The following is a 72,089-nucleotide window of genomic DNA, read 5'->3' on the forward strand; positions in this document are numbered from 1 at the left end:
AAATTAGAAGACTAGGTCTTAGGAAGGAATGGAGTTACTTGTGTGATGTAGTAACTAAAGTCTTTTCTGGAAAAATCAGTAATTTTGATTCTGTGAACATTTCCATGCTTAACATGCTATACATGCTAGTTACAGACAAATATTACAATTTCAGTGACCTTGTTGTGTATGAGTTAGGTTTTAAACTAGGTGACTTAGCCAAAAGAGGGAAGAATATTTACTATGCTAGATTTTTTATGCTTTTGGCTAACCATCTTTGTCAAGAGATTGAACTTGAGAACCCAAACAACAAATTAGCTTGTTGGGTTCAAGAGAGAAGAATCATTGCAGACTTGAACAGAGCCAACCATCACAAGGATGTGCCAATGTTCTATTTTCCTGTAATGCTGACACCTCAGGTAAGTGAGGTAAGTTCATCCAAACCCTCAACTATTCCAATCTCTTCTATTTCTTTGACTTCAGGCATAGCTATGGCAACTGTGACAATGACCAAACAGTTGCCTACCAAAGCTGCCAAAACAACTGCAATTTCTAAATCCAAATCAAAGAAAACCCCCTCTGGTATCTCTCAAAAGGTACCAGTTCAAAAATCTACCAAAGCCAAAGAGGGGAGTGTGAAGGAGGGTAAGATAGGTGAGGGAAGGGGTGAACACCAAAGAAACCCCAAGGATAAGGTTGGAGAGTTGAGTGAATCCCAGCCTAGCCACACTGCAGTTTCCCAACAAACTGTAGTGCTTAAAAAGGACAAAAGCTCACTTCTAGTTGCATCCTCCCAAAAGGATGTGGCTATTGAACAAAGCTCTCATCCAAGAGCACAGGCCAAGAGGGTTAGGGACACAAGCTCACACCAAACTTACACTAGAAAGAAGAAATCAAAAACAACTGGGGATGTACAGGGCACACACTTAGTGTAAACTGGTGCTAAAGACACAGTCCCTGCACCTTCTCAAATTCAGATTGATGTGGCTCCAATAAATGTGGAGTCACAGCCAAAATCTCTCATAATAGAAGCCACAAAAACACAATACTCACCAACTAACTCACTGGAAGTGGACATGATAAACACTTCAATTCCTGATTCCCCTTCTTTAACTCTGTTGGGGAAGCCAAAATCTAGTGCAAGTGAGCATCATCTTTTAGATGATTTGTTGGCTCACTTGCCAATTCTTTCTGATTCTATTGTGACATTTGTGCCTCAAATAACTTCAATCAACACAGAGTCAACAATAGTTTCTCTTCCCACCTCATTCATTTCTACTCTCTCGATGGATATTGCTCATCCGTCGAGTAGTGATTGTATGATAAGCTTAACAGCAGTTATCCGTCGGATAGCTTTACCACTCACCCGATGGATATCACTTATCCGTCGAGTGTCTCTGCACAACTTCAAACTTCAATAATTTCAAGTGCAGAAGATTTGGTGGTAATACAATCACTCTTAGGACTGAGAGAGGAGAGTGCATTGAGTGAGAGGCTGGGTTGTTCCCAGACAAAAGGAGAGGAAAAGAGTGAATCTCAGCAATTCATTCATTCAGGATTGGCAAAAGTGAGTGAGAGGAGTCACACCTTAGTAGGTGAAGGTGAGGGTGTGAGGGTGGAGAGCCAGGGTGAGACCCTGATGCAACAAAAGAGAGAATATGAGAGAAAGGCAGGTACTGGAGAAATAAGGATGGAACCAGCCATTGCTAGTGAGTCAATGATTGTGGATGATGCTGAAAAGGAAAGACAATTTGAGCAACATTACAAAGTTGTAATTGATAACATTTCCTTGGATGCTGACACTTTTACTCACCCTATTTCAGCCTATCAACTGTTGGCTGCTCAGGGCAATGTGGAGGCAGAGCAGACTTTGAATTTAGTGCACACCACAGAATCTCTTCAAAGAGATAAAGCTGCTGTGAACAGAATGCCTTCTCAAGCTGTAGAGCCATCTGAAGAATTTGGAGTAAATTCTGATGATGATGATGACTCTGGTTCTTTGGATGGAAGCATGAACTTAGGGGGAGCTGAAGACCCAAGTTCTGCTTTCAGTTTACCTAAATGGGCATGGGCAAAGGAATTTTCACCAGGGCAATTTGAGGTGTCTTTGGTAAAACAAGTAATAGCTATTCAGCAGGCCCTTCAGGAAGCTTCAGATGCTGGTACCAAGGCTGTTCTTCAAGCTCACCTAGACTCTTTACATTTAATGAAGATCCAACACTCAAGACAGAATCTCAGTGTGGATGAATTGAAAAAGGATATAGCTGACTTAAAGACATATAACTCTGAGAAGCTGGATTCAATAATGCCATATGGTACCATTCATGATCTATTACTAAGATTAAGGAGAGAATCAGATTCTGACAAGAAGATAGCCAAGCTGGAGAACAGAGTTCAGGTTATTGAGAATTCAATGGCTCTACTTCTTCAAAATCAACAGACTGAGACAAATCTTCTTATGCAACTGGCTAAAGCACAAGGCCTAACTCCTCCACTTGATGATTACAAAAAGGGGGAGAGAGAATCAAGTAAGGGGGATAAAGGTCCAACTGAGGGGGAGAAACTTCTAGTTCAAATCAGCAAAGTAATTGTACCTTCAATTACTATCTCCAAGCCACCAGTTGTAGATGGTATAGATCTTATAAATGCAGCAGCAAATTTGAAAGATGCTGATAAAGGAGAGTTGACTCTGATCAACTGGAAAAAGATTGATGAGGAAATACAGAAAAAGTTTCAATTAGTCAAGGAACCAGATCAGTCAGCCATCCATCACTCTCATGTCAAGCCAATCAATGTGAATGAGATGAGCATGAACTATCTGGAGAAAGGACAATCTTCCTGCATCAAGACTACAAAGGCTGAGATAATTCTTAAACCAAGGGCAAACTATCCAAAGTTATCTTTGAAGAACCCTATGGATTCTGTGTATGAGACACCCAATCCTGATGAAAAGAAGCTTCTGTCAAGATCTATTCTCCTCTACAAAGATCCAGCTGATTCAGCCTCAAGAAAGAGAATTGCAAAGATATTCAGAAATGGGAAGGAAATTTGTGAGGTAGCTGGACATCCACAATTTGCTCATGTAAAGGAAGAAGAAAAATCCAGATTGAAGCAGGAAAAGAGGCAAGCTGCTCAAGATGCAAAGAAGTCTAAATAAAAGAAAGAACAGTTTGCTATCTTGGCCAAGCTACAGGCTATGAATTCTTCTCAACAAATTCCCTCTCAACCATCATAAGCTACTGAATCAGAGAAGAAGATTGAAGAACAGAAGAAATCCCCAAGAAAGAAAGAACTGGCTAAAAGAAAAAAAAGAAAGTTGGATGTTGTTGACAAGGAATTGGAAGATCAATTTCCAAGGGAATCCATTCAAGCTGAAACTCAAGCATCAAAGCCCTCTGTGGTGTTTGAAGACATAAGGGTGGTGGACCCCTACAGGAACATACATGGAGAGCCTATTGTGCCAAAGGATGAGCCAATAGAGTGGGATAAATTACCAATTCCTGACTTCAACTTGCCAATTCTTACTAAGCCAAGAAGGACAAAATCAAGGGCAGTCAAGAAAGTGAAGCTGTCACCTCTCAAATCCAAGTCAGTAGTCAAAGCTCAACCCAAGGTCAACAGGGGAGACTACTTGTACTTGTGTGACATCAAAGAATTCTCAGATCTAAACCTTTATCTGGAGGAGCTGGATGAGGTAAGGGTAATTGATGCATACAGAAACCTACCTGAAAGGTTGGTGTTCAAGTACAAAGGGGGAAGGGAGATTCAGTGGCCTCTTCAGAGGATACTTCAAGAAAGCCAAGTTGTGTTGATCAAAGTCTATTCATCCTTCAAGAAAAACTTTGGGTTCAATGTAACTGCAAGAAGATTAATATTGAAGAAGATTGAAGAGCTAAGGAGTGTTAGAGCCAAAGATGCACTACCCAAAACTCTTATCATCCCATACACAGGGAGAAGAGTGCATCTAAGGCCCTACTGGTCGATGGAATTCATGGATGACAAGGGTGTGAGAAGATTCTTCAGATTAGACCAATTGAGTATCTCTAGCAATGAGACTCTCTTGGAAATGCAAGAAATATTAGATCTCTCAGAATCTGATGAATTAGAATTCCACAGACAGCTCCAGAATCAAATTGAAGAAAACAACAGAAAGCTTGGAAGAAGATCCAGACCTTCAAGAAACTAGAAAAATCTGCTCAGGCTAGAGGAGCATCTTGAACTGACTGTGAGCCAAACCTTGTACATTTTGTTTAAATTGAAGCACTTTCAGTTCTATTTACTTATCTTTAAAAATATATGTTTAGGATGTTTTGTTATCATCAAGTATCTCTTAATTTATGGCTACAATTCCAGTAGACATAAATTGGGGGAGATTGTTATGAATATGTTGTGTACTTGATGATTACCTAAACAAAACATCTAAGTAGATTTTACTTAGTGAAATAATGTAGCACTCGACGGATAAGAGTTTTAGTCCCGACGGATAACTCATTATAGTCCCGACGGATGATTAACTTATTATCCATCGAGTGAGTAGCTTATGTAATAATAAATTTGTAGCACAGTGTTGTATGCACCTTTGTATAGAATCTGTAGTAGCATATAAGTCATGTTGACTTTAACTAGATATGCAGAATAGGTTGATTAACTTTACATAAGTAATGTCTTGTAATTCTGTATAAGTGAAATGAAGTCAAGTGCCAAAATAGCTACCAACGGATGATTAACAAAGCTTCGACGGATGATCAAATGACTATCAACGGATGTTTAACATAGCAGTCGACGGATGATCAATTAAGTCATCGACGGATAATCAGTTAAGTCATCGACGGATGATCTGAAAGTCGACGGATGATCATATCAAGATTCAAACATCAGTTGAATAGTGAAAGCTGACACACAGCCGTTGAGTTGGATACAAGTACACTGTGGAAGCCCATTAACTGGGTAATAGAGGACAAAAATCAGCAAAGATCAAGACTGTTAGATTTTATATTTGTTCAGTTCTTTTGACTTTGTAATCTTGGTAATATATATAAACCAAAGGAGTAGCAAATAGAAAAATAACTGAAAAAGCTAAGAAACAATAACAGAGAAATCTTTGTAAGCACTATCTTTAGCATTTCCTGTGTTCTTAGCAGTTCTATTTTTGTAAGCAGCTGTGAGCATTTCTGCACACAGAGTCCTCTCGATATATTAAATATATCTCTGGTGGAATTGTTTAAATCCACCAGAAAGTTTTTAAAGACTCTTGTTTTTAATTACTTATGTTTTGATTCATTCAAGTTTACATTCCGCATTGTGCTAATCAAAACAAATATATCCATAATCGAGCTGAACATTTTTATTTCAAGAAAAAGGTTCAAGAATTCCATTCAACCCCCCTTCTGTAATTCTTGCTATATTGTTAAGGGACTAACAATTTTGACCGCCAACATTATTACCACCAACGTTATTATTAACATTATGAACACTAACATTATCAACATCAATATTATCACCACCAACATTATTCATATTATCATCACTATCAAGATTTACAATATCTTCATCAACAAATAACTTACGACGAGCTACGGGGTTTCGTCTAACGGGGGTATAATAATCGTAATTATTATTTTCACTAGAAGAGGAACTACAAGCTTTAAATAAAAAAAAAGCCATCAACAATCGAAAACTAACCTTTTGAGATCACCTTCAAGAATGAGTAAATTGAAAGTAAATTTGAAATTGTTGAAAGTATATTGTAAATTGTAAAATGAGTAATAAGAAAGTAAATGTTGAATCAAACAAAACTGTCTCCAGCAATGAAACATTGCTGGAGTGACCCACTAAATATAACCACCAACCAGATTTTGAAGCCATTATAGCCGAGTTCCTGCCGCAATCATGCATTGCGGCCTCCCACAATGAATCAATGCGGGAGTACTCTAATTAAAAATGAATTTTAGTTAGAGTATTTCTGAATTTTAATTACTTTTTCAAATAGTATTTCTGAATTTTTATGATTACAAAATTTTGTGAGTTTTATGTTTTTAAAAATTGTCATATGAGTTATTTTAGTTAAAAAATCAAATTATCAATTTCAATAATAAAATTTATATTATTAATTTTATACTTTTTTGTGAATTCATACCTAATTTTTGTGCCAATATTAAATCAATATCATTTTTTGTGAATTCATACTTAATTTTTATTTTTAAAATTTATATTAATAATTTATATTTTTTTGTGAATTCATACTTAATTTTTGTGCCAATATTAAATCAATATCATTTTTTGTGAATTCATACTTAATTTTTGTTTTTAACATTTATATTATTAATTTATAATTTTTTGTGAATTCATACTTAATTTTTGTGTCAATATTAATTCTTCGGAAGACGACACATTTCGATCAATAAACAATCATAGCAATACTACATTGATACATTTCAGTTATCATCTGCGGTTTTTTATATTTTTCATTAAAACTAATATTTTAATTATTTTTCCAATTATATATCTAATTAAATTTTAAATTCTTAACTCATTATACAATTGATAATATAAATGGGAAGTAGTAATACAATTAGTAAATATAGAAACAAGTTGTTGTTGAAATTAGTTATGTACTTTTTAACTCCGTTATTATCGGAAACAAATTAAATCATTAAAATATTTTTTTTGTTATTTAATAAATTAAATAACTGCTTCATTGTTTCATTGCGCTATAGCAATGAAACAATGCGGCAGTATTTGTCGCAATGCCTAAATGCGGAAGGTGGTTACTACAATCACCCGAGGTTGTGGACCAAAACCATATATATATATTTGTGATGTAAATAAAGTTTCATATCAAAATAATTTTATTTGGTTTGTCATTTTAACAGTCAAGTTTCAATTTGACTAGTACAATGAATTACTGTTTATTCATGAATTGGTGTTTCGAGTTTTCTAAAAATATTTTTCAATGATCCAACCATATGGATGTTAATAGATATATATATTAATGATATAACCAAAGTTTCTTTTGAAAATAATTTTATTTGGTTTGCGATTTTAACAGTCAAGCTTCAGTTTGACTAGTACAATGAACTACTGTTTATACCTGAATTGGTGTTTCGATTTTTTAAAAAAATATTTTTCAACGATTCAATTGTATGGATGTCAATATATATATATATATATATATATATATATTAGTTATATAACCAAAGTTTCATATCAAAATTATTTTATTTTGTTTACCATTTTAACAGTCAAGTTTTAGTTTGACCAGTACAAGTGTACATCTAACTAGTGTTTAATCCTGAATTGGTGTTTCGATTTTTTAAATTTTTTGTTTTTTTGTTTTTTCGTTTACTAAATACAACCGCTTGCAATCAAATTAATTATTTGAACCGATTTTTTTTTCCATTTCAGTAATTTCAGTAGATGAGAGAGAATAAAAGTAAAAAGAGAGAAATAAAATATGAAAGTAAATAAAAGATTGTACAATCTTTTCTCTCTTTTACTTATACACGGTAAAAAAAAATCGTTGAGACACCTGTCAGACATGCAGCAGTAAAAGATAATTAATGGGCACGGGTATTCAGTAATCATTACTTATCACATGCAGTTTTTCAAGGAAAAAAACTGTTCCACTTACCAAGTAATCCCATTAATCAAGGACATTCAGTTTTATTTTAAATCTTAAAACTGTTCCCACTTAATACATTACTGTTTTACTAAATTTATTACTAAATTCAACTGCACTATTTCAACCGAATTTAAATTCGACCGTCGACGGTTGTATTCAGCCGTGTCAGTTAAACATTCAGGTTGAACATAAATTCGAGCGAATTTAGACCGGTTGAATTTATTCGATGATATTTAGTCTTATATTCTTGTAGTGTTATAACACTGGTCGTAACACATGATTTATATATATTTATCAAATATTTTATAAATTTATCCATTACAAGTTAAAGAACGATAAAGTAGCGAATCTGAAAATTTTAAAGTAAAATTTAATATGATCATGGTGAAAACCCTGTTTACTTATTTTTTAGTCGACTGCAATACTATCCAACATAAGACTGTACAAATTTGAAATATAAAAAATATCTAAAAAAGTAATGTACAAATGAGTTCAAGTTAATTGCTTCCATTAAATTCGCCTGACCTATTGATTAATGCTCAGGGTGTCATAGCCGGCTACACACCTCTTGTCCAACTCTGGGTAATTTAATCAGATTTGGCTTGAATTTGATTTTCACGCAGCAAAAAGTCGAACACAAATTAAGATTACACGTAAATATTTCAAGAAAGTTTTCATTATTTAGTGTATAAAATAACCAATATTATAATCAAAGAACAGTAATTAAATATAAAATGGCAAGTGTCCCTTTTTTCCTTGCAAAATAGTATTCCATATTATTTTTAGTATTCCATAATTATTTTTACTTGCATACCAAGTCTTCAAATAATCATATATAGATTCTAAAATCTTATTCTCATATTAATAATTAATAACCTTTATTAATAAACGAAACATCTTTAAATGATATTTTGGTTTCACTTATTTTTAGGTACCACCACCTTTTGATTTCATTTTTTATAATTCATGTTATAACTCTAATTTTATTATCTTATTCTTTTTTATTCATATATGACTTATAATTCTATATATATTATTTTTACCTGTTTTTCTTTATTAATAAAATTTTTAAGTGATACTTTGGTTTCACTTAATTTTTGGTTCTACCACCTTTTGATTTCACCTTTTATGATTAATGTTATAACTCTAGGTGTATTATTTTTATCCTTTTTATTCCTATATGACTTATAATTATATATGTATTATTTTTTTCCGTTTCTCTTTATTAATAAACGAAACCTATTTTTAAGTGGTACTTTGATTTCACTTATTTTTTAGTTATACCGCCTTTTGATTTCACCTTTTATGATTCATATTATAACTCTAAGTGTATTATTTTTATCCTTTTTTATTCCTATATGACTTATAATTCTGTATATATTATTTTTATTCATTTTTATTTATTAATAAACTTTTTGAGTGGTAATTTGGTTTCACTTATTTTTTAGTTCTATCACATTTTGTTTTCACCTTTTATGATTCATGTTAAAACTCTAAGTGTATTATATTTATCTTTTTTTTTATTCCTATATGAATTATAATTATGTATAAATTTTACCCTTTTTTCTTTATTAATAAACGAAACATATTTTTAAGGAATACTTTGGTTTCACTTATTTTTTTAGTTACACGACCTTTTGGATTCATCTTTTATGATTCATGTTAAAATTATAAGTGTATTATTTTTATCATTTTTAATTCATATATGACTTATAATTCTATAATTCTATATGTATTATTTTTACACATTTTTAAAATTTTATAAGCCATGATTTTTTATTATTTTTATAGGTTTGAATCCTATTTTTAATTATATTTTAAAATAAATAAGTTCATAAATTGACCCAACTTAATAGGTTCCGAAAAATATAAACCACGACCAAGTAAATAGGCCGTGTGTTTAAATTGAAAATTTTTAATGTAGATTTTTTTAATTTGTTGTTGGAATTCCATTTTAATAAATTGATATGAATATTATAAAAACTATATTTTGGTTTCACCACTAGGAAATAATAAAATTGTTCAAACCATAATATAATTACAATTCTATTTTCGTAAAATTCTAAATTATTTTTTGATAGGGTATTTGGTTTGATCTTGGTACAGTTACGCCGTATTTTAATTTCACCCCTATATTTATTTTTCATGTAGAGTTCTATATTGTTTTTTAACAAAATATAGATTGGAATTATATTATAATTACGATATTTCTATTTTTCGTAGAATTTTTTATATTTTTTATTAAAACAATAAAATGGAATCATTTATACATTGTTATTATTAATTAATAAGGAAGCCATCTTTTAATGGATATTTTGGTTACACCCCTTTTCGGTTTTACAAACTTTTGGTTTCACCCATTTTTAAATCTTACTATAGCTCTAAATATACCATTTTTATTCTTTTTTTTATTCATATATGACTTATAATTCTATATGTAATATTTTACCTGTTTTTTGATTCTTATATACCACATATTTATATTATTTTTATATAACCGAAATCGTATATACATTATAATTTCTAGATTCATACCTACAGAATTCTATTTTAACACCAATTGCAAATTTATACATACATAATGAATATTTTATTAGAAAATTTTTGCAATCACAAACTATATAAAAACACAAATTCAGCTAACAATAAGAAATTTATATGCAAGTACTTAATAATATTGATTTAATTTTTTTTAAAATTATCCGTCAATCGTGTTGCTCATTACTTGATAAAGTTTTGATGTAAAATATTAATTATATCTTTTTGAATAACACATACATAATAACGTTGAGTTTGTTGTTCTAATAAGATTTGAGTTAATGAAAATTACATATAATTTAAAAAGAAAAATTGCAATAATCGTACAATTTTATTTATTATATATTTTAATAAAAATTTAAAATAAATTTTTAATATTTGATCTCTGCCCGTGCCACGAGTTATCTACTAGTACTGTATAAACAGATCTTTCTCCTCATTCAAGATGCATTATTTCTTGTCAATTTCTATCAGATTAATCACTCGTGCGTGGGATTTTCCGGCGAGGACTTTGTCCTCGTTGGTGGTTTATTAGTGATCTTCTTTTTGAACAACTCACAGTACAAACAGCGCGATTAAAAGTTAACTTCAGGTAAAAAATTATATGTATAACACCGTTCACTGTATTTGAACAAATTTCGAATATTTTTAGACGGCAATCTATATCTAAATTTTATGAGTCTGCATTCTACTTGTTGATTTACCTAGCCAAAACAATTAATTTACCTAATTTCCCCGATTCAAATACTATTCATTATATTTGACCAAATCTGAAATATTTTAATATCACACCCGATATTTTAATTCCATAAATTAAACAATATAAAACCAGTTATACGGGTGGTCCTTATTTACATAGCCAAACAATTGTTTTACTTAATTTGCCAATTTAAGTTGTGTTCCGTTGCTATGAGCTCAAATAGCTAGTCTCTTAAAAGTTACTTCTTATTGCAGGTTACGTCCAAGTTATCCTCAATTCGACAAGCTAGGATTACTTACCTTCTGAGATCCAAGATTTCATAAGTTCTGGCCTCAAAAAAGTAATAAGACGCTTCTCTAATGAAGTGACAATGGTGATCAACGAGTATGCTGGATATGAAAACAATGCAATCTAGGACGCTGCATTAGTCTACCTAGGATCTAAATTCGCTACCAACACACGTCGTATCAGAGTTACTAAACCGGAAGAAGAAAAAAGCTTCTCCCTCGGCATGGAGCATAATGAAGAGGTGATAGATATATTCAATGGTGTTCAATTTAAGTGGACTTGGTTGCGCCAAGACCTCCTCAACACTACAATATTCACCACAGTAAGTCGGAGAACCGGTAATTCCAGCTCAGTTTCCACTATAAACATACGGAACAAGTTCTTAATTGCTATTTACCATTAATCTTAAAACAAGCTAAAGTAATGAACCAAGTCAACAGAACTATAAAAATATTTACTATTGACACGGATGGCGATTACTGGGAGAATCAGTTAATCTCGATCATCCATCAACTTTTGAGACTCTTGCAATGGATGTAGAATTGAAGGAGACAGTGATTAGGGACTTAGATATGTTTGTGAAGAGGAGAGAGAAGTACAGGAAAATCGGAAAGGCTTGGAAAAGAGGGTATTTGTTGTACGGTCCACCTGGGATGATTTGGAGTTGACAGATTTGAAGTGTAACTCCGAGTTAAGGAAACTGTTGATCGAAACAGAGAATCGGTCAATTTTGGTTGTGGAGGATATTGATTGCAGCATTGAGTTGCATGAGAGGGCGAGTGCAGCTAAAGCAGATAAGCCAGCAGACAAAAAATCTAAGGCGAAAAATCAAGCAAGGTCAGTATTTTTCCGTAGTTTTTTCTTGTTCTTTACTGATTCATATTTAATTTATGTGATAGAAATTACAAGTGAGAAGTTTTGTGTATTTGTTCATGTACTATTGACTTGAAAACTATGTCAGTACTATGTCCAAAGATGGCACGGTTTGATTGAAAAAGGTTTCAGAATAATCGGTGTACGTGTGCAGGTAACACTATCAGGTTTTCTAAATTTCATAGATGGATTATGGTCAAGTTGTGGAGATGAAAGAATCATAGTATTTACAACAAATCACAAAGAGAAGCCGGACCCTGCATTGTTACGTCCTGGTCGAATGGATATGCACATTCACATGTCTTATTGTACTCCCTGTGGCTTCAGAATTCTAGCTAACAATTACCTTGACGTCAAAGATCACAAGCTTTTTGGAGAGATTGAGGATTTGATTCGAACTACTGAGGTGACTCCAGCTGAAGTAGCTGAACAGCTACTAAAGACCGATGATCCTGATGTCTCACTTGCTAGCCTAGTTAGTTTTCTTCACACAAAGAGAAAGGACAATGAAAAGGCCAAGAACAGGGCCAAGGAAAAGAAAGCAGCAGAAGAGGTGGCAGAATCAGTTTCACAGGAAGATGATGATGACAAGGACGATGACAACGATGATGAAAACGATGACAACGATAATGAAGACGATGACAATGACGATGAAGATGACCAAAAGGATGATCAGAATTAAGGAAAAGAGAACTTTCAGAAACCTTAAATACAGTATATTGGCTGTTTCTTTGGTTATTAAATTACTGCCTATTATTCAGTTATGTGCTACTACTGCGAACACCTTTTTATTTTTGATAATAACGTCTTTTACGACATCACCAGACTACAATGTAACTCAACAACCCCTTTACAGTTTGAAGCATACTTACAGGACATATGTCACGACTTCTGCATCTAATATAAGTACATTTTATGCCTGTTCCATGTCTTAGTGCCATCACACGCTTTCTTCTCCTTCGTATTCCATGTCTTAATGCCTTCACACGCTTCTTGCTCCATTGCTCACCCACATATTACGTTCATAGGCTACAAGAGGTTAAAATAAGATTATAAGCGTTATACCTCTTATATACATGTATCGTTCATGATTTCATCTCACACAAGTCCACAAACCTCTCATAGTAGTGGCAGAATCGGGATTTGTAACAACAACGATGAAAATGAATGATCAGTTATGACCAGTACTTTTGAATGCTAGTCGGGATTACAATCATATTTATTCCGATTCTTTAACCAAAAGCTAGAGATTTAAACATATTATCTACTTGAATTATCAGTTTAGTTGGGACTTTAGCGTAGTTTAGTTCTTGATTACGCTTTAAAATAATCTGCAGTTGCTGGAAGAATAAGTAGCAAGTGGGGGAGGAATCTCCTTTTCTTCTAATCTAAGCTAATCCCTCTAACACGACTACTGCCAAGCAGTTCCTTAATCTTTAAGCAGTTTCTAGAATAAGGGTTTAATTTTGTTTCCGAAGTTAAAAAACTACCAGATTATGTTTATCAGTACGTAATGAGAACTTCCTATAATTGAAATACAGCATATGTGATTGCTTTTCACGCACATGGTGATTTCTAAATTCACAATCGGAAAGAAATCAACACGCATTCAGCTCGTGCGAAGGTTCCTTAGACTCCAACTGAAATTTCCCTAGTCCACCAGTCAATGTTAAGATTGGTTTAAACAAACAAGACTCGTGTCTATAAAATACTAACGTTTAAACACCTTTTGGCTTTTTAGCTGTAACTACACAGCATAGTATATATTCAGACATTGATCATGTAGAGTTTATATAACCTGGCAAGCCACTCTACTTATTTACAAACATAATGTCTTCAACCGAATCCAAGATTGAAACAACCAAGGCAATCATATCCACCATCGGAACTATTGCTGCCACTGCTATGGTTGCACGTAGCATAGCCCGAGATCATGTGCCCCCTGAAATTCAAGATTACTTTTCTCTCGGCCTTCATAAGTTTTTTAGACGCTTTTCTAATCAACTTACTATGGTGATCGATGAGTACGAGGGAATCGAGAGCAATGAAATCTACGATGCTGCAGTGGTCTACCTAGGATCTAAAGTCTCTCCAAGCACGCGACGTCTAAAAGTTAATAAACCAGAATACGAAAGCAGCATCTCACTAGCCATGGAGCGTAATGAGGAGGTGGTAGATATGTTTGATGGAATTCAGTTTACGTGGACTTGGGTGTGCGAACGACAACAAGAATCAAATACTTACTACAATCATCACCATATGAGGTCATCTAGAGTGGAAGTCCGGTATTTCGAGCTCACTTTTCACTATAAAGACAAGGAACTAGCTGTTAATTCTTACTTGCCCTTCATCTTAAAAGAAGCCATACAGAAAAAACAAGAGACAAGAACTCTGAAGATTTTTACTATTAATGTGGAGGACAACTATTCATTGTCGGATTCTTGGCAATCAGTTGGTCTTGACCATCCATCAACTTTTGAGACACTTGCAATGGATGTTGAACTGAAGGAGACAGTGATGAAAGATTTGGAGAGGTTTGTGCAAAGGAGAGAAAAGTACAGGAAAATTGGAAAGGCATGGAAAAGAGGGTATCTGTTATATGGACCACCTGGGACCGGAAAATCTAGCCTAATTGCAGCAATGGCTAATTATTTGAAGTTTGATATTTACGATTTGGAGTTGACTGACCTGAAGCGTAACTCGGAGCTCAGAAAGCTGTTGATTGCAACAGCGAATAGGTCAATTTTGGTTGTGGAGGATATTGATTGTTCCATCGAGCTGCAAGAAAGGGTCAGTGCAGCTAAAGAAGTGCAGTCTGCAGACAAAGAATATGACCACGACGAAGCAAGCAAGGTCAGTCATTTTTCTAGTTTTGTTGAAATAATTTGTTTTTATGATAAACGTGTGACCATTTGTATATATTTCCAAGATAATTGACAAGAAAAGTATAGTTGTTCTGTTCTACATAGAGATGCACAAAAAGTCCGGGTCCGAAAATCTGGTCCGGCCCGATTCGGTCAAAACCCGGCCTGGGCTTCGGGCCTCGACGGACCCTATATTTTTAGGCAAAGCCCGGCCCGGCCCGGTTTAGACTTCGGGCCTCGACGGGCCCTATAACCGGGTCGGGGCTTTCGGGCCTCGACGAGCCCTATATTTTTAGACAAAGCCCGGCCCGGCCTGATTAAAAACCCGAAAAAGCCCGGTTATAATATGATTATTCTAATATATTTTCTTATATATTTATAAATTTACATTTACTATAAATATAAATAATACTTTAAACACATATATATTTACATATTTGTGATTAATAATATTATTTATATACTTCGTTACATAAATAATGGAAAAAAATATAATAAGTATATTATATATATTTGGATATCATTGTCATGAATATTTGGATATCATTGTTATCATAACGATGATATCATTGTTATGATAACAATGATAAAATATATTATAGAAACATGTTTATTTTTTGCGGAACTTAAATATTTTCAACGAAGTAATGTTTCTATACGATTTGATACAGTTTGATTAAGAAAGGTTTTAAAATCTTCGGTAAACATGCTTGTGCAGGTTACGCTATCAGGTTTTCTGAATTATATAGATGGACTATGGTCAAGCTGTGGAGACGAAAGAATCATAATATTTACTACAAATCACAAAGAGAAGCTAGACCCTGCCCTGTTACGCCCTGGTCGAATGGATATGCACATTCACATGTCTTATTGCACTCCGTGTGGCTTCAAACTTTTGGCCAACAATTACCTGGATGTTAAAGATCATAAGCTTTTTCCAGAGATTGAGGAGCTGATACGAACTACAGAGGTGACTCCTGCTGAAGTAGCTGAACAGCTGCTAAAGAGTGATGAACATGATGTCTCACTTGCTAGCCTTATATGTTTTCTTCACACAAAGAAAAGGGAAAATGAAGAGGCCAAGAAAGCAACAGAGGAGGTGGCTGCATCAGTTGCAGAGGCAGTAGATGATACTCAAAAAGGTGATCAGAATCAAGAAAGTGAGGAAATTCAGGAACCGCAAGTTTAGGCTATTAACTGTTTTCTAATTGTTCTTTGAGCTATAGTTGTTTTCTTGTTATTTGTTCTGTTCAAGCATTTTCTAGCTTGCTACGCTGCACGGTTTAACAAATTCAAAGCACTGCACTTAATTAAAGAATATAAAAATAATAACCACAGTAAAAATGAATTATCGTTTATTTTGAATGCTAGTCTGGGTTTAAAATAATATCTCTATAGAAATTTCAACTAAAAGATAGGATGTCAAATTTATAAATGTGAAATAACAATCACTAAGAAATAGCTATAGAACTTGATAAAGATAGATGAAATCTGAAGAAACAACTACATTATAATTGTTGTGAAGAAGATGATCAATACAATATAACTCTCATGTCTGTATAACTCACTCCTGTTCTCTCTGACTTGTTCTCTATATATTCTAATAACCAGTACATTTTTTTCAACTATATCGTAACAACTTTTGGTGCCATTTTTCTTCTTTTGTCAAACTATCTCTGACTACTTGTTTTTGGAGTTGGGCTGAATTGTGATATCCTGTTGGGCTTGTTGAGTATGTTGGGCTGCATACTCTGTAACATCCCCCCTCAAGTTAGGGGTGGAAAAATAATTGCAAACTCCTAACTTGGAGAGCAGAAATTGAAGTTGAATAGCAGAGAGTGCTTTTGTAAACAAGTCTGCAGGTTGATGCTTAGTAGACACATGAGCTGGAACAATAACACCCTCCTGCAATTTTTTCCGTACATAATGACAATCAATAGCTATATGCTTAGTGCGTTCATGGAACACGGGATTGGAGGCGATGTAAATTGCAGATTGATTATCACATAACAGTTGTGTAGGGGTTTTAATTGGAAGATGTAATTCAGAAAACAAAACCAATAACCAAGTAATTTCACACGAGGTATCAGCCATGGACCTATATTCGGCCTCAGCAGTAGACCTGGACACGGTTGGCTGCTTTTTACTTTTCCACGAGATTAAAGAAGAACCCAACATAACACAAAAACCAGTAACCGATCTTCTGGTGAGTTGACAACTCCCCCAATCAGCATCACAAAAAGTAGTCAGAGTAAAAGTACTCTGAGAAGACAAGAAGATGCCTTGGCCACATGAGTGATTAAGATATCTGAGAAGCCTGAAAACAGCTTGAAGATGCACAGGTTTGGGATGAGCCATGAATTGAGCTAAAGTTTGTACCGTGTAAGATATGTCTGGACGAGAGATGGTCAAATATATTAGACGACCAACCAGGCGTCTGTAGAGAGAGATGTCATCAATATCTTCAACTAACTGATCACAAAGAAGCTCATGATTCTGCTCTAGAGGAATATGAGAAACCTTACATCCCGGAAGGTTCATATCTTTAAGAAGATCAGTAGTGTACTTCTTTTGATGCAGATAAATCCCAGATGCAGACCGAGCAATCTCAATCCCAAGGAAGTATTTGGGATGACCCAAATCTTTAATCTTAAATTGAGTGGTCAAGAAATCTTTTACCTTGGTAAGAATGTTTGGATCATTACCCACCAACAACATATCATCAACGTACACAATGAGCACAGTGAGAGAGGATCCAGTACAGTATACAAATAAACTGTGATCACTGTGTGTTTTGACAAACCCAAAAGTAAGAAGAGTAGCTGAGAGTTTTTTGAACCACTCCCTTGGAGCTTGTTTGAGCCCATAAAGGGACTTAAGAAGCTTACAAACAAGTCTGACATTTGGATAAGAATTCAACAGAGTTTGAGAAGGAAAATATCCATCAGGTAGAGCCATGTAAACATCCTCAGCTAGATCTCCATGCAAGAATGCATTGGTAACATCTAGCTGAGTAATAGTCCAGTTGAACATAGCAGCTAGTGCAAGAACTAATCTGAGGGTAGTCATCTTTGCCACAGGAGCAAAGGTCTCAAAATAATCTAGTCCCTCTGTTTGAGTAAAGTCTTTTGCAACCAAGCGAGCCTTATACCTTTCCACTGTACCATCAGACTGATATTTGACCTTGTATAACCATTTACAACCAACAATTTTCTGCTTAGCAGGTAAAGACACAACCTGCCAGGTGTTATTGGCTTCTAAGGCATCAAGTTCAACATTCATAGCTAAACACCACTCAGGAGAAGCAAGAGCTTGTTTATAAGAGTAAGGTTCAGGAATTTTTGCAACAGTGGCCACAAAATGATTATATTCTGAAGAGAAATGATTAATAAGTTCTGCAGTTTGTGGTTCAACAGAGAAGACCACAGTACTAACAGATTTATTAAACATTGAGGGAAGATTAGTGTAATCAGAATATTTAAGAGATAAAACCTTGTTCCTAACAGGTCTGGAAATAATAGGAACAGGAGTGATGGTATTATGATCACTTACAGATGGAGTATCAGAAGAAGGAGTAGTCACAGGTGAAGGAATGTGATCTAAAGAAGAAGTAGATACTGATATAGAATCAGAATGATCAAACAAAGGGTCAAAATTTGCTGAATTAGAGGGAACAGGAAATAATTGGGAAACAGAAGACTCAATATACTTGAAGGGAAATTCAGTCTCAACAAAATGCACGTCCCTGGAGATAAAGACTTTTCTAGACTCAAGATCTAACACTTTAAAACATTTCTTAGCATAAGGATACCCCAGAAAGACTCTTTTAATTGATCTAGGGGCAAACTTGTCTTTAAACTGAGGAGTACTAGTGGCATAACACAAAGAACCAAAGATCCTAAGATCAATATAATCAGGAAGTTTATCATACAAAACTTCAAAAGGAGATTTTCCTTGAAGTAAGAGATTGGTGTTCTATTAATCAGATAGGTTGCAGTGAGAATACAATCCCCCCAAAAATGTAAAGGTAAACCAGAGTGGAATCTCAAAGCCCTAGCAGTATTCAATAGTTGTCTATGTTTTCTTTCTACCTTCCCATTCTTTTGGGGAGTGTATGTACAACTAGTTTGATGAAGAATACCCAGATTGGCCAAACAAATACTCAAAGATTTATTAACAAATTCAGAACCATTGTCAGATCTAAGTATTTTGACATTGCACTTAAAATGATTCTGAACATAAGTAAAGAACTGACACAAGAGAGTAGAAACTTGAGTTTTATCACTTAACAGAAACACCCAAGTAGCTCTTGATTTGTCATCCAACACTGTTAGAAACATGTTACAACTGCCTTGAGTTTTACAGTGATATGGACCCCAAAGGTCAACATGGACTAAGTCAAACAAAGAGTTGGATGTACTAGTACTATCAGAAAAAGGGAATCTAGACTGTTTTGCCAAATGACAGCTATCACAATTTGACAAAGTTTTCATATTACACCAAAAGGTAAGAGTTTAAGCATTGCAAGAGGGACATGCCCCAATCTTGCATGCAGTAAATCAACAGAAATAGTACTAAAAGCTGTATGAGTTGCAGTACTCGAGATAGATGACTGAGTCTGATATGCACTTGGACTGAACAAGTATATAGTCCATTAGAGAATTTACCAATCTCTACAGCCCTCATCCAAGTAGGGTCCTGTAAGAGACAAGTAGTAGGTGTGAAGGAAACAGTAGTTGTAGTATTAGCAACTAGTTTTGGAATAGAGAGTAGATTATAAGTAAAGCTAGGAACACAAAGAACTGAGTGCAAAGTAAGTTCTGGAGTAAGTTGAAAATCTCCAGTGTGAGTGACATTAACACATTGACCATTAGGTAGTTGTAAGCTAGCAGAACTGACTGTAACATTGTGTAACAGGTGCGTAGAGGTGGTAATATGATCAGTGGCTCCTAAGTCCAAAATCCACTGATCTGAAGTAATATTATCAGTGTTATGAGCAGTACAGGTCAGAAACTTAAATGTACCTGCAAATGGCACATTATTCACTGAGGAAGAAGTTGAAGTATCATAACTCTTCATTGTAGCCTGAACCATCCTGAGCAAGTGCTGATACTGATCATCAGTAAGACCAGTGCATTTGGCTGTAGCATCAGGAGAGATTGATTCTGTGTTCTGAGAAACATTCTGAGGGACATTGTTAGCTTTATTCTGAGAGTTTCTTGGCTTGGGTTTTGGTTTACCAAACAACCTGTGCCACTGTGGATAACCATGAAAGCAGAAACATGTATCTTTGCTATGTCCTTGCATATCACAAAACTCACATTGCATATTAGAATCAGATTTTCTGTTTGTAGGAATAGGTGTAGAGTCAGATTTCTTCTGAGAACCTGAATAATTGTTCTTCACATTCATAGCTAAGCTGTTACCAGTCATATAAGAAGACTGCTGAGTGTTTCTCTGGTTTTCCTCTTGAAGCAAGATATAATAACACTGACTCAATGAAGGAACTGGTTTCATTAGTAAGATCTGACCTCGCAGAGATGTGAATTGTTCACTTAACCCCATAAGAAACTGAGTCAGTTGCACTGTACTCTCATACTGATCATATTTTCCATTAACACCACATGTGCACAGTGCACAAGTGCATCTAGGTTTAGCAGAAAGACTCTCTAATTCATCATTAAGAGTCTTGAATTTAGTATAGTATGAAGCTATTGTAAGAGATCCTTGAGTAATTTGTGCAATTTCTTTACGCAAGTTAAACAGTTTAGGTAAATTGCTTTGAGAATAGCGAATTTCAAGATCTTTCCAAATAAGATGAGCAGAATTCATGTACACAATACTGTTACGAATATCCGTTGCTACAGAGTTCAAGATCCATGAAATTACCATGTGATTGCAGCGCATCCAATGTGCAGAGACAACATTGTTGAGAGCTGGCTTTGCATAATTTCCATCAACAAATCCAAGCTTCAACTTTGATGATAACGCAATCACCATTGATCGACTCCACTGTGAGTAGTTATGTTCATTCAGAACCACATTTGTGAGAAGCATCCCTGGATTATCTGAGGGATGAAGGTAGTAAGGATGATTACTATCAATTACAGTTGAAATCTGACTACTAGCAGCTGCAGCATATGTACGATCTGGTGTTGTCATTTTATCAAATAGTTTGTAGACACTATAACAAGAACATTCAACAGTGAATAAGAACTGATGAAAAACAAGATTTGTGAATGAAATCAACAAGATTTGCGGAAGGTTTTGTGTGATTGTGCTCTGATACCATGTCAAATTTATATATGTGAAATAACAATCACTAAGAAATAGCTATAGAACTTGATAAAGATAGATGAAATCTGAAGAAACAACTACATTATAATTGTTGTGAAGAAGATGATCAATACAATAACTCTCATATCTGTATAACTCACTCCTATTCTCTCTGACTTGTTCTCTATATATTCTAACAACCAGTACATTTTTTTCAACTATATCGTAACAACTTTTGGCGCCCTTTTTCTTCTTTTGTCAAACTATCTCTGACTACTTGTTTTTGGAGTTGGGCTGAATTGTGATATTTTGTTGGGCTTGTTGAGTATGTTGGGCTGCATACTCTGTAACAGAATTTTAAAATATTCTCTATCAAAATTTTCAGTTTAGTTGGGACTTTAGCCTAGTTTGGCTTTTATGCTGATGAAATAGTTGGTGGTCACTGAGACGCTGCCAGAAAAAGAAGCAAGTAGGGGAGGAGGGATCTCTTTTCCTTGTGTATAAGCTAATACCTCTTTTACGAGTACTGCCAAGCAGTTCCCTAATCTTCAGGCCCCTATTAACTTATAGAAAAAGGGTTTAATTTTGTTTTAAAAGTATAACCACTAGCTAGATTATGTTTATCAGCACGTAATTTCCTTGATAAGAACTTCAGTGCTATACTGGAAATACAGCAGATGTGATTGCTTTTCACTCACGCGGAGGTTCCAGATTATGTTTATCAGCACGTAATTTTCTTAATGTGTACTTCAGTACTGCATAGTTGAAATACAACACATGTGATTGCGTTTCCATCACACGGAGGTTTCTAGATTCACAATGGAAACCTCCATAGTACACGCATTAAACTCGTGCGAAGGTTCCTACAACTCCAACAGAAATTTCCCAAGTCCACCAAGTCAATGTCAAAAAAAACACAGGCAGATCTAACAATAAAGAATGTTCAGACTCCTTTAAACAAACAAGACTCATTTTATAGAGTACAAACGTTTAGACACCTCCTGGCTTGTAAGCTGCAACTACACATCATAGTATATATTCAGACATTGATCAAGTATAGTTTATAAGCCAGCAAGCAACCTTACTTATCTACAAACAAAATGTCTTCAACCGAATCCAAGATTGAAACAACCAAGGCAATCATATCCACCATCGGAACTATTGCTGCCACTGCTATGGTGGCACGTAGCATAGCCCGAGATTATGTTCCCCCTGAAGTTCAAGATTACTTTTATCTTGGCCTCCATAAGTTTTTTAGACGCTTTTCCAATCAACTGACTATGGTGATCAACGAGTATGAGGGAATCGAAAGCAATGAAATCTACGATGCAGCGGTGGTCTATCTAGGATCCAAAGTCTCCCCCAGCACACGTCGTCTAAAAGTCACAAAACCGGAACATGAAAGCAGCATCTCACTTGCTATGGAGCGTAATGAGGAGGTGCTAGATACATTCAACGGCATTCAATTTAAGTGGACTTGGGTGTGCGAAACACTCCAACAACCCAATACATACTACAATCGTAACCAAATGAGGTCATCAAGATCAGAAGTCCGGTATTTTGAGCTCACTTTTCATTATAAGGACCAAGAATGGGCTCTTAATTCTTACTTGCCATTCGTCTTAAAAGAAGCCAAAGAAAAAAAACAAGAGATGAAAACTCTTAAGATTTTTACCATTGATTCGGAGGACAGCTATTCATTATCGGATTCCTGGCAATCAGTTGGGCTTGACCATCCAGCAACTTTTGAGACGCTTGCGATGGATGTAGAATTGAAGGAGAGTGTGATGAAAGATTTGGAGAGGTTTGTGCAGAGGAGAGAAAAGTATAGGAAAATTGGAAAGGCATGGAAAAGAGGTTATCTGTTATATGGGCCACCCGGGACAGGAAAATCTAGCCTAATTGCAGCAATGGCTAATTATTTGAAGTTTGATATTTACGATTTGGAGTTGACTGACCTGAAGCGTAACTCTGAGCTCAGAAAGCTGTTGATTGCAACAGCGAATAGGTCAATTTTGGTTGTGGAGGATATTGATTGCAACATTGAGTTGCGAGAGAGGGTAAGTGCAGCTAAAGAAGTGCAGCCTGCAGACAAAGAATCTGATCACGAAGAAGCAAGCAAGGTCAGTAATTTTTCTAGTTTTGTTGAATTATATATGTTTTTATAATTGAAGTGTAATCAATTGTTTAGATTTCCAAATATAATTTACAAGCAATCTGTAGTTGTATATTCTATAAGATTCGATACAGTTTGATTAAAGAAAGGTTTTAAAACTGTTGGTGTACATGCTTGTGCAGGTAACACTATCAGGATTTCTGAATTTTATAGATGGATTATGGTCGAGTTGTGGAGACGAAAGAATCATAATATTTACGACAAATCACAAAGAGAAGCTAGACCCTGCACTGTTACGCCCTGGTCGAATGGATATGCACATTCACATGTCTTATTGTACTCCCTGTGGCTTCAGAATTCTAGCTAACAATTACCTTGACGTCAAAGATCACAAGCTTTTTGGAGAGATTGAGGATTTGATTCGAACTACTGAGGTGACTCCAGCTGAAGTAGCTGAACAGCTGCTAAAGAGTGATGAACCTGATGTCTCACTTGCTAGCCTAATCAATTTTCTTCACACAAAGAAAAAGGAAAATGAAGAGGCCAAGGCCAAAAAAGCAACAGAGGAGGTGGCTGTATCAGTTGCAGTTGCAGAGGCAGTGGGAGATGCTCAAAAAGGTGAACAGAATGAAGAAAGTGAGGAATTTCAGAAACCACAAGTTTAGCGTATTAGCTGTTTTCTAACTGTCCTGGGAATCTTGTGCTATAGTTTGCGTTCATCATAACAAAAGTCCGTATACAAGATCAAGATGCATGTTCCTGTTATTCTTTCTCTTCAAGCATTTTCTAGCTTGCTACATTACAAAGTTTAACAAATTCAAAATAGTAGAGTATAAAAACACTTTGTTGACAGACTTGAGAAGAAATAGACTATCCAAGTTTAACAGCAATTTTTACATATACACTTTTTTGTTCTGAATACCTGCATAAAGAAATTGAAAGATGGCCAGTATTCTATATACATTTCACATTTCTTTTATTGCGAGTGCATGCTTAATAACTAAAAACTCACTATCATTCGTTTTGTTTTACTATTTCAATTCAAACACCTTATACTGGAATAACTTTTGCATCACCACAAAGTCTACAAAATTATAATTGCAATCCAATAAACCCTTAATTGTCTAATGAATGACGATAGGAATTAAGAAACTTTCTCGGACAAGTGTCACGACCTACTACTACAACAAAAGTTTTAAATTCCAGTCATTTGTTTCTAGTCGTTCTAGTCATTTGTTTCTAGTCGTTCTAGTCATTTGTTTCTAGTCGTTCTAGTCATTTGTTTCTAGTCGTTCTAGTCTTCAATCTGTTGTATGTTTGTCTTCCTACTACAACCGGAAGACTTTATCTTTATCTATTATGTATTAAGGTCATCACACGTTTAATTTCAGTATTAAGGTCATCACCCTATTTCTTCTGCGTATACATCTTATGCTTCTTCTATGTCCTGTTTCTTCTCCATATACATCTTATGCTTCTTCTATGTCCTAATGTCATTACATTGTTTTTATTACACGGTATCCATATACGCCACCATGTACTATATTGAGAAATACAGAGAAAGTGTACTGAAAATGACTTATTAGTTCATTGCTGCATATATAGAATATTGATTTAACCTTACTTATGACTTGCCAAAACAGCTGTACTATGTTCAACCAGAGTTACAGTTTACACAAACAAATATTGAAATTTTTAGTTTTGGATATCTTCCCTTGCTTTATTGTCAGGGTCTTGGTATCATGCAAGATATGATGGTTGATGATCAAAATTACAAGACTTGCTTATGCTTAATTTACACGCACTAAATTTGTCAATAGAAATGCTAGATAAGTACAATCAGAGGATTGGTAAACAATCCACTTAAATATATTTCAATGACATCTTATATTGTCCTACATATTTTTAAATGTTTCATAAATCCATAGATCAAAGGGATTTTCATATAAATGTTTTAACAAGACGTTGACGACAATAGTTTTAACTTCAGCGTGTATGATACTCTTGTTGTATGATTTTTTCACGCACTGAGGCCTTGAGGATTACTACTGAAATTTTCAAATTGCATACATAATGACACATTGAGTTCGCACGGAGGTTCCTAGAACCACATATGAAACTTCCCAAGTGCACCAAGTCAATGCCTGAACTAGTCCTGACATTATTAAATGCTCAGATTATAAATAAGCTACCATTCATTTTCACTAGCAAGTAGCAAAATGTCATCAACCACAGAATCCAGAATTGCAACAACTAAGACAATCATATCCACCATCGGAACTATTGCTGCCACTGCTATGGTGGCACGTAGCATAGCCCGAGATTACGTGCCCCCTGAAATCCAAGGGTACTTTTATCTTGGCCTCCATAACTTTTTTAGACGATTCTCCAATCAACTGACAATGGTGATCAATGAGTATGATGGGATTGAGAGCAATGAAATCTATGATGCTGCGGTGGTCTACCTAGGATCTAAAGTCTCTCCCAACACGCGTCGTCTTAAAGTTACTAAACCAGAACAAGAAAACAACATCTCACTCACCATGGAGCGTAATGAAGAGATGATTGATACATTCAGTGGTGTTCAATTCAAGTGGACTTGGGTGTGTGAACAACTGGAACGACCCAATACATACTACAATCGTAACCAAATGAGATCCTTTCGAGCTGAAGTCCATTATTTCGAGCTAAGTTTTCACAAAAAACACAAACAACTAGCTCTTAATTCATACTTGCCATTCATTTTAAAAGAAGCTAAAGACAAGAAACAGGAGGTCAAAACCCTAAAGATATTCACTCTCTATTCGGAAGACCGCTATTCGTCATCAGAAACCTGGCAATCAGTTAGTCTTGATCACCCTGCAACTTTCGAGACACTTGCAATGGATGTAAAACTCAAGGAAACAGTCATGAAAGATTTAGAGAGGTTTTTGACGCGGAGAGAGAAGTATAGGAAAGTTGGAAAGGCTTGGAAAAGAGGGTATTTGTTGTATGGACCTCCTGGGACTGGGAAATCTAGCTTGATTGCAGCAATGGCAAATTATTTAAAATTTGACATATATGATTTGGAGTTGACAGATTTGAAACGTAACTCGGAGCTAAGGAAGCTGTTGATTGCAACAGCTAACCGGTCCATTTTGGTGGTGGAAGATATTGATTGCAATATGAAGTTGCAAGACAGGGTGACTGCAGCTAAAGAAGTACATTCTGAAGAACGACAACATTACCGTGAAGAAGCAAACAGGGTAAGTTTTTCATTCATATAACTTTTCTAGTAAATTTGACTAAAAGCCTATAGTAGAACTCTCGTACAAATTATTAAGAAAGTTTTTGTAATTTTCGGAAAATGAACTTGTGCAGGTAACACTATCAGGTTTTCTGAATTTCATAGACGGATTATGGTCAAGTTGTGGAGACGAAAGGATAATAATATTTACGACAAATCACAAAGAGAAGCTGGACCCTGCATTGTTACGCCCTGGTCGAATGGATATGCACATTCACATGTCTTATTGCACTCCATGTGGCTTCAAACTTTTGGCCAACAATTACCTGGATGTTAAAGATCATAAGCTTTTTCCAGAGATTGAGGAGCTGATACGAACTACAGAGGTGACTCCTGCTGAAGTAGCTGAACAGCTGCTAAAGAGTGATGAACATGATGTCTCACTTGCTAGCCTTATATGTTTTCTTCACACAAAGAAAAGGGAAAATGAAGAGGCCAAGAAAGCAACAGAGGAGGTGGCTGCATCAGTTACAGGGGAGGTGGTTGTATCAGTTACAGAGGCAGTGGAAGATACTCAAAAAGGTGATCAGAATCAAGGCAGTGAGGAAGATCAGAAACCGCAAGTTTAGCGTATTATCTTTTTTCTATCTGTTCTTCGAGCTATAGTTTGCATTTATTATAACCAGGGCCTATATGGCAAGTGGCAACATGCATGTTCCTCTTATTTGAAATTAAGCTCGCCGAGACTACAGAAACACTAATGAGAAGATGTAAAAGATCCAAATTTAGTATTGATCAATTTAAAGTTTTTCCTAGATACCTGCATAAGGAAATGGCAAGCATTTTATTTACATTTCACATCTCTTTTCTTGTTGCTATTGTGTATTTAATAACTAAAAGTTGCTATTATTCAGTTTCATGCTACTTTTGCAAATACCTTAACCTTGGAGCACGTGTTAAACCAAGATTGTTAATATTGTCAAACTTATTAATAATATTAATATATTATTATTATTATTTTCAATTATACTTTTGACAGCCTTGTTATCAAAAGTTATTCCAATAATTAGCGCCCAAAATTATCAAATTATTCATATAGAAGTAAAATTAAAAAAAATATGAAACTACATATTTTTATATAATATGTAACATTATTTTCATTTCGTTAAGGTACCAAAAAATGTCAAAAGTTGACTATTTTGATGGGCACTCTTAAAGCTTCGATGGGTAACCAACAAGAGTGTACACACTCCGTCACACCCTGAGCAAAATATCTTTTGCTAACACGAGTTCCTATTTCTCGTACGAGTTCCTATTTCTGGTAATGGGTTTGTATTATATTATTGTCTTATAAAAACCGATAATTGTCGGAGAAAAGCAGGAGGTGTAGCCGTAATAGCACCGGCTTATAGACAATATAATGTTGCTTCTAACTCTTTCTCTTGGGCCCAGACAATGTCATAGGGGAGATCGGAGCAACCGGGAACCCTTTTGTTGAAGGTCGTTCAAACTTTTCGTGAGAGTATGGCATGGGTTATTTTCAGGGCCGTCTCCGGGATTTTTGAGACCCTAGTATTTTGGAACCAAAGTCTAAAATTTGATGAACTAAAATTACATGAAAAATTTGCAGTAGTAAAAATAATTCTTAACTAATAAACAAAGTATAAAAATAGTTCAAGTTAAAACTAAAAAGTTATTATTCTTCTTACTTTTGAATGTGCCAAATTTCTAATTAAATCACCAAAATCCAATTTAGCCAACATTTGCTTCTGAATAGACAACATAGCTAAGCCGTTCAATCTCTCTTGTGACATAGTTGATCGAAGATAATTCTTTATCAACTTCAGCTTAGAGAAACTTCTTTCTGCAGTAGCTACTGTAACCGGTATAGTCAATATGATCCTGTAAGCAACCCATGTATTAGGAAAAGTAACATGCATTTGCTTGATATAATCCAGCACTTCAATCGGTTTAGTTAAGTTCCCTGGTAATGATTTTCTCAGCAGCTACAACTCTGAAAATAATTCAAGTCCGTCTATATCTGCAAAAGCCTAATTACTACTAGCAAGAGTTTTATTAACACACGTGATTCTCTTCAAAACTTCACCCCCGGTATTTTTTTTCTTCATCTATGACTTTTTGATTATAAGAATCAATTGTCAACTTTTTTTTCAACGTTGTTTCTAACTCCATCCAATCTATCAAACTATTTAAATGATTGTTACTCTTTTCATGCTCATCTAGCCTAGAGTAGATATTTTTCCAATCATTATATCCCATAGTTGATGTTGTGAAAGGACTTGATACAAGATTTTCCCTTTTAAATAGCACACAACAAAAACAAAACACCTTATCTATCTTCCGAGAGTACACAAGCCATGACCTATCAAGTTTTTCTCCATTCAGTAAAGATCAGGTGTGGTGTTTGTTACTAAAACTCCTATTTGATATGCTTCATCCAAAACTCTTATTGGACCCTTTTCTATCAAAAAATCAATCTTTCTTTGTGACATATTCTTCTCCCAATTCCGAGGATCAATCAAATCACTTAAATTTTCATAGAAATATCAAGCAAAACATCAACATTCACGTTATTCAAATTTTCAGCCAAATGTTCATCAGCAGTTATATCATTCAAATTTTCATCCACAAAATTTCCAGGCAAATTAGTATCAACATTCAAGTCATTGATATTTTCATCCACTAAATTCTCAGGCAAATTATCATTAACAGTGACATTCTCACTTGAATTACCCGATATATTAATAGGTCTCACATACCTATTCATAAATCCTTGTAAAGATTGTGTGAGTTTGTCTTGCCTCTTTTTTTTCTTTCTCTTAAAACATCCTGAATCATACTTCCTTTTACCCGTCATTATGCTAACACCTGTAATATACTACAAAGAATAAAAAATATGTAGTATCTAGTATAGTAAATTAGTTTTGAATTTAAAATACCAAAGTATAAAAGAATTGAAGAGATCACTATATATTACCTTTGCTGCTCTTGTTGATTCTATATTTGCTCAATTGAGCTTATTAGGTTTTCTACCTTTTTGGTTATATTAAAGACTTAAAGTAATTTAAAATATTGTAAAATATTATATTAATTTATTGGGCTATTATCTTTTTTATTGTATTGAATTGGCCTAAAGTTAAAGTACTGTATAGATTTCTAAACGGGTGTATACGGGAGAAGAATAAATATTATTTTAATAATTTTATTGAATATAATTAATAATTAATAATTATAAATATTAATATTACATGTATGTATATATATTGGAGGCCCTAGGCAAATAACTGGGGAAACTCCCCGTAAAGCCGGCTCTGGTTACTTTAGCGTCGCGATTCATGAGAGAATTGTGCGTAGTCCCCGTTGACCGGGTGTTACTTTAGCGCCGCGATTCATGAGAGAATTGTGCACAGTCCCCTTTAACCGAGACCCTGGTAACTTCGTGCCAACAACCGTAATAAGACGGGGGATCACTTAAGACAAAGGGAATGAAATACAGCAAAACACACAGCGTCCATTAGAGCAGCCTCAACGCTGCCCAACTAGTGTCTTGGGACTCACAAAATGGCAAATGGGCTGACAGAAGTGGGAAAATTGCATTGGATGAATATGAAAAAACCGGGCATGGCCACCCAAGTGACCATGGCCACTTCTGCCAATTCCTTTACTTTTTAGTATTTTAATATATAACGTTATCAATCCATCTCTGCAAATGTAAGCCCTGTCATGTGAACGTTAATATTTGAACGTTAGATACAAAAAGGTAACGTATATATTTTTAACAGTTATATTTCTACTCCTATATATAATCATCTCAATATACATATTTTCTACTTCACAAAAAAATTAATTTTTCTCTCTAAAAAAATGAATCCAAATAATCCCCCTCCTCCAAATTCTCAAAATCCAAACCCTCAATTTCCATATCCATATCCAAATTCTTATTTTCCAAATCCACAAAATTTTAATTTTACTGCTCAGAACCCACATTCATTTTCACATCTTCAAGCTTCTCAATTTCCATTTCCGTATCCTCAAAATTCTCCTTATCCATTTCCATTTCCTCCATTTTCAAATTCACAATTTGAAACCCAACAATCACCTATCAATATCCAAAATTTTCCAGATTCGCAAGTGCCGGCCTTTGGTACAAACTTTGTTGATCTAAATGATGATTATGAGGAAATGGAAGATATACATGGAAATACTGGTCACTGGACGTGGGTTGAAGATAAGCTCTTAATAAGTGCATGGTTGAATGTGTCAATTGATTCACTAGTCCGTACTGATCAAAAAGCCGAAACCTTTTGGGACATAATTAAGCAATATTGTGAAGAGGATAATCATGGCGTCATCAAAAGAGGAGTTGTGGCTATGAGAAAAAGGTGGCAACGAATAAATGAAGGTGCTCAGAAATTTTTGTCATGTTATGATGAGGCTCAACGAATGATTGGGAGTGATTCAAACTTGGATAACATAATTGAGAAAGCTAATGAACTCCATTTGGCCCAATACAAGAAAAAGACGAATTTTGATAATCATTGTCGTGAGCTTCGTAGACATCCCAAGTGGAGAACTCCTGCAACTATTGCAAGTTCTAAAAGAACTAAATTAAGTAGTTCTGGAGCTTACTCGTCAGAGGGGAATAACGATACACCAACATCTGATGAATTTCAACCGGTTCGTCCAAAAGGTACAAAAGCTGCTAAAAGGAAGGGAAGGGGGAGGGCAACAACTGCGGAAATTGAAGAATATGAAGCTATTCAAGTTAATGACTTGAGAAAAATGAACATAATGGATACAATAAATGAAATGAAGCAAAAAGAAATTGAGACTCGACAAAGAGAGCTTGAGACGAAGCAGACTGAGTTCGATTTACAAGTCATTTTGGCGGATACTACTAAAATGAATGATGTTCAACGGATGATTCATGCAAAAATGCTTGAGAAAATTATGGCAAAAAACTAGCCGTTGGAAACTAGTGCTTATCTATCTTTTCTTGTTTATTTTTATTTGCTTGTAAACTAGCCGTTGGAAGCTAGTACTTGTTTTTATTTGCTTGTAAACTAGCCATTGGAAGCTAGTACTTGTTTTTATTTGTTTGTAAACTAGCCGTTGGAAGCTATAATATATTCGTTTTTAGCTTCTATATAAACTAGATGTATTAGTTCTTTCAATTCACATCAACATGAATCAAACACCCACAACAGAAAGTTTCACAGAACAATTCACTCAAGAATTTATGGAAGAGTTTTGCGATGACACTAAAAATAATCGCCGACTCGAACTATTTCATAAAATATATAGGCAGAGCTCAACATCCACGCCTCGAAGATGTATTTATAGAGATCGTGAAGCAGGTCATCAACGTATAGTGAATGATTATTTTTCACCGAATTCAGTATATCCAGAAAATATATTTCGACGAAGATTTCGTATGGGAAGACGTGTTTTTCTTCGTATTGTGGATGCTGTCTCAAATTTTGATCCATACTTTCAACAAAGAATTGATGCAGTGGGAAGAAAAGGTTTATCACCTTTACAAAAATGCACTGCGGAAATGCGTATGTTGGCTTATGGTATATCTGTTGATGCTGTTGATGATTACGTTCGTATTGGAGAGAGTACTGCGATTGAAGCCTTGAAAAAATTTGTCTCAAATATAACTACGTTATTTGAAGGTGAATACTTACGAAAGCCGAACTCAAATGACGTGCGACGTCTACTACAAATGGGTGAGGCTCGTGGCTTTCCTGGTATGATAGGGAGTATTGATTGCATGCACTGACAATGGAAAAATTGTCCAAAAGCATGGAAAGGAATGTTCATGAGTGGTCACAAAGGAGTTGCAACTATTATACTAGAAGCAGTTGCTTTATCTGATCTATGGATATGACATGCATTTTTCGGAGTTGCTGGATCAAATAATGACATAAATGTTTTAGATCGGTCACCGATATTTGATGATGTGCTACAAGGTCGTGCTCCAGAGGTAAATTATAATATCAATGAAAATAATTATAATGTGGGATATTACTTAACAGATGGAATATATCCTGAATGGGTAACATTCGTTAAAACGATACCACGTCCACAAGGTGAGAAAAGAAAATTATTTTCAAACTATCAAGAAAGTCAGCGAAAAGACGTTGAACGAGCATTCGGTGTGTTACAGTCCCGTTTCGCAATTGTACGTGGTCCAACACGCTTTTGGGACAAAGACGATCTTGGGAGAATCATGAGAACATGCATCATAATACATAATATGATTATTGAAGGCGAGAGAGACACGTACACCACTCAATTTGGTCCCCTGCCAAGTTATGATAATGCAACAAATGGTTTATCGCAACCAGAGTTGGGCGAAGAACCTTTTCTCGCGTATGAAACGTATATTCAAAACTGTAATATCCCGTAATTTTTTAGAATTCGATTAATGAAAGAATAATAGAATAAAAAAGATTGAAATTAAATAAGGACTAGGATTTAAAATTGGGTTAGACTATTGGGCCTAAAATTTAAATCAGATTCTAATATGAATAACTTGTAGGTTAAGATATAGGGTTTTGTCTCGTTATAAATACACCCTATTCGTCTTCCCCGCCTTAATTAATAAAATTCGTAGGGCTCTTCTCAGCAAAAATCAGCAGTCTTGTAAAATTCGTAGAAAATTCATAGTAAGTCAGAATTCAGTGATTCTGGACTTTTCGGAGAGGTCTTTTCGTTATCTTCAACTGTCGTGTTTCGTGTTTTTCAAGATAACGTCGTTTAGAGGGACAAAAAAAGCTATATTCAGATCTGGTCAGGCTTTGGGGTAAGTACCTTTTGACTTACTTTTAATTTTCGGAAAAGATATTTTAATTCTGTTCTTGATTTCGTATAAGATATAAGAACTTTGATTTCGAAATTATAAGATATAAGTATTTGTGAATTTTAGAACCCAGACTCTACGTTTTCGAACCCGTTCGTAATTTACGCTATAGTTCCGGAACTAGCCTTAGATACCCTTAGTAGGCGCACGAGTGTGCAACTTTAGATACCTATTAAGGGCGCGTAATTATTGAACTTTAGATGCCGACTACTGGCAAAGTGTGGTATATGAGAATAAGAATAAGAATAAGAATAAGAATAAGAATAAGATGCCGGCTACTGGTAAAGTGTGGCCGTAGATCAAGACTGTTGTATATATAAGAATTATCGTTTCGTTCTGTTTTATTCTGCCATAATCTGTTATAAAATCTGCTCTATTCTGTTTTAAATTCTGAATTTTTGAAAGATAAAACTTTGGGTTGGATCTATTTTTAGAAGTTGTTTTACAAAATTATTATTGTTTTGAGAAAAATCATTTTATTAAAACACCCATTGTTTTTTTTTTCTGTTTAAGAGTTAGTAAATTTGTACTTGTTGAGCTGTGTAGCTCACCCCTTTTAATATTTCAGGTTCGGAATATTTGGAGCATATTAAGAATAAGGAATGAGAACTATGTGGAGACCTATGTTGCTTAGTTTCGTGCTACTTGAATTAGAATAAAGATTTTATTTTTAGAGAATATATTTGATTATCTGTTTAGACAATTAATATCGGATTTGTGGAGCTGCGTCTCTATTTTTATGATTTTGATTATTGAGTTTGACCGCTGCTTTGATTTTCGTTATATATTTTGAATTATCAAGTAAGAATCTATTTTATTTTTAGTTTTCGATTTAGAACTAATAGTCCGGAAGTGCGGGTTGTTACAAAAACACTATACAGATGCGTGATAAACGGGCACATCGTTAGCTACAAAATGACTTGGTTGAGCATATCTCGCAATTTCATATTAATCGTTAATTTTTTTTTATTGTAGTATTTTAAATTTAACGCTTTCTTGTATTTTTTTTAATATAATATTTTTCCTTGAAATTGTTTGTAATAATATGATTAATTACGGTGCATATCTTTTATATTTAAACTACCATTTTATTATAAATATAATATAATAAGAAAAAAACAGGTCCTACAAGATTGGTAAATGGGAGTACCATTGAACAAATTTGGCCAATTTATTTTGGAGGCCAATTTTGTGCATGTAACAAGCAGTGGGGTCAGGAGACAAAGGAAAATGGGCATTAACATTGTGGTTGCTCTTACACGCCATTGGCTGTAGTGGGTAGGGGTGTACACGGATCGGGTTGGGCGGGTTGGGAGAATTTTGCAACCCAACCCAATTAGTTCGGGTTTTCAAAATTTCAACCCAACCCAAACCGTTTAAATTTATAACCCAAACCAATTTGTATACTTCGGTTTGGTTCGGTTTGGATTGGTTTGATCGGTTTATTAAATATATAAAATTAATATAAAAAATTATAATAAAATATAAGGTTTCAAAGTTTAAAACACTTGAAAATAGTTCAAAACAATATTACAATCCTCCATATTGAATAGTCTTAAGCATCTAATTTTTGACATCAAAAGTACAAATAATATTACTTACGCTTTAAATATTGGAATGAATCATTAATGCAAAAAATATAACACTAATCAAACATCTATTGTTGTTACGAAATGAACTATGAACACGGAGGTTATAAGTTAAATTTAGAGTTAGAGATATATGGATCTATGTAAATGACCTAAACATAATTTTGGATTAACTTATTAGCATGTACATATATATTTTAATCGGGTTGGGTTGGATTGGTTTAAAATTATCGAAAACCATATCCAACCCAATTAAATCGGGTTGACATTTTTTCAACCCAACTATATATCGGGTTGAAAAAAATCGGTTTGGTTCGGCCGAAATAGGGTCGGTTCGGTTTGGATTGGTCGGGTTGGCCAAACCGTGTACACCCCTAGTAGTGGGGATGAAACATCAGGAGCATAAAAATTAGAGAAAATTGCACTTTGCACCCTCTTATTTTGTTTCAAAAACAAATGTGTATCAATAGTATTGAAAACTCAGTTTGCACCCCTCAACTTCAACCTGTCAATTCAGAAAGCACTCCTTCGACGGTTATTATTAAAAAAGTAAGGGATATAATGGGAATTTCAGTAAAATATTAACTAAACTAATTTTTTTATTTTTCAGATTATATTAAAAATTGAATTTATTATTATAGCTATAAAATAATATCTTTAATTTTTTGAATAATATTATATAGTTGAGTTTTGAATTTTAGTAATATTATTAATGCCAAAAATTATATAATTCTACCAAAATTAAATTTAAAATAATTTTTTTATATATTATATATATATAATTTAGTGTAATTATTTCATTTTAAAGTCTTTGACGTCGTTATGATTTTAAAGTGCATTTAATGAAAATATTCTGATCAATATTAATATTTAATATACAAGAAATCATTTTTATAAATATTTTAACTTATTTTTGAAATTCCAACTAAAATTTATTTACATTTTAAAATAAAGTTCCCTTTTTACCCCTTATTATTTTAATTATAATCTGTTAAAGGTGCATACTGAATTAGTAAGTTGAAGTTGAGGGGTGCAAGTGGTATTTCTGAAAATTCTAGTATAAAATTGTTTTTTCAACTTTGTTCGAGGGTGTAAAGTACATTTATCTCTAAAAATTAAAATGAAAGAAAAGATAGCAAAAGGAGTCGCATTACATTTTGGCACCATTTCACTCCCACCGGAGATGCTCATGCTCAATAACTTCAACACCATCGACTACAAAAAATTAATTCAATTCAAGAATCTTTTAGCATTTTCAACCTATTACATTTTAATGTAATAATTACATTAAAATATTGTAAAAATTACATTATTTTAAAATTTAACTCCGGCCCACCAAATTACATTTTACACAATTCAGATTATTAAATTACTAAAATACGAAAATAAATTTAATACTAATAAAATGGTGAGATATAAATAAAACAAATTTATTTTAGTCAAGGAGTATAATGTGAAAGTAAACAAAAAAAAATAAAAATTTAGTGTGGCATTAAATTTGATATAATTTTTGATGTGGCACAAAAATTGTGTAATTTTTAAAATTGGATTGTACATGAATTTTAAATTAAAATAATTTAAAAATATATATTTAGAACTTGGTTGGAAATTGGTCTACTATTTCAAAGAACAACTACAGATAATAGAATAAGGATAGTTAGCTAACTGGTCTTGTGTCACATTAATGTTCATTATATGTTGCATTCGGTTAATTTTTTGTTCGTATACTCATTCCAATCCAACACAAATACGAAAATGTTGGAATCTCAAAAATTATTACAATATTTTTATCAAGTGATATTAAAGTTAATTTTACTCATAATGATACGAAATCCGTAACATATAAGTTTAAGAAACAAATTTTATCACTTACATGTCACGTATATGTAATTTGGAATTTTTTTTGAATAACTAATATTACTTATCAAAGTAACGGTAAATTTTAGTTTAAAGTCAATTTGAATCCAACATTATAAAATCTAGTATAAACAAATTGGTATTGAGTTTGAATTCACAGTATTTAAACAAGTTGCAGGAGATGGTGTTATATATCATAGATCAATTCAACCTATTCCCTGTAACTGTTTTAACATTTAAGAAAAAAAAATTGTATAATATTTTGATGTACGACATTCCTACCCTTTTACTAAAAATACCAATTAAATTATGATACAAAATTCGAACAAATTCACCTCACCTTACGACTTGGAAAAGTATATGATAAGGCCGGGTCAAGCAGAGTTGCAGAAGCACTGACAGATAAAGAAAATCGAGTACTTACTGCCAGGGACTTGAGGTGGCCAAGTAAGAAGATTGCAATTGCAACTGGCTTTTGCTTGATTTATACGCCCCGAACCTGTCAACACAAATGCTAGATTTTTTTTGGCAAAAAAATAATATATCCACTACATCCACTACTTCTCTCCACTATACCCACTACTTCCAAAAATGGTAAGGTTTTTATAATTTTTAAAATAACTACATCCACTACTTCTCTCCACTATACCCACTTTATACATATAATATTAATCGGTCCCACTACTTTACTCACTTTTTTAACTTTCCTCCACTATTTTATTATTTTTCTTAAACTCCGCGCCCCACCCAAATATAAACATTTGGGAGGGACGGAGGGAGTATTCATTAATACTTCAAATCATTCAATATTACATGATATGAAACTACACAAACTTTAAACCATTTAATTATGTGTTAAGCATTTAAATATATGAAACACAAAAATATGTGATACGAAAATAAACGGACACCAATGATTTGGCAGATCTACTCAAATAAGTCGAGCAGCCCCTCTACTTTATTTATAAACAACTTAAAATACCAAAACTTGTTATTAATATATGTTAATTTGTTAGCATGCATATTTTTAGAATCCAAAACTAATACTCTCTCTATTTTTTATATATTTGTCGTTTGACTTTTGTGCACTTAATTTAAAGTGATTTGACAGTATAGTTAAAATAATTATTTAAAAAAAATCTTTTTGTAAATTTTAGTGTAAGTTATATATTTTTATTCAGAAAAGTAAAATTTTAAAAATTTTATTTTTACCTTGAGATGTGTGCAGAAAAGTCAAACGACAAAAAAATACTATACAATTAAGCCTCTTTAAAATAATAACGTTGGTACCGTGAAAAAATATTACTTTAACGAGTTTCTTACTTTATCGGGAGTGAAAATATACTGTGTGTTGAGACCAAAATATTTTTTTATTTTAACGGAATTATTATTTTAACGATTATTACTTAATCGAGGTTTAACTGTATGAGCTTAGTGATCAAATTAAAATTGTACTCAATTTGGTGTACGTAGCTTCTTTCGATTTTAAATGCATCCATAGTTCACAAATCCATAGATCAAAAGAGATTGTCTGCATGCTTTCTTCACAAGCTGAGTCCCTACAGGCTACAAGTGAAATTTTCAAACCTGCAGACATGAGGACACTCGTACAGAGGTTCCTAGAGGCTAGAACTACACCTGAAACTTCCCAGGTACACAAGTTAATTTGGGAACTTAAACTTACAAAATGCTCAGATTCTAACCAACTAGTTACATTTTCATCCACATTTTTAGTTTGTGTTTGTCCATAGACTTAGTATATATATTCAAGGCCAAGCAATGGTCTAGTCCACCCTAGTAAGCCACTCTTCATTTTTAATCCCAAGCAGCATAATGTCTTCAACATTAGATTCAAAAATTGCAACCAGCAAGGCAATCATATCAACCATCGGAGCTATAGCTGCCACATCCTTGGTGGCACGTAGCATAGTCCGAGATTACGTACCTCCCGAAATTCAAGATTATTTTTATTTCGGCCTCCAAAAGTTCTTTAGACGCTTCTCTAATCAGCTCACAATGGTGATCAACGAGTATGACGGAATCGAAAAAAATGAAATCTACAATGCTTCGGTGGTGTATCTAGGATCCAAAGTCTCTCCCAACATGCGGCGTTTCAAAGTTACGAAACCTGAACAAGAAATGACCATCTCGCTCACTGTGGAGCGCAATGAAGAGGTAATAGATACTTTTAGCGGTGTTCAATTTAAATGGACTTCTGTGTGTCAAGTACTGAACCAATTGGATACATATTACAATCGCAAAGAAACGAGATCCTCTCGGTCTGAATTTCGGTATTTTGAGCTCAGTTTTAACCAAAAACACAAAGAACTAGCTGTTAATTCATACTTGCCATTCATTTTAAAAGAAGCAAAAGAGAAGAAACAGGAGGTCAAAACTCTGAAGATATTCACTGTTGCTTCTGAATACCGCTATTTGATTAACGAAACCTGGCAGTCAGTTAGTCTTGATCACCCAGCAACTTTCGAGACGCTTGCAATGGATGTGGAGCTGAAGGAAATGGTGATGAAAGATTTGGAGAGGTTTGTGACACGGAGAGAAAAGTATAGGAGAGTAGGAAAGGCTTGGAAAAGAGGGTATCTGTTGTATGGACCTCCTGGGACGGGGAAGTCTAGTTTGATCGCGGCAATGGCTAATTATTTGAAGTTTGATATTTACGACTTGGAGTTGAGTGATTTGAAGTGTAACTTGGAGCTCAGGAAGCTGCTGATTGCAACCGCGAATCGGTCCATTTTGGTGGTGGAGGATATTGATTGCAATATCAAGTTGCAAGACAGGGGGAGTGCAATGTCTTCTAAGGATTCAAGCAAGGTCAGTTTTTTCTCTAGCTTTCTTGTTAAAATATTGATGTGTACTGGACGGCTTGTTGTATATTTTTCCAAGTAAGATTGACCGAAAGAAACTATAGTACTGCTCTCTTTCAAATTTGGACATTTGAAACAGTCATAACACATTGTAAGGGTGGTTTTTTAATTTTCGGAAAACGAACATGTGCAGGTAACACTATCAGGTTTTCTGAATTTCATAGATGGATTATGGTCAAGTTGTGGAGACGAAAGAATCATAATATTTACTACAAATCACAAAGAGAGGCTTGACCCGGCATTGTTACGTCCTGGCCGGATGGATGTGCACATTCACATGTCTTATTGCACTCCATGTGGCTTCAGAATTCTAGCCAACAATTACCTTGACGCCAAAGATCACAAGCTTTTCGGAGAGATTGAGGATTTGATACGAACTACAGAGGTCACTCCAGCTGAAGTAGCTGAACAGCTACTAAAGAGCGATGATCCTGATGTCTCACTTTCTAGCCTTATTAGTTTTCTTTACACAAAGAGAAAGGACGATGAAGAGGCCAAGAACAGGGCCAAAGAAAAGAAAACAACTATGGCGGTTGAATCAGTTGCACATGATGCAGAAGATGAAGATGATGATGACAGTGACGGTGATGACTACAAAAAAGAAAGCAACGAGGAGGCCAAGAACGCGGCCAAGGAAAAGAGAACAACTATTGTGGCTAAATCAGTTGCACATGTTGAAGAAGATGAAGATGATGATGACAGTGATGATGACGACTACGAAGAAGAAAGCAATGAGGAGGCCAAGAACACGATCAAGAAAAAGAAAGCAACAGAGGTGGCTGAATTAGTTGCACAGGATGAAGAAGATGGTAGATTATTAACAATCCTTTAAAATTTGAAATGAATACACCCCCCTTAGTGTATTGGTTGTTCCTGTGATTACTAAATTACGTGCTATTCTGGTATATGTGCTACCACCGTTGAATGCGTTAAAGAAGAGAAATTTACATACTCTAAGGTCATTACCCCGTGAAATTTGCATAAAACAGTCTAGATAACTACTCTGAGCCCAACCAACTTGAAGCAGTGCAAAAAGGCCAATACATTAGTGTAGACCATTCTCTGAACCAACAGCTTGACTAGAATGGCTGATCTAATGTGACCTACATTATGAAGTTGTTCATGTCTCTCCTGCTAGACATGGGATACAGCCACTGCAATGGATAAATAGGACAGAAGCTTCTTAATTTCAGAGTTAGCACCCCTAGTAAATTGCCCATTCAGATAACTACTCCAATTGTTAGTAAACTTGTAACCATGGATCAGCCGTAGTGGTCGATACAAAGACACAATTGCTGAAGATGATCATTTCTACATTTTCCCAATTGCATTATTACAGAGTACATATTTCAGGTATGTGTTCATCACAAACTGTACCATCTTCTCTTCGTTAACAACCTTTTTTTTAAAGCTAACCAAAGCGTAAACGGGCACTTTGGGATTGCCAGACTGTGCCATCCTTAACCCACGGTGGTGAAGTCCCTCGTTCCCTGATCGAACTCCATATTGATGTCATAGACACGAACCTTGGCATTTGCCCGTCGCAGATAATGGTATCCTCAGCACCAATGTCAATGGGAGAAATCAGACTGCGCAATTCTGTAAGCCAACTATGACTCGAAATAGATAGAGCCTAGGATCGACCATGCATTAATTGCTCTGCTTTAGTTGTACATGAGGATTTCGCTGCTGAGATAATGGTAGGGTGAAAACGCTAAATTAGAACTACCCCATCTTAGGCCACAGATCATACCACATAATAAATACTTTGCGTTTTACCCCACTCTATAGTGGATAGAATGCTTTGCATCAGGTCTAGCATTCAGAATTTTACCAACACTGGAGGCAAGGTGCTCCACCATGAATATTCATGAACCAGAATGCCTTGTTTTTTAATATAAATTTTTTTGGTCAAGAAATAGTTTTACGTGGATGAATTGTATCGAAATACAATGCCCTTTGCGGAGGAGATTGTTTCATTTGAGAAAAAAATTATTATTTAACCAAAAAGTATGAAAAATGGCCCACAAATTTAGATAATAAAACATTTATCTCTAAAACATAGAATATCCTGCAGAACAAATAATAAAATTAGTTAGGTATTGATTTAAAATAAAATTGTAAGTACATGATTAAAAAATCTGCAGGTAACAAATAATTCCTTTTAATTAGAAGGATCAAGTATAATTAAAATGACCAAATCCCTCATTGTCCAGCATATCTTTGCCGTGTCTATTAGAGCATCCCCAATAGGGAGGCCCAAGTTCACAAATGGGTCCTATTTTATTTAATTCATAATTAAAATACATTACATAATTAGAAAAAAAAAGTATTACAAGAAAAACATAATAAAACATTACAAGAACAACATAATAAAATAATGCAAGAAAAACACACTTAAACATGTTACATTTCAAATAAATTAACGACTAATGTGGAACTGCGAGATATGCTCAACCAGATCCGCTTGTAGTTGACGATGATTTGGTCTATCACGAATTTGAATGTATCTTTGAACGTAGTTTTCATATGGAGCAAAAGGTTCCTCGCCTAATCACTTAATTTAGTTCTCTTCATGCCTTCGCTATTTGTTGAAGGAGTTCTCCACTTGGGTTGCCTACGAAGCTCGCTCCAATGTTTGTCGAAATTGCATTTCTTTTGGTATTTGGCTACATGGAGCTCATGTGCTAACTGAGTTATGTTATCCATATCGGAACCTATTTTTCGCTCGTCTTGTTCAGAACATGATCCAAATCGTTGAGCCCCTTCATTTATTCGTTGCCACCTTTTTTTCATAGCAATGGCTCCTCGCTTGATGAGACCGGGAATACTTTCTTCGCAATATTCACGAATACGCTCCCAAAATGTTTCGCCTTTTTGATCGGTACCGATCATTGGATCAATTGACAGATTCAACCATGCACTTATTAGGAGTTTATCTTCATTCCATTTCCATTGACCAATAACTTCTCGTATATCTTCGACTTCTTCACAATCATATGCACTTGGATTCATTTTTGTTGCTTTTAAAAAAAATAAATTCAAAATATTTTTTTTAGGATGATAGAAGTGTGAAAAATGAGTAAGAAGGGTGGGTATTTATAAGAATAATTTTTATTACCGTCAACTTCAACGGCTATTTTTAAAAACAAAATAATGTAGAAACATAGCAACGGATAGAAATATAAATGGAAGCATAGCAACGGATAGAAAATTAATGTAGAAACTGAAAAAGCAAAAGGCAGATGACAGTTTTGGCAACTTTACAGCAACTGGGTTTGGCCACTACGGTGGGCTTGACCAGTTTTTCTAAACTTCTCCAACACATGGATCTCCTCTCCTAGCCAGATTGAGTGTCCCAAGGCAGCAAACAGGCTCGCGCTGCGGGTGTTCTTAAGACTTAAGAGCGGTAAAGGGTACCAATATTATATGGCCGTCTCAACCAAGTCTCAGGCCTACCTAATGTTAGAAATGAGGCCCTTATTTTTTAATATATATCAAATTAATTAATAAAAATATCATTACATAATAAAGAAAACTTTTACAAAAATAATATATTAATAAAAGATCTATATTCTATTTTCAACTTGATATATTAAAAAATCAATTTTAATGAGTTATGAGAGGCGGGAGTAAGTTAGGAGAGGAGTAAATTTGTTATGTTTAGTATATTTGATCATTTATATAGATAAATGAAAAAGACGTTAGGTGCTTTTATGTTTAATTAAACTCCATTTAATGAAGATGAGGTTTACCAAGACAAATCATTTATGGATGACACGTATTTGTCTTTCAAACTTCTTTAGACATTTATATATTTTTATTTTTGATTCCGTAATACATGGTACATATCATAGTGAAGTCTCTTAATATATATTTTTATTACAATTATGATCATAATCTATATTTTTAGAATTTTGAACACATATTATACAAATATGATATATAATATTTATGATAACATAATAACAATAATTTATATTTCATAAATCTTTCAATAAAATGATAAATTACTTGGCTATTCTTATTATTTAAAAATAAAATGATAACTCAATTTTCTTTACTTTAATTAATTATTTTGAAAAAAGTGACTACATTGCAAAAAAAAATTAAAATTTATGTAGTTTTAAACTATTTATCCTTAGATTTCTTGAAAAATAACATGTTTGTTATTGATATTAAATAGCACATTTTTTGATAAACTGATAAGCCCCAGTAAATTTAACAACAGTTAATAGTTTTGAAAAACTAAATTGCACACGTATTACAAGAGTATTAATATCATTTATTTTTTCAATTTGGTAAAAGTAAATCTAGGTTATATTTTTTAATACTAATTTGATATTATTTTTTTTTGGAAAAATTTTGTATTTTACATTTTTTACCTAAAATAATGTTCTTATAAAAATAATTAATATTTATGTATATATATATATAGGACAAAAAATATTGGGGTCCTATATGTGAGGGCCATAAGCTACCGCTTAGTTGACCGTGGTCCCTTATATATGTGGGGGTCCTGAGCGACGACTTAGTTGACTTTATTGTTGAGCCAACCCTAAATAGTATTGATTCCATACGTGATTACAGTAGAAAAATTTCTTTATGTTATGATAATTAACACCATTTGTGTTATACTTAACGCCGTGGGTTAGCAATTAGCAAGCATGTGCTAAGCGAATTACTACAATAATAAAAAAGAAAATCTTAGGTAATTCAAACCTCTGCCTAATATTGAACTGATTAAGCCATGCTACTATTGCAAACACTCTTTTGTTTAAGAATAACTTGAGCACCATCACAGAACTACTACAATAATTTTGTAATGCAACCCCGCAATAGTTTAAAGCAGAATGATAGGAACTAGAATTTAAGCCCGCAATGCTGGGCTTCATAATTTTAAAAAACTAATTTTTGTGGGAATTTTTTTTTGTTGTGGCTAATGACATGAGCAATAACATATCATATAATACTATTACAGACAGATTTTTTGGTTCGATTGTTAGTGATAGTTGGAAACTGAAGAAAAATTACATAATCCGAAAAACATAAATATAAAAGTCTGATATTTCATGAATAAAAATCTAAATAGACTAAAAATTGAGGTCAGACATTCCTTGCAGCTGGTTTGTTGATGTTGTTGCCTAATAAAAAACAGAGGTATTAGTAAGTTTTTTGATAGGTATGTATATTATTGGAAAGTATGTAATTGGAATGTATATAATTGACTTACTTGTGAAGTTGATTGTTGGTTTGCAAGTTTGCAGGTTGTTTCATTGTCAGATGGCATAACAAATCTTTTGCAAATGTTTGTTCCCCAATAAACATTCATTTTTTCCAACACATTCATCTTCTTTAGAGCATATGCACGGGAGCCATCAGAAAATCAATTCAGCAGATGTATCAATGCTTCAGTGTAAATATATAATGCAGCGCCTCTTTTTTCCCTCCATCAATTATTGATGGAGCATCAATCCATCACCCCCACCATCAATATTTGATGGACCAGCTGATGCCATTGATTAGTGGGCTCCACAACTACTTTTCTCTTTTCCTTCTTTTTTACTTGCTTTGTACATAGCTTTCTGGTGTTCTAACGGCTATACAACGGTTATAAATTTCCAACAGCTCTATTTTTTCATTTAACGGTCATATTTTGTAGCCTATAAATTACAAAATTTTAGATTCATTTGTGACATAAATTTTTACACACTTATATTTTTTTATATATTTTCTGTTTTATATAAATACATATACATATTTAAGAAAATGGGTACTAACTGGCTCCCCTCCGAAGAATTACAATTATGTATTTCTTGGGCTCGACAATCTGTTGATCCAATTACCGGTCGATACTCAAACAAGAATAATTTATGGGGGCGAATTCATGAGGATTATGCGCAAAATTGGTGTGGCACTCCCGAAAATCCTCGTGCCGAGCCTCGTTCAAAAATTGCTCTGGACTCACACTTTGCACCATTGAAGAGATTGCTCAAAAAATGGCAATGTGCCAAGAATCAAGCTAGTAGATATAGTGCAAGCGGAACCAATTTGGTAGATGAGGTAAGATTTATATATATATATATATATATATATATATAGTAAAGATGTTTTAAATTATTTGTGTAATAATTTAATATCTATAATTTGTTATGTTTTAGATCACTCAAGCTCAGGGATTATATTTCAAGGATACAAATAAGACATTCGACAAATGGGAATGTTATGAAGCGGTTGCTGGACATCCTCAGTTTGTAGATGTTCCCACTACTTCTCCTCCATTTCAACGAAATTTTCCAACACAAATGGATTCACCACCAATCAATTTGAATAGTGATGATTGCGTTGATGAAGAAGGTTTCACGACTCCAGAGTCTAATCGAGAAACAGAAAGTCCTTCTAGTCCAGTTAGACCGATGAGAGTAAAGGCGTCCAAACATGCAAAAAAGAAAGGAAAACAACGTATGACCGAAAAAGAAGAGATGTCTATAGCTATTTTCAATAATATGCAATGTCACCAAAAACAACTAGTGGAGGCCAACATCAAAAGAGACGAGGAAACCCTTCAAATGTCGAGAGAGATGTTAGAACTTGAGAAACGAAAAGAAGCAAGGCAGGCAAGACTTGATGCACTTGAGGAACGGAAAGAAGCAAGATTGGCAAAACACGAGGCTATTGAAGAATTAAGGGAGCAAACAAAGATCATGACAATGGATACTAGCCAAATGACCCCTAATACGAAAAAATGGTTTAAAAGAAAGAAGGCTGAGATCATGGAACAAGTGAATGAGACTACTACTGGCAGTGCTTATGTTCCTCGCTTTGATGATGATTTTTATGATTAGATTTAGCTATTATGTTTTTAATTCATTTATGTTCTATGTTTTTTAATTTTAATTTTGTTTGCTACTTTTGAATTCAATAAAATAAATTTATTTAAATTATGAAGTCGTACATTTTAACAGATAATAAATTGAAAACTATTGATTAGCTTCTATTGCCCAGTTGTGCTCCACCAAGTCATTTTGAAGCATTGTATGGATATAAGCTGATTCCAAGTTCTCAATACGATCCCAAAATGCTTGTTGATTTCTTCCATTTCTTTGTACTGGTGCAAAAGGAATTCGAACTCCATTACTATCTACTGGCCCATCATAAACTTGTGATGCTAATGGATTCATTAAATCTTCTTCTACCGGCTCTACAAAATCTTCTTCCACGAATTCATCCTCGACTATCATGTTATGCAATATGATGCAAGTCATCATGATGCTTCTAAGTGTGGAACGCTTATGCATCCGAGCACCATGACGAAGAATAGCCCATCGAGATTGCAAGATACCAAAACACCTCTCCACATCTTTGCGATATGCCTCCTGTTTCTTAGCAAATAATTTTTGTGATTGAGTGGCAGGATTTGATATAGTTTTTACAAATGTTGAATACCTCGGATAAATTCCATCAGCAAGATAATACGCATTGTTGTATCTTTTTCCATTGACGTGAAATACCACCGTTGGACTATTTCCTGCGATGACTTTATCAAATACATGAGACTGACCTAGAACATTAATATCATTTTGAGCTCCAGGCACACCAAAAAAAGCGTGCCAGATCCAAGTGTCATAAGAAGCGACTGCCTCTAGAATAATAGTAGGTCGTCCTTTTCGACCACTATAAGCCCCTCCCCACCCGCTTGGACAATTCTTCCACTCCCAGTGCATACAATCGATACTTCCAATCATACCTGGAAATCCTCTTTGTTCGCCCCTTGTTAGAAGCCTTCGTAAATCTGTTGGTGTCGGAGCACGAAGGTACTCTTGACCAAAGAGCCCTTTCACTTGTTGACAGAATTTTTTCATACACTCAAGTGTGGTTGATTCTCCCATTCGACATATTTCGGCACACTGATCAGCTGCTGCACCGTAAGCTAGCATTCGTAGTGCAGCAGTCATTTTTTGTTGTGGTAGCAACCCCAATAATCCAATTGCATCTGTTTTTTGATGCCAGTAGGAATCTTGAGTGCAAAGAGCTGTCATGATATGATTAAAAACATGAGGGCGCATTCTATACCTTCGACGAAAATCATCTTCATTGAATATTGGACGATCAACGAAATAATCTTCCATGAGATTTTTTCCTCTCGATAGCCTTTCTCTGGGATGATTAGAAGATTTTCCAGGTCGTGAGCCCCGTCCTTGTTGTTCATCTGGAGTATTGATGAACTCCATCATCATCGCCGATTCAGTCACCATGGTATTCATAATTTCAGTCTCTTCTTGACTGTGTTGTTGCCTCTGACTCAATAATCTTTTTAATGAATTCATTATTGCAAAGATTTGTAGTGATTTTGAGATGACTATAATATGAAGATCATGATATTATTTATAGACAATTTTCAATCTATAAATCTAGATCAAGACACGTGTCATAATGTGATTCAACGAAAATCTTATCAAAAATTTAAATTTATCCACAATCTTATCAAAAATCTAAAATTATCCAACAATATGTTATTGGATATTATTTGTGGGACCATTAAATAATAGAGATGAAATTAAATTTATGATATATAGTATAATTATTTATTTAATAAATAGTAATTGATGAATTGATGGAGTTATGTGGGTGTATAAAAATTAAGGAAAAAAGTGAATTTAGCTTGAATAGTAACCAACTCCATTGATTCAATTGATGAATTGATGAATTGATGCCCCCGATGGGTGCATATGCTCTTATAAGTAACTGAATGGTGTAGTTTTTGTTTGCAATTTCCTTCAGACATTTTGGAAAACACTTGTTCGTTTGTGCCTACAGACAAAATTCCAAATTACGATTGTTCAAACTAAATAGTAGTTAAACAGTGAAACAAAACAATTACCTCTTCGCTCAATTCCCGAGCTCTTTTCCCAATAAGTGTACGTACTTCCCTGTCCTCCAATACCACTTCCGTAGCTCCAGTTTTATCAAAAGCAACAGTGCTAATTTGGTACCTATTTCAATTTGTTATTACAATATTTGAAAGATTAGTAGCAATCTTCAACTTCTTATACATTACATTTTCTAATTATTTGATACCTCATTTCTGGGTGTGGAACTATTCTATTGCAGTGTGCACAAGTAAAAACACCATTCTCAGCACATATATGTCTCTCACATGAAGTACATATATAAGTATACCAGTTGGGAGTTTCTTCAACATACTTGTTTGTACATGTGTAATGACTTCGCTCTGCATTAATATAAACAGATTTAACAAATAACCATAAATTTCAAGATAAAGACTATAATGATGTTAACCTCAATGTAATCTTTTCCCAGATTCTTAATCTGTTCAACAGTGAGCACCTCAATCTTCTTTTTTGTGGTCTGTTCCATCAGTTTTTCAGCAACATCTGGTTGTTTTAGCCTAGTGGCCATTGAAAATTTGACAGATTAATAGAAAATAGTTATGAACTGCTACAACATTTGATTAATCTTATAATTTTCTCAGTTGCAAGACACTATGATGCTTGTAATTTAGGTAGTATTTTGTTGCACCTACGTTTGAGATATCCACTGCCTCTGCAGAGAATAACAGTTTTATCAGTTTATAGCAGGTGAATATTATGAAAGCAACTGCATATGATGTTAAATTAAATTACCATTCCAAATTCCAATTCTGCAACATGAAATAATTATAATCACAGGCTTCTCCAGTGTCTGCATCATGTCTTTTTCAAATTTCTCAGCAAATTTTTCCCAGAAAGTGATGTTAATGATTGAACTAATGATGCGTAAAAATGTTAGACATATAAAAAAAAAGAAATAGGTTTTTACAGTTTTGATGTTTGTCTAACTGTTACCTTCCATCGGTAATGACCAATTTAGCATTACTTTTCTTCTTACTTATCTGCTTGTTCATGTTGGTAAAACAGTCATACTTTTTAATGATTCCTACAACATCTATGAAAAAGATAGACACTTACACAATTACATTAAGTCAGCTGAATGAAATGAATAAAACAGAAATTGGAAGTAGACATACCTGCCAAGTATAGTTTTTGGTCTAACAAAGATTTGAGCTCACTGTGATCGTAGAAATCAAAAACATCTTCAGGGATAACTGATGTTGTTTCTTCAATTTCTTCTATCTTTGTGTCTTTGGTTAATATTAACCGGTATTCATTTCTGACACACCTAAAGATTTCAGTTGGTTTATACAGCTGAACTATAAAGTTTTTGAACGTATGGACATTCCCCACTGTTATTTTGCAGTACAGTTCTTCAGCAAATATTCTTGGCACCAAAGCATGCACTCTACTGGCCTGCATATGAAGTTTAAAAGGGTTAGAGCAAATTGAGTGGTTATTAGCAATATGTAATAAATTTCATTTAACCTGCTCATCCAGTAGGAGTACGTTGAAACTTGTAAATTCTTCTCCAGTTTTTGTAGTTCCTCTCCATAGTCTGATAACTCTAGCTTTGATCTTGTTATCATACTTACCTGGCTGCAGTTCTGAGAGTGATTCAAACTTTTTCCTGTAGGTTTTTGAAGATGACATTTTTTTCCTGTAGTTGCTGAAATTTGTAATATGGAGTGTAAGAAGTGAAATGGTAGTTTCAAGTAGTTATAGAGATAAATATTAATAGGATGTTGAATGTAATAGTAATTAATTGTAATGGTATAGACAATAAACTCTGATTTGATAGGTTAAATCAGGAATTTTTTAAAACCCTGATTTCTTTCTTACTTGTCCATCATTACAGTGTTTATCATAAATACAATAACCAAGCAAACTGCAAATTGCAAATGTCCATAAAGTAATAGCAGAACAACCAAAATACATGAAGATTTAACAAATTTTTCCTTGCTGAGCAAAATATCCAGGAAATCATCTGTTTAAATCTTCATTTCTGCATGAAGGAATAGAATTATGAGAAAGAAATTTGACGGAAGAAATAAAACTAAAATTTGTGAAATTTTTTGTACTAACTTTCTCTTTTTTAATATTCTTAATTTTGTCAATAAGGGAACTATCCTTATTATCATAAGTTAGCGGCTCTACATTCTTCCTTGCTCTGGTTTTGACATTTGTAGAATTTCCAGTCTGTGGAGTTTGATTGGGAGTTTGTTGTGTCTAGACATCCTAAAGAGGCATAGTATACTATTATAACATGATATGATATTTAGTTAAAGTGTAAGAAGAAAATCTTACTTTCATAGTTGAAACATTGTCAATCTCCATGACCTGTTGGACTGAATATCCATAACAGTAGTGTCAGCAATCCTACTAACTTCAGAGTCAGGAAATATAATAGCAATTGTTCTAGTGTTGTCTGAGCAAAGAGTGCACAATCGAAACCTGTAAGCAAATAAGAAATAAGATCAAGTACGAAACTGCAAATCAGCGTATATAATTTTGGCATTTGATATTAGTAAGGTCAAATTCACCTTTTGTTTGGGTATGGTATGATTCTTGGACAATTGTTACACTTAAAAATCCCATTTTCACAACAAATTTCAAGTAGTACCAACATACTTTCTCATCAATTTTTTTCACAGTAAATATTGACATTACAAACCTGTTTGAAATCTGCAGGTAAATTTCTAATCTCTTTAACAGTAAAAACTCTTGGGTTGCTTTCTTCTTCTTCTTCTTCCTCCATAGTAATAGGCACAGTTTGTATTTGTTCAAGCCTAGGCAATATAACAAATTATAAAATTGTTATTGTATGAAATATTAGCTCTTTCATATAAATAAAAAAAATAAAAATCTTACTGTTGTTTCAGCTTTTTCACGCTATAGTGATCAGGATTTATATATACTCTTGTTGCAGGGTAATTGGTTAAATTTGGAGCTCCTATAATAAACATAAAAGACATAAGACATAAAAGACAACTAATACAATTCAGAAATTATTAGTATTTTACCATCATATTTTCCTGCTCTGGCACATGAAATAATGATGAAGATATTATCTTCATCCAGCTTTCTGAATTGTTCATCAATCAATTCTCCAAGTTTGTCAAAAAGAGTTACTTTAATTCTATTTCTGACAACACAAAATTATATTTTAGTATTATGACAAATACAGGTGCCCCATATTAAAAAATAATTCCAAACCTCCCATCCGATATTTCAAACTTAACTAATGTCTTCTCCTGGTTATTTTTAGTGGTTCTATTAAAATTCTGAATTGCTTCAACCTTTCCAACCTTGTCTGTTGAAAGTTAAAGTGTTAAATACTAAAAGAGTTATATAGTACGAAGTTAATTTCAAAAATTGGTTAGAGAATTCTTACCAATGAGGAAACGATTATCCTCAGCAAGTTTGTGTATTTCTGTCATATGGTAAAGGTCAAATGCATATTGGTCAATTTGCAATCCTGGTTTTTCAGCCTTGTCCATTTCAGTGTGCGTTGTGAAGTAGATATGTTTTTCATTTCGTACAGGACGAAATGTTTCATCTCTGCGAAAATCTTTAACTTTGAAATTCTTAAGAATATATATCTCTCATTCGGTAATTTTTTTGAATAAATCCTCACAGAACTTGGTACTTGCAAAAGCATGGATTCTAGAGTTCTAAATAAAAAGCATCAAATAAATAAAATAATTATGTATAATTTTAGTATTGAAGGTTTGAGAAAATTATTTACTGAGTCGTCAATGAATATAATGATAATTCCAAAAATTTCTTCGCTGTCTTTCTTGATTCCTTTCCAGACATTTTGCAATCTAAGCCTACAGTTCCAATTAAAGGTAGATATATGCAACTTGTTGATACTGTAAAAGTGGTTAAGTTCCATTACTGTAATAAAAAATAGTCATACAGGCAAATGTCAGTTAATAAATTATGGTGTGAGTAGTATGTTAAATGAAGTGTTGCATAGCGGAATGATTACAAACATAGGATTTACGTGTTTCGTTCTTCCGTGTGAGAGAGACTTCAGTTGGAGCTCAGTAAAATTAGGTAGAAGTAGAAGTTGTGGTTGAGATCTGTAAATGAAGGTATTATGTCAGGTAATAAAGAGGAGGATGTAAAGTAAGTGTGTGTATACAGGATTGATTACTGAGGAGAACATCACCTCGTTATCTTCTTCTCTGTTTAGGTGCTTAAATGAGAATTAGGTAAAGTTGAGCTCCGAGTTTAGATCTGAATTGAAGTCTGTTTTAGGTTGGTGGGAAAGAAGTTTAGATTTTCAACACGTGTTTGTATTTGGATAGCTAGGATTGCAAGTTGGGTTTGATGTTTGTAACTCCGTATATACACGGTGAGTGTCGTCGTTTACAATTGTTTCATAGTAAATGATTTTCTGAAATTTGTCGAAATTCAGTTAAAATCAATATTATACATGATGATATATTCATTATATTATACGTTTTATAATCTCGTACATTTAATTTATCAATATTAAAATTTTAATATGTTATCCAAAGAAAATATCAATTAAAATGGTAGGTTGTATAGAATGTGTAATGTATATTTAATTTGGGTGAATTAATTTTTCTAAGATGCAATATTTGTAAAATGTTTTTATTAGATTATTTTAAATTTTGTGGATTAACCGAACATGAATTAATAGTTGAAGTTGTAATAGTAGAATAAAAATTGAGTTTTTTGTGTCACAGTTTTTTATATTTATATATTTATATTTAAATGTAATGTGTGGTAGACTAATTTTGTACGAAAATGTTAGTTTATATATTATTGACTGGTTTTGTATTTTGACTCATAACTGGGAATCTCGTACGTTCATTTCATCAATATTAAAATTGTAATATGTTTGTAAAGTTAAATTGAAGTTGAATGAATATTTGTAATATGTTTGTATAGAATTTGTAATGTTCGGTAAATTATGTGCGTACATAAATTTAAAATGTATATTTAATTTGGGTGAAGTAATTTGTGTAAGATGGAATATTTGTTAATAAAATTTATTACATTATTTTAAATTTTTTGGATAAATTGAACATGAATTAATAGTAGAAGTTGTAATAGTAGAATAAATGAGTTTTTTGGGGCTCAATTTTTTATATAAATATATTGGAGTAAAATATTTTAAAAGAAAATATAGGTAAAAATTGTAAATTTTGGGGGAAAATATTGAAGTTAATAGCATATACTGATATAAATATTCATGATATTTGCAATCGTTATATTTGTTTGTGTCGCTTTATTGGTTATATTTTTTGTTATAATTTTATGGCGCAAAAAAAAGTTTATGCTTGGGCCTTCCAATATCCGCGGGGGGTCCCTGGGTCAAGTGACAAACATGATAGAATATGCAACACAGTGAATGGTAAATCATATAAAAATATTAAATTATAGAAAAACTATTATGTTAAAAAAGTTTAAATTTAGGTCAATTAATTTTGTACATAAATTAAATTTCTAAGTTGCAGTGTTTGAATACGATAATGATTGAAATTAAATCCATAACGTCAAATATTGTACAATAATTTAAATAATGGAAAACATGTGATGAATATTTTTTTTTGGAAAATAAGAAATTGATTAAAACGATAGTTCGTAAATGACTTAATAGTAGAAGAAGTCGTAATAGCAGAAAAAATTAATAACGTAATTGGAATATTTCGTTGAATAATTGGAAAATTAGATAAGTTAAATTGTTGTTTATTTCCATTTTTACGTTGAGGACGTTAGGGTAAAGCGGTAAATTGGTTGGGAAGGTGGAAAGTGAATATCTGGAGACCGGGAGGACGTGACTGGTCATTTAACTCTCACTTTAAAAGCAGCACAGTTACCATCATTTTCTCTCTGTGCCTCTCCTCTATCACTGTTATATCTCTGTAACAAAAAAAAACCCTTATTTTCTCAATGGCTTCCTCGTCGTCTAAACGGTATGTTTATTTTAACCTCTACTTATTATTTGTATGCATGACAACCTGAACTATTTTTTACAGTGTTGTCGCAGCCGATCAGTATGACTCAGGGTCCTCCGATGACGATGTCATGGCTACCATTGATGAGTATGAAGCATTGCCTCGAGATCACGTGGAAAAGTCTTTGACCAACTTGAACATAAACATCAGCTTGATGGTCGAGCAAGTTGCTGAGTTGTGCAAGACTCTCCGCAACATCGCGAAACAGGCAGAAATCATGGGCGAAGAGATCAGCTGTTTGAAGAAGAAAGCCGTGAAGTTCGGAAAGTCCTTGAAGTGAAGTTATAGAAGATCGGGAAATTGTGCTTTTGTTCAAGTCCTTTTGATGTTTGATCTATTTAATTAAGTTATGTATTTTGTTTGAAAAACTTGGTTGGTTCATTTATGATGTAATGTGGTTACGAACTTTTGATGGTGGTAGTTTGTTAATGTTGTTTTGAAGGTTTGAAATATTATAATCTTGATTTGCATGCAGTTTGCGTAAATTATTTGATTTGGCATTTACTTGCTCTTTTGATTTGAATCGTGTGTGACAGTATGATAAAACAGAAGTTGAAAACCATTGGTGTAGTTTAGAAATAGTGTCTGAATTCCTGGTTTGCACCGAGTATGGCATTTGCATTTTCCACATTTTGGATTATTTATGGTTTTGATATTTAAGTGTCTTTCGGTAGAGATTGTAATGCAATTTGCGATATTATGAATTACCTGGCAGTGAAATGTTGTTATGTACTATATATGCAGAGCTAAGGAGTATAAGTATGGAAATTACATTCCATTTGTTTAAAAGTTAAAGTATATAATTTCAGGGCAAAGTAAATTACATTTCATAAAAAGTTAGAGTTGATAGAAATTTTGCTCCAAAGTTAAAATCCAAAATACAAATGTTAGATACATAATCTGATGAAAGAACCAAAATAAATTACAAATTTCAGAGTCTACTCCATTGTTGGTAATGCATAGAAAACTTCTCGGTAAACTATATTCTGGGTTTTATTTGTCGGATTCCCAGTGTCATCATCAATAAATACCATCAAGCCTTTAGGAGAAGTCACTCGAGTAATTGCAACATAAAACTGACCATGCGTGAAAACTGATTTGGGCAAGAAAAGACCTACATTTTCAAGGGATTGGCCTTGGGATTTATTAATGGTCATAGCATAGCAAATTTGTAGGGGCATCTGCTTCCTCACTAATTTGAAAGGCATGCGCGTATCACTTGGACATATTTCTATGCGTGGAATAAAATGCTGAGTACCCAGAAAAGATCCACAAATGACCTCACATTCCACACAGAATTTTAAACACTTAGTAACGATCATACGTGTTCCATTACATAGACCAAGACTTTGATTCAAATTTCGCATTAACATAACGACTACTCCAACCTTTAATTTCAGCTCATGATAGGGCATACCTGAAATGTTTATTGAATTCAGGTATTCAATAGGAAATGCAGAATGAAGATCATCATCTGTTCCACCAAAGTCTTCGGCACTGTCAACACTGAAATAGGAAAAAGATTCACCCGGGACTTTGTCAACAATAAGAGAATTTAGGTGACCTACAGTCTGGTTGGTAGGAGTCAAGATGGCCCTTTCACTTAAATATTTGGGATTGTTCCAGTTTTCCAAGAAATTAGGAAAAGTATTCTTGATCATATTGTCAACAGAATTAATGTTATTCAAGTCACAAAACTGTGCAGGAACCTCTATGTCATCCTCTTCAAATGAATCATTCTGATTTTGTGTTGGATTTACTTTACCATCACCTATATCCAATACCCATTTGGCAAATTGATTTAAGTCTTCAATTTCTTTGCAGGAGTTACCTTTGTTGAGACGCATATTTTTTTTAAGTTGGAAAATTTTGTAAATACGCCACAAACGGGATCTTGTAATACATGCAGAAAGTATTTGTGACCTATCACCATAAGGAATGACAGGAAGAATCTGTCTAAAGTCTCCACCCAACAAAACTGTGATACCACCAAATGGCATAGTACCTCTGGACTCATCGACAGACTTCATAATATCTTTAAGAGTGCGATCCAAACATTCAAAGGCATAACAATGTTACATAGGCGCCTCATCCCAGATTATGAGTTTTGTCTGCTTGATCAGCTCGGCAATGTCTGAGTTTTGCCCAAATGTTGCACAGAGAAACATCATCAAGAATAATTGGAATTATAAACCGTGAATGCGCAGTTCTTCCACCAGGCAAAAGAGTTGCAACAATGCCAGATGAAGCAACAGGTAACACTATATCACCTTGAGATCTCAATTTTGAGATTGAAGTTCTCCACAAATATGTCTTGCCACATCCTCCACTACCATGAACAAAAAAAAGGCCACCTTCTTTTCTTGCAATAGATTCCAAAATGCAATTATACACAAGCAGTTGCTCTTCATTACAGTTCTGTAAGAGTTTGTTGTTCTCTTTCTCCATCTCTTCAATATTGTAACTGGTCTCCTCTAGGATCAAATTATTTATTCCCTGATGCAAATAACTGTCAGGAGGTTGCGACAACTGGGCAAACATGTTCAAACTTTTTCCAATAGACCTGAGCAAATCATTAATTTCTGGCAAACAATGAAATTTTCAATACACCATTAATTAACAAAATATACATGAAAAATGTTTTGGCGGTATAAAAAACTCACCAGCAAGAGCATAAAATTGGATTTGCTTGTTATTAAGAATGAGGTTATTGTCTTTTGTCAAGTGACGTATCTTCAACAAAATGTCTTCAATCATATTTTTCCAATGACAATCCCACAATTGTGTCAAGTCAGTAGCTTTGCAGTTAACTATGATATGGACAAATAGCTGACGCATTTGTGTTGGTAAACCACCAACGGCACACTGAGTCAAAACTTCATGCCACTCTTTATCATCATCAAGCAAACCATGTTCTTTACATGCATCAAGAAAAGTACAATAAAGAACACCATTTACAGTTTTTAGACTCTTGAAAGAAGTGGGACCTCGTACCTTAGTCAGCAACATGCGCAAGTACCACACTTCGCCTGCACTATGATGGGTATAAGAAAGTCATCCAATTTGTAAACCTCGTTTTCTTCCATTCCATTTCCTCTCACCATCATTCCACACATAATGTTGTGGGATTTCATCATAGGTGTATTGCAGGGCATTTGAATCATTTCTGTTTAGGAGAAAGAAAGCTTCAAGCTTGCTTAATCTTTCTTTTTCTCTCTCAGCAACTTTACCTAGAGATTCATTGGCACGAAAAGTGCAGTTTCTTTGACCTGGTAAGTGAAATGGTAGTCGCTCAACAGAAAGTATTCTATGATGTATTGGGAAACCAAAAATTCGATAAGCAGATTCTGCACCACAAATATATCGCCCATCAAAGTATGCTTGAATCTCATCAATACAGTCATTGTTCGCCCCATCTACTCTCTTTCGCTTTCTTCCTGTGACTTGAACAGTGGCAGTGTCATGTCCCTTTAGGCAATATTTGAATAAATATTTCAGATTCGCGCATGAGAGCATATTTCAATGTTCATATGACATTGATATTTAACCAACAAATCACGGTTGTAAGGTACAACCCATTGATTATCAAGCTCTGCATTCCTCACATTGACTGTTAAATTTGTCCTACGTCGCTTGTATATTGGAAAACCACTTTCATCAAACATAGTACGTGCACAATACCTGCATTAAAATATTTGTATATGTAAATAATTGCAGAATTATTTGGAAAACAACAACTCTTTAACCATAACTTACTTTTTAGGAAAATGACGTATGCATTTTAAATTTTGCATGCAAGGAGACTTAGTATTTTGCAAACCACATGGACCATGTATCATAAAAGCTTTAACGGCTACATAACCAACTGGATCTTTTTCAGGATCAGGAATTTCTGCTGATACATATTTGTCCACATTCTGTTTCAGTTTCCTTTTTGATTCACTGTCGAGCCATATTAACATTTGTACATGCGGAAGACCTCATTTTTGAAATTCAACAACATACATAACTGCACATAAAATATGATTGTGTGATGATTAAAAAATAAGTGGCCCAAGTGAAAAAGTGATCCAATTGAACATACCTCTAACATATTTACCAAAATAAGCTTTCTTCTTAATATCGGTGGTAAGTTGTTCCAGTTTAAGTCTAAACACTCTTGAAATTATATCAGGACAATTTTCACTTTTGCATCCAGGAAGAAACTCCATCATCTTCTGAATCTCATCCCACATAGAATTGCATGTCATTGTTAAAAAAAATATCAGGATGTCCAACATGGCGGCAAACAGCAAGAGCATCCTGAAAATTCTGCTGCATATATCTTTTTGAACCAACAAATCCGGCAGGTAGAATGATGCCTTTACCAACATTAGATGTATTTGCATCTCCATTTCGAACAGAATCACAGATATGAGAATATAATTCATTGCGTAAGATTGTTTGATTTATACGAAACCACCATAATCGAGTTTGCTCCATAGCAGAAAATGCATCAACAATATATTGTTGAAAGAGCCTGCCACCTAAGCGAGGAGTCATTCCTGTAAAACAACATAATTTATGTATTATGTTGATGTTGTTTAAAGAACAAAGTTAACATGTAATACAGATTATGATTACTGAATACCTTCATTTTGCCGAACTTGTAATCTGTAGCTATAAAAATCTTTCATAGAAATCATATCACATTCTTTATCACTATTCTCATCAGCAGACTGAAATCTGATCCTCTTATGGTAACCATCTTCTCCTCTGGAGAAAAGAAGTGGATATTGTAGAGACGTCAACTTGGGATGAACATATGACACTCGCTGCAATTTACCCATCTTCACTTTAATATTAATGTCACGATCAGGGGTGGTACTATTACTGGTACCCACATTATGCCAGCTACCTCATTCGATGCTGAAATATGATTTTCCCTTCCACTCTCTGATCTACAAACCTTAAGCTCAACTTTCAAATCAACTAATTGATTATTTTCAAAACGATCACGTGTAGTCCCAAATTCTCCAACCAATTCATTAGTTTCGTCCAACATATGAATCAAACCCTAAACAATTTCAGCATCCACATCTTCGCCATCAGAAGTATTGACCCACCGTAGTCGATTATTCACTTCATTGACAGTGTCATATATGTAAAGTTGGCAGAATTTCGGAGTATCACCGTCATCTGGTATTAACGATCCAAACACATGATGATTTTGGCCATTCAACCGATAAATATATGGACCTCTACTACGGTTAATAGAATGATCAACATTTCCCCCGGATGAAGTAAAACGAAATATTGCATTATACAATCTGATCATCTTTTGAAACAATGCACCTTTTACTCCGTCATTGTACAACTGCATCAGATAACGTGGAGTAGGAGGTATTGGTGGTAACTTGACCTCACCCTTTTTGCAGCACATTGAAAAAACAGGAGTCCCTTTTGTGACATTTTTATTAACTCTTTCTTCTTTCCACATTCGTGCACTGCAATATGTACAACAGACAAAGGGAGCTCCTAAGGAGTTGTACTCTTCAGGTATAATAGGTTTCCTCTTTATCAGCTTGGTAGCGCGAAAGTTTGTTTGAACATAAACTTCATCATCTGCATAAGACAAATATTGTATTGATGAATGAACAGAAGTAGATTAAATGAAGTTGAAACAGAGAAGATACTTACCAGTTTCAGGTTCTTCATCAAAGGTTTGCGAGGTGAAGTAAGATGCTATAAAATCGAAACAATCTGAGTAAAAATAGGAAATTGACATCCGCATTAATGAAAGTAGTACAAACAAAGTAAGTACTAACTTATATCATCATCTGACTGAAAATCAGCATCATCAGAGGAAGACATCCCAGCAATTATGGACTCCTCTGCCACAACATAAAAAAAAATTAAATACAAATAACAATATAGGTTTTTGAATTTTTGGAAGGTTACATAATGTAATGTACATACATACATACCAATTTGATCATCATGCATTTGGTACTTCTAATCAATTTTTTGATTGAAATCATGTTCAAACAGATTTCGTGGAGCATTTTGTACATGTAGCTTTGACTTGAACTTGTCATTGAATGTGTTATTTTCAGAGCTCCGAGCCACATTGGTAATAGTAGATAGTGGAGTTCTAGTATTCACATAATCAGAAGATGGTGTTTCAAATAAAGACTGATTGAACCCTGCAACAGTTCATAATATAAAAATGACTAAAGAATTGAGGAAAATAGAAGTGATTACAGGGTTTCTAATTAGTGAACCTATTTTGTGGTAATTTGGAGTGGCATATGGACTGCCAAGTTGTTGGCTAACTGTGGAGAAGACAACCTCTGATGGAGAACCGTTACTGAAAGTCATATTCTCTTTGTTTCTCATCAATATTCTTTTCCTTGCTCTAGCAGCCTTAGCCTCGATTTTATAACCTAATTACATTACCGCATTTAAACATGAAACGATTTGCATATACAATTCATACTGAAAAGTTATAAGAATTCATTGAAATTGAAATGCATTTGTTATACCTTGAATCATGCCCTCCGATGTAAACAGATGGTCTGATTTTTTTGAACTATCAAACTGGTTACCAAACATGTATACAAATTAAACAGTTGTCCAACATGTTGATAATATAACATAACAAATATCAAAATCTTACCTCGTCCATGGAATCGATAACTTCAAAAATTAATTAAACAGATAAGCAGATAGAAATAGAAATAAGGAATATTGGAAGGATTGTTGAAGAAGACCTGAGCATCAAATTTGAATTTGAATTTGTAAGACGTGATATGTACTATTTTCTTCAGTTCCAGAAGGACACAGATATCGAGGTCTCCCTCTTCGAAGCTTGCTGAAGAAGCTGAAATGCATCCGCCTCTATTGTGTTGCAGAAGGAAAAATTTTGTATATTATAAATATTGTAAATTGTTTATTTATTAATGAAGCAAAAGTCCAGTAGTACACTGAGCACATGCAGCATTGTGAAGATAAGTTGTATTGTGACAGGTGTCCAGGCATAAGCGTAAATAATGACAAGTGTAGTGGCAAAGACCTAAAATGAATAAAAACACTATTCAAAACACGCATCAGCCACTATTATATAGTAGATTAGGAAAGCTCATAAGGCACGTGTCTCCACCTAATACTACATCTAATGATTTTATGCTCCTTAATCTTTAACTAGTTATCTTAGCCGTGCTATGTATACGGAGTTTAGTTATATATTATTTATTTTAAAATTTTGAAGATATATATTTATGAAGTTGTGATAATGTGTATCAATATTTTTATACCAATATCATCACGTGTAAACACTAACAACGAATCATTCGATAACGTCTCTTCCCTTTTTTTGTCTTTGATAAAGAAATGGTATAATATTGTAGTAAAATAGTACGAAAAGTTCTATTTTTTGTATATAGTTTAAGCACGTTTATAGTTTAAACATTAATCACATAACGGAAAGTATAATAATCAAATTACAGGATAAACTACCTGCCATTAAAAATTATTGGTCCATTAATTGAAAAATTTACAAAAACATAAAGAACATCTAAAAGTTTCAACTTCACCGTATCAAAGCAAAAAGTTTCTGTTTGAAAAACAATAAACAACAATGGAAATAAAAATTAAACTTAATTATTGAAGTTCTGAAATGGAAAAATGAGATAATGTTCATTCAATATTACTCGAAAGGAAGCGATTATATGAATCTTGAGTCCGCTACAAAAATATTTTACTTTTCCTGCATAATAGAATATAATATGATGTTACTGCAATATGAAGAAATAACAAACTGTACGTATGTTATGCACGATAAACTACTGGATATACTCACATGTATATATACCTTTGGGTGTTTTTTACATTTAGATGTATACTACAGATTATAAAATGACTTCACAAAGTGAAAAGAGGAAGAGATGGTAAGGCATAAAGAATGTAGCGCAACAAGAGTTGCAAAATTTGGTTATACTGTGCGCAGACTTCAATAATGACATGGAAGAAACAAAGATTTTCTACTCAGAGATGTATGCTACAATGGAAAACATGCAATCTGAATTGTTTGTTCGTTCTGTTGGCCTTAAGGAAAAATTCAAGTAATATTTAAATGTGTATCTAATTTTATAATTTATATTACTTTATATTACAAATTGAATGGCATTAGTTTCAATGTTTCACAGCGAAATAGAAAATACTCTGAAGAATGGATCAAGAAAAAAAAGTGGAGAGTCATCACAAAGTAGTAGTGAAATTCCACATTCTTATACAGGGAATTCACTCAGATTCCTAGGTGATACGTCCACATCTCTATATGATCATGAGAAAAACTTCAAACAGAACACCGAAGAAATGATAAGTACATTTCAAAAGTTTGGAGATGGGTGGAAAGAACATCTTAATAATTTGAATGCTCGTGCTGATATATTGATTGAAGAAAGTGGAAAGTTTCGCATATTATTAGATGATTATACTCGAAATATATAAATTATGTTCTAGTCGATATGCTGTGATGATGTATTATAATTGTTCAAGTTGGAGGACAGTAATAAATGCTTTTATGCAATAAATCTAAATATGAATGATTGTTTATGTTAGATTACTATCATGTTATGTTTACTGTCGATGGTTAAAAAGATATATATACATTGAACAATAATTTATGCAGTTTATTCTATTTACAAACATGTTTTTCTTACATAATCTACATATATCACATTCATATAAATTGAAAGATTTTTATACTTGCACAATCTGACCATCATTTGCTGGTTCGGGATCATTAATTTCAAAGTCTCGAAATCTTGCTTGCTCTGGCCTAATACCTAAATCCATGTTTAGAAAATTCTGTATATCTGCAACAGGCCTATCAAATGTTCGAAGGTCATGCGAATCCTGTCTGTAAAGTGTTGCTAAATGACGTGCAACTGCATTCCTATGAGGGTGAACCAAATTAAGTTCATAACAGATATTCTTATCATTAAGCCTTGAAAGAATAAGTCTAAAAGTCTGTCTAGTATGTTGTGTAATTCCTTCTTCTTTGTAATATTTGCATTCGCGATATGCTTGTATATTATCGGTTTCAATGATAACTCGTTCGTAGGAATCCTGGAATGCACGGCGCATGCCTAATAGAATAGCCCATAATGCACTATTTAAATTTGTAAGTCCTGGAATTGTGCCATAAATCAGTCTGAGAAGATGACCTCTTGCGCCTCTTACAACAACACCAATACAGTTTTTATTATCGCCTTCAAAAACATTATGAATAAACTCACTATGCACATTGATCTTCACCCAACCATTAGGAGGGAATTTTCATACACGCTCAACATGTTCCATTCTCCTTAAATGTATAACACAACAGTTATCTGTTTATGGGTATAACTTAATTATATGAGATATCATAAAATGATTCATGCTAATATATAAAGAAAAGAATTCAAGAGATGTGTATGCTCCAAATAGTTGTAGAGTTTTAAATAACTAAAAAAATAAATATGAGAGTTGAGAAGATGTGTCTATTCCAAATAGTTGTGGAATTTTAAATAACTAAAACTATTGGAATAGTTTAGACTGCAATATTGTTTAAAAATGTGTCCAAAAGAGAATTAATATGTGGAAAAAATTACATAAATAATTTTTTAATTTTTTGCACATGATTTAAGCAATTGATACGTATAGTATTACACTAGACACACAAATTCTTAAAAAATCTCCACCTTTTTTGCAAGTTTACTGGTAGTGTTCTTGGAAGACTTAATGCTCCTTTTCTCATTCCACATTCTAGCATTACACTTCTGAAAAATTTTGGACGGTGGTCCAAGGTCCTTGTATCCACTCCACAAATCTGTGATTTTTATGACAATAAGATGATAACTTGTGACCTGCTTAATAATTTATAGAAATAAGTAACCAACATTAAAAAGATTTATACCTGGATTTGGTTCATCACTTTCTTCATCAGATAAATATCCGCCTCGATGAATGTTTACTGTAACATTTACAAAATCACAATAATATGGAATTGTTAGACAAACTAAACATTAATACAAATGAGCAACTTATATAACAACATACAATGGGGATCTGATGCATCTTCATTATCATCTAAATAGAACACGAAACTATAGATATTAATAAATTGGACTTTGCAAAAATCTTTACAAAGTTAAGTCAAGTACAGAATACAACACCAGAAATAAATTGCTCGTAGTGTGGTTCTTCATCCGCATCATTGAGTGCTTGTAACAATTTCTTGATATTCATGCATCATTGACCAAAAAACAGGTTAGACACACCTACATAGAATTCATCATGATTTTGTAAACAATGCTGTAAACTTTATTAGCACACCATCATCTCCTGCCAAAACAAAAACAAATATAAGTAAAAAATAAATATATAAACATATAAAATCTACACAAATAACAATACTAATCAGAGATTAGACACGCATACACTTCATTCTAAAAAAAAGACACACATACACTTAATTCACCACGATCAAAAAATCATGTGCTATGTATTTAGGCATAGGTTATAAAATCATGCATCATTAATCAAAAAACAGGTTAGACACACATATACTCTGAACTTTATCAACATATCATCATCTCCTGGCAACACCAAAATAAATATAAATAAATAATAAGTATATGAACATATAAAATCAATATAAATAACAATACTAAAATCACGAAAAACAGAGATTGAAAAGATGGACATAATATTTAACAAGTAGAGCACGTATAACCTGCAAAAAGAGAGAGAAGAATGAGATTCAGAGATTAGAAATTTATGTAAATAAGAAAATCATCTCATCAAAATTAGGTATGTGTTTATATCTGTATATATCAATCTAATTCAAATAAAAGCAAAAAATAAGGAAAATATTAATTAGTGATTCTTTTAATGAGGAATTTGAAATTCAGAACATAACCAATAAGAAAACTAAAGATTATTATTGATATAGAGATTTAACTAGATGTGAGAAAATACAACAACAAATGCAAAATTGTTGACCAGTGTTAGATAACGACGAAACATTGGGATTTTGGTTTTCCTTAAATACATATTGATGCATCGATTGCACTTTCTCATTGGATGTCTGAGGCAAATGAGTATTTTTGTGCTCACAACTTGGAGAAACACACACATACAAAGACACATAATGAATAATAAACGAAGCAAAATATTATAAAATACATTTCTAAAAAAAGTGTATAACCTTTAGGTACAGAGGAAGGAGATCATGAACCAAGAGAATGTTAAGTCTGGCCTATATTAAAAAAAATGTATAATGAAAACAAAATCCAGTATTAAAATACAAATTCCTGATTATAACTTATGGGATACCAGTGTTACATGATAATAAAAAATTGGGATTCTTGTTCTCTAACATGTTATATCTAATTAGATGATTCTCTTTAACAGTGGAAGCATCAAACAGCCGAGTTATCTTTTCTGACAACCTATAACACATTAAAAAGATTTAAGTACATCAAAATATAACATAGTAACGTGATTGCAGAGTGTTTGACAAAACCTTTATGTACAAAAGAAGGAGATATTGGACCAAGATGGGGTCGTTTGCGACCTATAAACTCAAAGCAAACAACCAGGCAATGTAAATTTTTAGAAGATACAATTACAAAGAATTTATAAATATGCATAAACTGATATAAGAAAAGCAATCAACCAGGCAATAAAAAGAGACTACTCAAAATGCAAAAGGATCAAAGAAATTTTAAGCACATAAACATATATAACATAATCACATCAAAATTAAAGAAGCTCATTCGAAAGAAGTGATTTGATTACAGAACATACCTTGTGAATTCGATTACAATACATACCTTGTGAATTCTGGTCCAATAACAATGAAAAGATAACCAACTGCATAATCAAAATTTGATTCGATTATCTTGTAAATATATAATATCAAAGAAGAATATAAAGAAGTGATTCGATTACAATACATATCTTGTGAATTCTAGTCCAATAACAATGAAAAGATAACCAACTGCATAATCACAATTTGATTTTGCATAACATACCTTTGGAAGTTTTCATCAAACATGTACACTGCACAAGCAAAAGTAAATAATCAAAACACTATCAAAATTAACTTAAAATTAATAACAACGGTTAATGTATATTAATAATTCGCCCTGATTAAATCAAGCATGTTTTAATGGAGGAATCAAGCAATACTAATTCATCGTTCCTAAATCACAAAAAAAATATGAAAAAGATACTATCGTTTTACCAGATTTAACCATTAACAAAAACCGGGATAAAAATAGGATACGTACATGAGGAAAGATGTGATGTATTCAATGTTTGTGAGGATAACCGATGTGCATTGATTATGTATTGAAGAAGAGGATCAAAATTGAGAAACAATAAATTTAAATTCAAAAAAATACATGATGTATGCTATCATGGAGGTGTGGGTAGTTATGAAATTTAAAAACGGGTATACTGATGTACTGTTAATTTATATGAAGAAAGAATACATTTGAATTTGAATTATATGTTTACACTTGATTGAAGCATTAATGTTTTTGAATTTGAATGTTACTTAAATTGAGGAGTAATCTTAGGCATGATCTTGTTATTTGTTACACAATATTTAATATGATTTTACATTAATAGACATGGGTTTTATCCATGAAACCAGATTATCCATCTTTTAACTCAAAAAAGTGTAAAAATAGAAGAGCTGGTTTACCCATTTAAAGTTGGACTATCCATAACTGAAAGTATATTTACCAAAATGGGTATAAAGTAGTATAATTTTTTTTGGATGGGAGGGTATTTAGTGTAATTTGCTTTTTTCTTTGATAGTAAAGTTTAGGAATATATTGATTATCTTGGGATCATCACACATGGGGCGGCAATCCGACCCGAAATTCGACCCGAACGCGACTTGATTTGTAATCCGATTTACTGAGAGAAAATCTGAAAATCAGCCGAACACGACATGCACAACCCGAAAATGACCCGTTATTGAGAATTTCATTCCTTTCCACCTAATTATTTATTTTCATTTAATTTTAGGTAATTTTAGTTTAATCCGAAATTGACCTGTTTACGAACACGACCCGAAATCCAAAATTATCACCCCTAATCAAACTATCTATTTCTAGTAACTAAGTAATAACTACTTTTATTATTTATTTTAACTGGGTTAGTATTTAGCTTTAGCTAAAATATTACTCATAAGATGTTACTTTAGACTTTAAAGAGAGTAACAAATCCTATTACACAAGCTGATATATTTCTACCAAAATAAATAGGTACCTCTAGAGTAGAGGTGGCCACATGTGCGGGTTTGAACAACCCACTTGGGACTGGCTCGTACGGAAGCCCGATTTTATTCGGCCCGAATCGGGCCGGTTCAAACCCGCACAGCTCGTTAAAATAGTAGTGCCGGTTACGAATTAGGAAGTTAAAATTTGGACTCGAACCGGCCCGCACATGAACCGCACGCCAAGTGGAACTGCACGGACCGGCCCGCACAACCCACCTGGCTCGCGGGTTTCATATCACTTACTAGTTTGCTGTATCTTTTTATTCCTTCATATTGTTAAGATACATTAATGTGAAAATTAATATTTTATTTTTAAAGTCAAACATGCATCTACATGGGAGCATATAGATACTTCTATTATATTGTAACAATTAAATTAGGAATTAAGTAATTTAGTTAATAAAAAATGAAAGTTACTAAGAATTAAAAATGTATTTAAAATGAAAGTAATTTGGTAAAAAATAATTAAACAAATATTTGTAATAAATAATTAAAATTGTAGCTAAAAAACGAAAAACAATCAAGCAGCTCGTTCAACCCGCGCGACTCGGCCCGCACGGCTCGCACAAGCTCGTGAGCTCGCGAGTCACAGTGCCGAATACGGTTTCCTTTTTTTCATATCTGAACCGGGCTCGGCCCGACCCGATTCTCCAGCGTGCCGGTTCAGTGTCCAAAATTAACGTGCTCGACCCGTAGTGAGGCCCGGACCGCACGAATGACCACCATTACTCTAGAGTCTGAGGCGAGCAAGGAAGCAGAGGACTTAGATAATTTCCTTGTTAAATAGGTAAAAAACCCCTCCCCAAACCGTGCAGCTTCTTAACATTTAAAATGAATAATTCGACTCGTATTTTTAAAGTATAATTTTATAATTTATTTTTAAGATTTTATTTTTTGATGAAAGTTTAATGTTTAAAGTTTTATTTAAAAAAAGTTAAAAATAAGTTAAAAAATTATACTAAATAAGAGTTTTAAAATATATGTCGAACTTTCTATTTGAAATGTTAACAATCTAAAAAGACGAAGAAAGTATCATGTAAGACAAAACTTGTATAGAGCTGAAATAAGTTCGCAAGGAAAAGCTAAGGACCTATTTACTTCAATTGTTTTCCAGAAAATTTTTCTAATAAAATTGAAAAAACTAAAAATATGTTCAAATGCAAAATTTTCATAATAGAAAACTAGAAAAATAAAAAACACGGTTTTCCTGTGTTTTCCAAATTATAACTAGAAAAGTGTGGAAAACAATATTTTGATGTTTTATAGACCTAGAAAAGTGAAAAACACGTTAAACACCTACCAAACACAAACATTTTTATATTTTTATTATTTTTAACCTTATATGGCCATTAACAATTTTATAAATTTACTGAGAAAGTTAACAAAAAAAGTAGGCAGTAAACAACCAATATACTACTAACTTAACTTATGGAATTTATAAAATTTTAAAACTATAATATATATTTTTAAATTAAAAAGTATAATACATATTTGTAATAAAAAATTCAAAATAGTTTAATTTAACAATTATTTTGTTAATATTATTTCGTAAAATATTATTCAAAACAATTGTATATAATTATTAATATTATTTTGTTAATACCAAATTTAATTTAACTAATTAGAAAGTAGTTATGAGTTATTTCGTAAAATATTATTCAAAAAAATTGTGTATAATTATTAATTGGATTATTTATTAAAAGCTATAAAATTATATATATATATATATAGTCATATACTTAGAAAATTTCATTATTCAACCTATTTTAGAAAACTATTTTATACTTTATTTGGCATATTTAATTATATTTATCTAAAAAATTTGTTTTAAACATGTACAAGAAATATGTATACAAAATTAAATTGTGAAATATTTAAATTATTTTACTTACTCTTCTATATATATTTACTCAAATTATATTGTCATTTATTTAATATTTTTAAGAAGATAGAAAACATATCATATATTATTTTAGTATTTGGAACACATTCTCTCAGTTTTCAACTATTTTCTTAGAAATGAAAAATTTAGAAAATTTTAGCAAAATAGAAATTAGAAAAATGGAAAAAATTTCTACAAGTAAACAACCCCTAAGTTATTCACGCAGATATAATCTTAACCGACTATTTTTAAGGTTTCGATGGTCTATGGTCAAATGATTGTTGGCAATAGTTAGCAGTATACCCGGCAAAATGTGGCTACGTTCGAAAAACCCAATCAAAATTTATAAAATTAGATTCGATTTGGGATTTGAATCATATAATTCGATAATTATCCAAAATTCGATTTAAACTAATTCAAAAATTATTCGAACCGAAATTTTAATCGAAAATAATCTGAAATACTAAATCCGATTATAACTTGGAACCGATCAAAACTCAATAATATATATTCTGAACCGAATATGACCCGATATATAAACAAAATGCATAAATAAAATAATTTTATTTTTATGGTAACAAAATAATTTTATCATAATTTTTTGTAAAAGTACATTAAATATATTTAAAAATACTACATTTAATAAAAAGATTTTTTTAAATCTCATAAATTGAAAAAATGAATAAGTTATAATCGGAAAATATCAGAACTGCATTTTTTGTCCAATCTCAATCTGAATTTCATCTTATTTTAATCTGAATTAAACCCGAACTGAATCACAACCGATCTAATCCGAATGTTCTTCAAATATTTCATAATTCGAAAGTGATTCCGCTCCGAAATTGATTCGGTTATTTGAATTTTCAGGTCCAGTTACCACTTAGCAATACATTGTACCGTGATAAATTATCAAAATTTACTGTTCACTTATTGTAGTAATTTATTGTGCTTGCATTTGAGGGGAACCCGTAACTAAAAGAGAATAACGTGGCTGAAATTATCTCACAAAACTTATCTCATCACCTCGTGCAAATATTCTTAAGTATAATAATAACAGTATTTTTGTATGTACATATAATCAATTTTTTTATTAATAACGAAATCATATTTTATTGGTGCCCAAAAAAAAATACGGAAGTATCAAAATATCAAATTTTGATAATTATCTAACGCAAATTACTTTTACTCTATCTAAACTTTATTTTTATTAGTTAGTGTTTATCCAAACGTCTATTTACTTTTAATTTAAAAAATATTTTTAAATTATAAGATAATTATAAGATAATACTAATTAACATTAAATTATCTTAAATAACAAATATCTTGTTGATAAGATAAATAAAATTTATACTATTTATTAATAAGCGAACTATATTTTATTGCAGTACATAAATACAAAAGTACCAAATTTTGGTACTCACCTAACACAAATTGACTTATATTCTCTCTAAATTTTGTTTTCTATCCGTTAGTGTTTATTCAAACATCTATTTACTTTTAATTTGATTTTTTTTATCAATAATTAAGTAATATTAAATAAACTATGTTAAAAAATCTAGTTATAAGATGATTGTCAAATAATATTAATTAATATTAAATTAGCTAAAATAACAAATATTTCGTTCATAAAATAATTATACAATTAGTTTAACAAAAAAAATTAATATATTAGATTTTTTAACAAGTAAAACAATGTAGAACTGGAATTATTATGGAAAATTTCATATCTGATTCTATTCATTTTAACTACATGATTATTATTTACGAGTACCAATTTAATATTTCATATTAATAAATTAATTGCGATCACTGTTTCGCACTACAAATACTAATTCGATATTTTAATCTGCTTCGCCCGTGTTATCACCTATCTATGCTATACTATTAAACAAAATCATGTTCTATTTGAACACAAAATTACTAAATCTTGGTACTCACCGAAAAAATTATATAACTATTTTTAAAATTTCATATAATTAAATTTCAACTAACACAAATTGACTTCTAGTCTCTATATACTTATTTCGACATTAGTTTTTATTTGTTAGTATTCATCCAAACATCAATTTACTTTTAAATAATAGTATTAGTAAAAGTTAATATGTTAGATTAATATAACAAGTAAAATAATTAGGTGCATAACTGGAATTATAACTAGATTTATAAGTCACATTAGTAAAAGAAAAAGAATAATACGGTGAAATTTTACAACTACACTTGACTTCAATTTCTTTAATTACATAATTTAACAGCATTGATTTATTTTAACATGTATTTCGCACGGAATATTCTGAGATTTAA

General features: G+C 33.1%; 10 protein-coding genes and 1 pseudogene across 10 annotated transcripts; 7 read left to right on the forward strand and 4 right to left on the reverse strand.

The window, feature by feature from the left end:
• The first annotated feature begins 11,070 nt into the window (after positions 1 to 11,070).
• On the forward strand, positions 11,071 to 12,726 carry LOC141661422 (AAA-ATPase At3g50940-like). The gene is made up of 2 exons (XM_074468432.1): positions 11,071 to 11,963; positions 12,154 to 12,726. The coding sequence occupies exon 2, from the start codon at positions 12,280 to 12,282 to the stop codon at positions 12,679 to 12,681; it is 402 nt and encodes a 133-aa protein (XP_074324533.1). The 5' UTR covers positions 11,071 to 11,963; positions 12,154 to 12,279; the 3' UTR covers positions 12,682 to 12,726.
• A 996-nt stretch (positions 12,727 to 13,722) lies between these two features.
• LOC141723532 (AAA-ATPase At3g50940-like) lies at positions 13,723 to 16,103 on the forward strand. Its single transcript, XM_074525359.1, has 2 exons — positions 13,723 to 14,852; positions 15,582 to 16,103. Exons 1-2 carry the CDS (start codon positions 13,830 to 13,832, stop codon positions 16,050 to 16,052), a joined length of 1,494 nt encoding a protein of 497 aa, XP_074381460.1. The 5' UTR covers positions 13,723 to 13,829; the 3' UTR covers positions 16,053 to 16,103.
• A 3,039-nt stretch (positions 16,104 to 19,142) lies between these two features.
• LOC141723534 (uncharacterized) lies at positions 19,143 to 21,906 on the reverse strand. Its single transcript, XM_074525361.1, has 2 exons — positions 19,888 to 21,906; positions 19,143 to 19,561 (listed from the first exon to the last, which is right to left on the reverse strand). The coding sequence occupies exons 1-2, from the start codon at positions 21,023 to 21,025 to the stop codon at positions 19,527 to 19,529; spliced, it is 1,173 nt and encodes a 390-aa protein (XP_074381462.1). The 5' UTR covers positions 21,026 to 21,906; the 3' UTR covers positions 19,143 to 19,526.
• Positions 21,907 to 22,080: 174 nt separating this feature from the next.
• LOC141723533 (AAA-ATPase At3g50940-like) lies at positions 22,081 to 24,225 on the forward strand. Its single transcript, XM_074525360.1, has 2 exons — positions 22,081 to 23,262; positions 23,438 to 24,225. Exons 1-2 carry the CDS (start codon positions 22,240 to 22,242, stop codon positions 23,918 to 23,920), a joined length of 1,506 nt encoding a protein of 501 aa, XP_074381461.1. The 5' UTR covers positions 22,081 to 22,239; the 3' UTR covers positions 23,921 to 24,225.
• A 1,222-nt stretch (positions 24,226 to 25,447) lies between these two features.
• LOC141723535 (AAA-ATPase At3g50940-like) lies at positions 25,448 to 27,334 on the forward strand. Its single transcript, XM_074525363.1, has 2 exons — positions 25,448 to 26,500; positions 26,616 to 27,334. Exons 1-2 carry the CDS (start codon positions 25,475 to 25,477, stop codon positions 27,108 to 27,110), a joined length of 1,521 nt encoding a protein of 506 aa, XP_074381464.1. The 5' UTR covers positions 25,448 to 25,474; the 3' UTR covers positions 27,111 to 27,334.
• Positions 27,335 to 30,684: 3,350 nt separating this feature from the next.
• Positions 30,685 to 31,467, forward strand: LOC141659862 (glutathione S-transferase T2-like). The gene has a single exon (XM_074466789.1). It carries the CDS (start codon positions 30,685 to 30,687, stop codon positions 31,465 to 31,467), a length of 783 nt encoding a protein of 260 aa, XP_074322890.1.
• A 220-nt stretch (positions 31,468 to 31,687) lies between these two features.
• Positions 31,688 to 32,917, forward strand: LOC141659863 (uncharacterized; annotated as a pseudogene).
• Positions 32,918 to 38,640: 5,723 nt separating this feature from the next.
• On the forward strand, positions 38,641 to 40,632 carry LOC141661568 (AAA-ATPase At3g50940-like). The gene is made up of 2 exons (XM_074468579.1): positions 38,641 to 39,645; positions 39,832 to 40,632. The coding sequence occupies exons 1-2, from the start codon at positions 38,650 to 38,652 to the stop codon at positions 40,528 to 40,530; spliced, it is 1,695 nt and encodes a 564-aa protein (XP_074324680.1). The 5' UTR covers positions 38,641 to 38,649; the 3' UTR covers positions 40,531 to 40,632.
• A 1,616-nt stretch (positions 40,633 to 42,248) lies between these two features.
• On the reverse strand, positions 42,249 to 42,713 carry LOC141659864 (glutathione S-transferase T3-like). The gene has a single exon (XM_074466790.1). It carries the CDS (start codon positions 42,711 to 42,713, stop codon positions 42,249 to 42,251), a length of 465 nt encoding a protein of 154 aa, XP_074322891.1.
• Positions 42,714 to 55,523: 12,810 nt separating this feature from the next.
• On the reverse strand, positions 55,524 to 56,615 carry LOC141659865 (uncharacterized). Its single transcript, XM_074466791.1, has one exon. The coding sequence runs from the start codon at positions 56,613 to 56,615 to the stop codon at positions 55,524 to 55,526; it is 1,092 nt and encodes a 363-aa protein (XP_074322892.1).
• A 58-nt stretch (positions 56,616 to 56,673) lies between these two features.
• On the reverse strand, positions 56,674 to 58,796 carry LOC141659866 (uncharacterized). The gene is made up of 6 exons (XM_074466792.1): positions 58,670 to 58,796; positions 58,342 to 58,564; positions 58,134 to 58,266; positions 57,657 to 58,053; positions 57,249 to 57,614; positions 56,674 to 57,167 (listed from the first exon to the last, which is right to left on the reverse strand). Exons 1-6 carry the CDS (start codon positions 58,794 to 58,796, stop codon positions 56,674 to 56,676), a joined length of 1,740 nt encoding a protein of 579 aa, XP_074322893.1.
• Positions 58,797 to 72,089: the final 13,293 nt, after the last annotated feature.

This window comes from Apium graveolens, chromosome 5 (assembly GCF_009905375.1).
Source record: "Apium graveolens cultivar Ventura chromosome 5, ASM990537v1, whole genome shotgun sequence".
Classification (NCBI taxonomy): Eukaryota; Viridiplantae; Streptophyta; class Magnoliopsida; order Apiales; family Apiaceae; genus Apium; species Apium graveolens.

Bases quoted from the DNA above. Each gene is read 5' to 3' on its own strand.
- LOC141659862 (XM_074466789.1), top strand. From the start codon at position 30,685: ATGGAAGATATACATGGAAATACTGGTCACTGGACGTGGGTTGAAGAT.
- LOC141723533 (XM_074525360.1), top strand. From the start codon at position 22,240: ATGTCTTCAACCGAATCCAAGATTGAAACAACCAAGGCAATCATATCC. The intron at 23,263-23,437 runs GTCAGTAATTTT...ATGCTTGTGCAG, and splicing joins ATCACGAAGAAGCAAGCAAG to GTAACACTATCAGGATTTCT.
- LOC141723535 (XM_074525363.1), top strand. From the start codon at position 25,475: ATGTCATCAACCACAGAATCCAGAATTGCAACAACTAAGACAATCATA. The intron at 26,501-26,615 runs GTAAGTTTTTCA...GAACTTGTGCAG, and splicing joins ACCGTGAAGAAGCAAACAGG to GTAACACTATCAGGTTTTCT.
- LOC141659864 (XM_074466790.1), bottom strand. From the start codon at position 42,713: ATGAATCCAAGTGCATATGATTGTGAAGAAGTCGAAGATATACGAGAA.
- LOC141661568 (XM_074468579.1), top strand. From the start codon at position 38,650: ATGTCTTCAACATTAGATTCAAAAATTGCAACCAGCAAGGCAATCATA. The intron at 39,646-39,831 runs GTCAGTTTTTTC...GAACATGTGCAG, and splicing joins CTTCTAAGGATTCAAGCAAG to GTAACACTATCAGGTTTTCT.
- LOC141723534 (XM_074525361.1), bottom strand. From the start codon at position 21,025: ATGACAACACCAGATCGTACATATGCTGCAGCTGCTAGTAGTCAGATT. The intron at 19,562-19,887 runs GTACATTTAAGT...TGTCTCTTACAG, and splicing joins GAATAATGTGCCATTTGCAG to GACCCTACTTGGATGAGGGC.
- LOC141659866 (XM_074466792.1), bottom strand. From the start codon at position 58,796: ATGGAGTTTCTTCCTGGATGCAAAAGTGAAAATTGTCCTGATATAATT. The intron at 58,054-58,133 runs GTTAAATATCAA...TATTGCCTAAAG, and splicing joins CTTACAACCGTGATTTGTTG to GGACATGACACTGCCACTGT. The intron at 57,615-57,656 runs GTTTACAAATTG...ATCATAGTGCAG, and splicing joins ATGGAATGGAAGAAAACGAG to GCGAAGTGTGGTACTTGCGC.
- LOC141723532 (XM_074525359.1), top strand. From the start codon at position 13,830: ATGTCTTCAACCGAATCCAAGATTGAAACAACCAAGGCAATCATATCC. The intron at 14,853-15,581 runs GTCAGTCATTTT...ATGCTTGTGCAG, and splicing joins ACCACGACGAAGCAAGCAAG to GTTACGCTATCAGGTTTTCT.
- LOC141661422 (XM_074468432.1), top strand. From the start codon at position 12,280: ATGGATATGCACATTCACATGTCTTATTGTACTCCCTGTGGCTTCAGA.
- LOC141659865 (XM_074466791.1), bottom strand. From the start codon at position 56,615: ATGAAGTCTGTCGATGAGTCCAGAGGTACTATGCCATTTGGTGGTATC.